The sequence below is a fragment of the Neoarius graeffei genome, chromosome 13 (assembly GCF_027579695.1).
Source record: "Neoarius graeffei isolate fNeoGra1 chromosome 13, fNeoGra1.pri, whole genome shotgun sequence".
Classification (NCBI taxonomy): domain Eukaryota; kingdom Metazoa; phylum Chordata; class Actinopteri; order Siluriformes; family Ariidae; genus Neoarius; species Neoarius graeffei.
In genome coordinates this window covers 55,916,004-55,988,092 of record NC_083581.1, presented here as the reverse complement: position 1 = coordinate 55,988,092, position 72,089 = coordinate 55,916,004, and the positions used below count along the sequence as shown (strand labels likewise).

The 72,089-nt window shown below is 44.4% G+C and overlaps 1 protein-coding gene across 2 annotated transcripts; it reads right to left on the bottom strand.

Moving 5' to 3' along the window:
• Window positions 1-42,295: 42,295 nt before the first annotated feature.
• Window positions 42,296-71,612, bottom strand: LOC132896916 (acidic mammalian chitinase-like). 2 transcript variants are annotated; one of them, XM_060938079.1, is made up of 11 exons: window positions 71,558-71,612; window positions 71,424-71,450; window positions 71,126-71,330; window positions 70,984-71,040; window positions 70,713-70,878; window positions 55,262-55,386; window positions 44,631-44,754; window positions 44,356-44,538; window positions 44,149-44,265; window positions 43,779-43,911; window positions 42,296-43,699 (listed from the first exon to the last, which is right to left on the bottom strand). In XM_060938079.1, exons 1-11 carry the CDS (start codon window positions 71,580-71,582, stop codon window positions 43,209-43,211), a joined length of 1,653 nt encoding a protein of 550 aa, XP_060794062.1. In that variant the 5' UTR covers window positions 71,583-71,612; the 3' UTR covers window positions 42,296-43,208. The 2 variants fall into 2 exon arrangements, with proteins under 2 accessions (XP_060794062.1, XP_060794063.1); XM_060938080.1 differs by having other exon boundaries at window positions 44,380-44,538.
• Between the last annotated feature and the right edge of the window lie 477 nt (window positions 71,613-72,089).

The window sequence follows — 72,089 nt, the reverse complement described above, 5'->3', positions numbered from 1 at the left end:
AGACATGCAGGTTAGGTTAACTGGTGACTTTAAATTGACCGTAGGTGTGAATGTGAGTGTGAATGGTTGTCTGTGTCTGTGAGCCCTGTGATGACCTGGCGACTTGTCCAGGGTGTACCCCGCCTCTCGCCCATAGTCAGCTGGGATAGGCTCCAGCTTGCCTGCGACCCTGTAGAAGGATAAAGCGGCTAGAGATAATGAGATGAGATGAGATCCTTCATTACACTTTAAGCAGTTGAACATTTTTAAGACGTTCAACTGGCACACACAACACAGGTGCTGTGCAGGCCCGTTTCAAGCTATTTGGGGGCCCTAGGCAAAGGGGGATCTGGGGCCCATAATGATCCCCCCCTCGACGAAAGGCCTTATGGCCGCCTACCCACTGAAGACTTAATAAATAAACATCACACATATTGTAATCATTCTTACGATTTTTACACAAGTAGAAAAGGTGAACTCTTTACATTATTATAAATAATTATTAAACACAAGAATAGACAAAATACACACACACACACACACACACACACACATACATATATATATATATATATGTAAATATTTAGTGTTGTGTTATTTGCACATTTTATATTACTTTGTGTTATTTTCATATTTGATTTTATATATATATATATATATATATATATATATATATATATATATATATATATAAAATCAAATATGAAAATAAGACAAAGTAATATAAAATGTGCAAATAACACAACACTAAATATTTACAGTATATACACAAGTAGAAATAACTTCAAATGGTGATTAAATGATTACAAACATGAATAAGAATCTTAATAAGAACCAGTACACACAGAAAAGTGCAAAAGGTATAGAAAAACACATAAAAATGTAAGAATACACAACTAGAATCATGGAAGCAAAAACAATACAGAGACACAAGCGAAGCAAACTTGCCATGTCGTAGCCATTAGCCGTGCTGATCGCAGCAGGGCTTCCTTGCAGAAAGTTCGGGTTTCTTAGCTAAATTACTGCATTAATATCCGACCAAGGTCACAAACGTAGCCTATTTATGTAAAAAAGAGCTTTCTTGTGAGCCATCCCCTGTCCTACTCCATTCATGCTCACGACACACTAGCTACTTCTGATGAAAGCCATGCAGCTCGCTGAAACTAACTCTGACTATGACATTTTGATAAACACAATAAGTTAATCTGGGAGAAGTTGACAGTCTTTCACCTATTTGTGTGGCACATATTAGAATTTTTAGCCAGTCCTTGCAAGTTTGTAAGCCTGTTGTGCATGACAACGTTTACATCACTGTTATAAACACTGTCTACAAGATAACTACCATTAACGTAAGCTAGCTACCAAATTTGCTTGTCGACCCGCTTGGTATTAATGAGTGTGTACATTCTCACTTACCAGTGTCTTGTTTTTTTCTGTCTTCCTCTTCCCTTTTCTTCTTTCTCTTCTGGCTCCCTGAGGGGTAATTTCGCTTCATATTTGATTGTTTTTTTTTGCTGCAGAGCTCTGCAACCACTTGACTGGACGGAGATGGGCATTGAGGGGTTGACAACAGACTGTCATTGCACTTTTCGGCCAAAGCATGTAGGGAGGCGCTGTTGTGCATTAGGGGGCCCCCCTTGGAACTAGGGTATTTCAACAAGTGTCATTAGGCGCTGCGCTGCCGCGCTCAAAAAGATGTCATTGCTATTGAATACATAACCAGTCGTTCGGCAGCGGGGGCCCTTCGAGGGCTGGGGCCCTAGGCAATTGCCAAGTCTGCCTACCTTGTTGCAAAGGGTCTGGTGCTGTGTGATGTTTTTTTTTCTTTCTTTGGTCGTCCTTGCACGTGTTTTCTTTTAAAGCTAGACGACCTTTTGATTTCATAAAATCAGTGAAATTTAGTTCCCTCTGAAATTTGGTCATTGTGATATATGCTTATTTCTGTAATATCTAAAAAAAAACAACCTACAAAAAAACCCCAGGTCATTCTGTGGCTGGGAAGTTATTTAATTTGAGGGGATTCGCTAGCAAATAATGTGCATGAAATTGCTCGCTTCACACAGTCAAGCAGACAGAGGAAGTCCGTGTACACATGCATAGGTTTACCTTCTTCTTCTTCTTTTGGGTTTTGCGGCAGCTGGCATCCACAGTGTTGCATTCCCGCCATCTACAGGTTTACCTTGACCGTGCACTGACATTTACATCATTCTGTCGCTAAACGAACAGCTGATCACACCGAGGTGCTCACTGACCACCGATATTTATTAGTTTGGTTATGCATTTCCTTTCCTTTGCAATATAACATCTTTTCGTTTTCCATTACTGTAGTCAGTCTTTCACGTTTCATTCACACACTCATGTCCTCCATTTTTCTCTCCTGTTTCAAATTTATATCCCACAATGCCTTGCGAGAACGGGGAAAGCCCACCACGTGATGCATGACATAGTATCTTGAATTGGGTCATGGTGAAGCAGGAAAAAATAGCGGAGAATATAGGGCCACATGGCCCTAAATTCATTAATTGTTCGATTAAAAAAAAAACCTAATAAAATTGGAAGTATGTGATTTCAAATTCAGTAGCTTTCAGTCCACTCAACAAAAATAATTGGGTATCAGGGAAAATTCTTTTCATGACCTACACTTGAAAAATCTGAAAGGCAGTCTACCTTTAAACTGTCCTTTGTTCTATCCAATTTTATTTTATGTAACTGTAATAATGGAGAAAAAAAGAATAGCATGGAAAATCAAAACACTTTTTTTAGAATATGACAATATAAAATCCAATATCTATATTTTTATTATGACAGTAAAAATAAAGTTATGCCTTTGTTAATTATGGTAACTACTGTAAGCAGACATCCAAATGTTATGCATTCTTATCCTAGCAACTACCTGTTGTACCAACAAGAAAATCCCAGCAACACCACACCATCTAGAAACACATTAGCAACCACCGATAGACACCCCAGTACCCACTCAGTACATCCTAACAATCACCTACAAACGGCCTAACAACCACCAGGAACATCCTAGTAACCACTCAGTACACCATAGCAACACACTAGCAACCACCCAATATGCGATATTAGCCAGCTAGAACACCCTAGTAATCACCTAGCAACAACGTCAGCCTCCACATACACATTGAAGTTGATTGTACTTAAAAATAAATGACAAATCGATTGGTTAAAACATTATATTGTTATAGAACTTTGAATCATATATAAAATCAGAATAACGTGTTGTTTAAATGATTATTATTTTAGTTAGCTCAGTGTGGCCTCGGAAATATTGGACGAGCCAAACCCGGAATGTATCTTTTTTAAAAAAAATGATATCAATGCTGAGCGGCCCCAGCAACGATGGTGTAATGGTTAGCGCTGTCACCTCACAGCAAGAAGGTCCAGGTTCGAGCCCTGTGGCCGGCGAGGGCCTTTCTGTGCAGAGTTTGCATGTTCTCCCCGTGTCTGCGTGGGTTTCCTTCGGGTGCTCCGGTTTCCCCCACAGTCCAAAGACATGCAGGCTAGGTTAACTGGTGACTCTAAATTGACCGTAGGTGTGAATGTGAGTGTGAATGGTTGTCTGTGTCTATGTGTCAGCCCTGTGATGACCTGGCGACTTGTCCAGGGTGTACCCCGCCTCTCGCCCGTAGTCAGCTGGGATAGGCTCCAGCTTGCCTGCGATCCTGTAGAACAGGATAAAGTGGCTAGAGATAATGAGATGAGATATCAGTGCCATGCTGGAAATATTAGTGGAGACAAACTTGAAACTTAGGAGGTTTATACGGACCAATAGAAAATATTGGTGGAAATGAAGTCTAGTGAGATGTGTGAACTTGTCAGAATTCATTATACTTGGTGAAATTGTATCAAACTCTGTTAGAATGCTATAAAAATGAACGCTTCATACTTTGGGGTCAGATCACTCTGCAAACTGACTCAGCTTTTGTTAACTGAATGATTTAATATCTAAACTTTTCTGCTAACTCTTTGAATTATTCTTGCTTGGGAGAGTTTCCACAACAGTGCACCCTTACAACCACCTACAAACACCCCAGCAACTGCCAAGAACATCATGCAACCTCCTATAAACACCTTAAAAACCACCTAGTACATGTTAGCAACTACCTTGTTCACTTTAGCAAACACAACACTTCAGCAGCCACATTGCGCATCTGAGTAACCATCTAAGGCTACATTCACACTGCAGGCTGAAGTGACTCAAATCCGATCTTTTCGCCCATATGTGACCTGTATCCGATCTTTTATTGACAATATGAACGACACCGATCCGATTTTTTCAAATCCGACCCAGGCCGTTTGGATATGTGGTCCTAATTCCGATTCCTATCCGCTCTTTTCATATGCGACTTCAGTCTGAACTGCCAGGTCGCATTCATCCGACTTACACATCATCAACAAGCCACAAACGTCACTATTCTGCGCTGAAGTAGGCGGCGGGTCTCTCAAAAACAGTTACAACAACATGGCGCATAATCACGGGTGCAGATAGAGGGGGGGACTCGTCCCACCCAGATTTAAATTCACCTCGCTCGGTCCCCCCCCCACTTATAGGGAGGAAAAAACGTCTATGCTGTCTTTCTTTGCATAAGGCAAACCTCACGGAAAAATCAAAAGACTAATTACCATTCGGTTTATTGAGGTGCACAGCAGTGTATACATAGTTGCAACAACTCACATAAAACAAAACAAAGACTGATATTCGGTTGGTTGAGCTGCGCAGACTGCACAGGTTGTGAGCTCGAGCTTGGTTGCTATGGTAACCCACAACAAGTTTGACAGGCATGTTGGGGTTGGTTTGCTGGCAGCTTTATCCCCCCCCCAGTTTTTTGTCCCCCCCAGTTCAAAAAACGTATCTGCGCCCCTGCGCATGACATCAATGCGAGGGACGCTTCGGGCTGAGAAGGTTCTGAATCTTCTCAATGGAAGGACGCAGAGGTTAGGGAGCTGATTTCCATTTGGGGGGATACAGCTATTCAAGCTAGATTGGATGGGTCATACCGCAACCGGGCGGTTTTACTTCCGTAAACACTGGCCATGCTCACTGCGTGTGACGTCGTCGTATCCTGCAATGCGCATGCGGAACACTTTTAGGTCGCTTTTCGTTCATACTGAGGATCACATACAAGTCGCATATATTTGTTAATGTGAACGACCTCACAAAAAAATCGGATTTCACAAAAAAATCGGAATTGAGCATTAAGCCTTGCAGTGTGAACGTAGCGTAAGAACACCTTACCAACCTAGACCCCAGTAGCAACCATGACTACCACCGTAGCAGCCATCTAAAAATCCTCACAACCACAAACGATTGTGAGAATTGCTACACAGAAATTACTTGGAGAAATCTTTAAGAAATGCATCATTCTAGTAATGTTTTAGTTTTTCACTGCATATAGCACATTGCATCTAACATTAGACCCATATTTACAAGGACATTACATAAAATGACACTAAATCACAGTATTTTTTAAAGTTTTACATTGAAATCAACATTATTCAACATAAATATACCAAATTTTTAATATCTTGTTTTTGTAGAAATGAAGGTATATTTTTGCTGAATGATGAAAGGTTTTATATTGTAAATTTAAATGTACACATCAGCAAAGTCTATCATTTAGACAGAATAATACGCCTACTTTTAGGGTAATTACTTGCTCGTGACATTACAGTATTTTCCCACTCAATTTACCAAAGTTTTATATGTTCACAGTAAAATTGTGTGTTTTCTACATATTATGACAGTAAAAATTAATGTTATGTACTGTTTCTTGATCTTGGGTAATTCAATGTATCTACCATATTTTTTTACTATTTTGGATTTTGGCAAATTATAATCATTATTGGCTAATGTTAGCTTTCTGAGCTAGTCTGCTTGCACAGTTGCTAGCTAAGGAGCTAACTGATGAACTTTTATTATTTTAGGTAGTGGCAATGTTTCATATTGTGTTAGAAATGGGCTTGATGGTATATTTATAGTACATATATGGATAGTGAATGTTAGGGTTTTGCTGGGAATCGAACCTGGGTCGCTGGTGTAATGATTCAGCAAACCCCCACTAGGCCACCAGGGGAATGACTCAGGTTCAGAGGCGTGAGGCGAAAGTAGAAAGTAGCAAAAACAGTTTATTTATACTATGTACACTATATACAATCCAGGGCAAAAAACAAAAAAACCAAAAAGTATAATCCAACGCTGACACTATGTACAGTCCAAAGGAAAAAACAAAAGGATAATCCAAAAGCTCAGAAGATGTACAAAAAACAAAAATATCCAAAGGGTCAAAGTCCAAAATCCAAGTAAGAAAAGAAGAGGCAAAAACTCAAACGCTCAGAAGATCAAAAGGTCAAAACAAAATCCACAAAGTCCAAAAGAAAGAAGTAAAAACCAAGAATAAAAAGACACAGGCAAGGTACATGGGACAGAGGGAACTAGCACTAACAGCATAGCATAGGAAAAAGACTCCGTGACAAGGGAACAAACAGAGGGGTATTTATACACACACTAATAAGGAATAGGGCGGGGCAGGAAACAGGCAATGAAGACAAATATAAAAACACAGTGGCGGCCTCTAGAGGCCAAAACAAACATGACAAGATGGAAATAACAGCGGCCTCTAGAGGCCAAAACAGTCCCAGTCCTAACAGGACCCCCCCTCTAGGAGCGTCTCCTGACGTTCCCAGGGCGATCCGGATGGGCCGAATGGAAGTCCCGGCATAGTCCTTTATCTAGAATGTCCCGGGCGGGGACCCAACAGCGTTCCTCAGGGCCATAGCCCTCCCAATCTACTAGATATTGAAGCCCGCCGAGGACCCGGCGGGAGTCAAGCAGGCGATGCACGGTGAACACAGTCTGACCCTGGAAGATGCGGGGGGGGGGGGTGGTTCCTAGGGGCAGGGGCATACGTGGACGTCAGTACAGGCGGCAACAGGGAAACATGGAATGTGGGGTTGATCCTCAGAGTCCGGGGCAACTGGAGCCGGTAGGTGACAGGGTTCACCCTGCGCACCACCTTGAAGGGGCCAATGTAGCGAGGAGCAAGCTTGTGGTTCTCCACCCCCAGCGGAAGGTCCTTAGTGAACAGCGAAACCCGCTGCCCAGGGCGGAAAGTGTGGGCAGGTCTTCTATGGCGGTTGGCCTGAGTCTGGTTGGTTCTGGAGGTCTGGATGAGGGTCTTCCTGACCTTGCTCCAGGTCTTGTGACACCATCTCACATATTGGTTGACCGAGGGCACCCCCGCGTCCTCCTCCTGGTCCGGGAACAGAGGTGGCTGGAACCCGAATTGGCATTGGAATGGCGACAGCTTGGTGGCCGATGACTGCAGGGTGTTGTGGGCATACTCTGCCCATGGCAGCCAGGTGCTCCACAATGTCGGGTTATCCATTGCCAGGCCTCGCAGGGTGGTTTCCAGGTCCTGGTTGAGCCTCTCCGTCTGGCCATTGGACTGTGGGTGAAACCCAGAGGAGAGGCTGGCAGTGGCTCCGATGACCTTGCAGAACCCGTGCCACACTCGGGAGGAGAACTGGGGCCCTCGGTCTGAGACGATGTCCTGCAGGAGACCAAAGACTCGGAAGACATGAGTGAATAATAGTTTGGCAGTTTCAAGAGCAGAAAGGAGCTTGCACAGTGGTAAAAAGCGGCAGGCCTTGGAGAATCTCTCAACTATGACCAATATGACAGTGTTACCTTGTGACTCAGGGAGACCCGTGATGAAGTCGACTGCCATGTGGGACCAGGGATGCCGGGGAATGGTCAGAGGATGCAGGAGACCCTGGGGACGCTGTCGCGGGTTCTTGGTTCTGGTGCAGACATCACAGGACAGGACAAATGATCTTACTTCCTTCTCCATGTTAGGCCACCAGAAGCGTCTTTTCAGGAAGTCCAGGGTCCTCCGAGCTCCCGGGTGGGCGGTGAGAGGGGAAGAGTGACCCCACTGGAGAACCTTGGCCCGGGCTTGATGTGGGACGTACAAGAGGCCCGGTGGCCCCGTCCCAGGACCGGGGTCCTGGCGTTGGGCTCGTCGGACGGCCTCCTCAATACCCCAGCGGACAGGGGCCACAATCCGGGACACAGGGATAATAGGCCCAACTTCACTCTCCCTGTTAGTGGCAGAGAACAGCCTGGACAGTGCGTCAGGTTTGGTGTTCTTGGAGCTGGGGTGGTACGAGAGGGTGAAGTCAAACCGACTGAAAAACAGGGCCCACCTAGCCTGTCGTGGGTTCAGTCTCTTGGCTTGCTGGAGGTACTCCAGGTTCTTGTGGTCCGTCCAAACCAGGAATGGATGTTGCGCTCCCTCCAGCCAGTGCCTCCACTCCTCAAGGGCCAGTTTGACCGCTAGCAGTTCTCGATCCCCCACATCGTACCAGGACTCTGCAGGACTCAGGCGGTGGGAGAAGTAAGCGCAGGGGTGCAGCTTTCCTTCCGAACATTGAGAGAGCACCGCGCCGACACCACTGTCCGAGGCGTCCACCTCCACGATGAATGGTTGGGAGGTGTCCGGGAGGACCAGAATGGGTGCCGTGCAGAAGCGGTGCTTGAGGTCTTTGAATGCCTTTTCCGCCTGAGGAGACCAGACATAAGATCCACCTGTCCCTTTGGTGAGATCCGACATGGGTGCTGCTACAGAACTAAAGTTCCTGATAAACTTGCGGTAGAAGTTAGCAAATCCTAAGAACCGCTGAACCTCTTTGACAGACTTGGGAGTGGGCCAGTCCCGGACGGCCAGGGTCTTGGCTGGGTCCATTTGGAGTTGGCCTGTCCGTACAATAAAACCCAGAATGGAGACCTCGGGAACATGAAATTCTCATTTCTGGGCCTTGGCGAACAGATTGTTCTATAGCAGCCTCTGGAGAACCTGGCGGACATGGTGGCGGTGCTCCTGCATGGTCTTGGAAAAGATAAGGATGTCGTCGAGGTAGACAAAAACGTACAGATTAATCATGTCCCTCAAGACGTCGTTGATTAGGGCCTGAAAAACAGCTGGTGCGTTGGTGAGTCCGAAGGGCATCACCTGGTATTCGTAGTGCCCAGACGGGGTGTTAAAGGCAGTCTTCCACTCGTCTCCCTGTCGGATACGGATGAGGTGGTATGCGTTCCGTAGGTCCAACTTGGTGAAGACGGTGGCGCCTTGGAGCAGGTCGAATGCTGTGGACATCAGCGGAAGGGGATATCGGTTGCGCACAGTGATCTTGTTCAGGCCCCTGTAGTCAATACATGGTCGGAGCCCCCCATCCTTCTTGCTGACAAAGAAGCCGGCACCAGCAGGTGAGGCGGAGGGTCGAATGAACCCAGAGACCAGGGCGTCTTTGAGGTATTCCTCCATGGCCTTGCGTTCTGGCTGAGAGAGGGAAAACAGTCTGCCACGAGGAGGGGTAGTCCCAGGGAGCAAGTCAATGGCACAGTCGTAGGCCCGGTGCGGAGGAAGAACGGCAGCCCTGCTCTTGCTGAATACCTCCTTCAAATCCCAGTACTCTGTGGGAACTTGAGATAGCTCAGTGAGATCAGGGGGCTTGGCAGAGGACACAGGAGAGCTAGAGAGCAGACAAGAGGCATGGCATGCAGGGCCCCATTCCACAACCTGGCTAGTGACCCAGTCTATACGAGGGTTGTGGCAGGTAAGCCAAGGAAGACCTAGAATAATTGGGAACTCAGGTGAAGGAATCAGGTGCAGGGATATTTCTTCCTTGTGACCTTGAGACTGGAGGAAGACTGGAGAAGTAACTTGGGTGACTCTTCCATCACCTAACGCTTGGCCATCGAGGGCAGACACAGACAGTGGGACTTCAAGAGGCGCAGTCGGGACATTGATGCTTTGGGTGAAGTGGATATCCATAAAGTTTCCAGCCGCCCGAGTCTAACAAGGCTTGACAAGAGTGGACGGACTCACCCCAGGAGATGGAGACCGGGATGTAGATTCCTTGGCCAGGGAGTCCGGGAGAGAGGGTAGGCCCCGTCACAACCCTCCCTCGGCTGGACGGGGCGGTCCTTTTCCCAAGAGCTCAGGACATGATACTCAGAAGTGACCAGGCTTGCCACAGTAGATGCAGCACTTGTCCCTCCTTCTGCGCTCCCTCTCAGCTACGGAGAGACGAGTATGGCCAACTTGCATGGGCTCTGGACAGTCACTGGAGGAGGTAGACGGGCTCCAGGTAGAGGCAGGGAGGCCGGGGAGGCTCAGGACTTGGCGGCGTTCTCTCATCCTGTTGTCAAGGCGAGTAGAATGTGAGATCAGAGTTTCGAGGTCACTTGGGCATCCAATAGAGGCCAGGCCGTCTTTGATGGGGTCAGACAAACCATGGTGAAAGGCTGAAACCAGGGCAGCCTCATTCCATCTGCTGACTGCTGCGAGCGTCCGGAATGATATGGCGTAGTCTGCGACGCTTCCTCCTTGCCGGATGGACATGAGCTTTCTGGCTGCGTCGGTACTGATGTCCGCCTGGTCGAAGACCCGAAGCATCTCTTCAGTAAACAGTTCAAAGTCAGAGCACTCAGGTCCCCGTCTCTGCCAGATAGCTGTTGCCCAAGCTCGTGCCTTATCAGCTAACAAGGTTATCACAAAGGCGATCTTGCGGCGATCCGTAGTGTAGGTGGTAGGCTGGAGCTCAAAGGTGAGTTGGCACTGGGTAAGGAACTCCCGGCACTCACCGTGCTTGCCGTCATACCTCTGTGGTGCAGGAAGGCTGGGTTCGCGAGGTGAAGGAGACAGTGTGGCGGGAGGCACTGGAGCAGGAACAGGAGCTGGATCAGGATGAGGAGATGCAGGCAGAGGTGTCAGCTGTGCTAGGGTTTTCCCAATTTGCTGAAGCAGTACCTCGTGGCAAGCAAGGGCCTCATGTTGGCTTGTGAGTGTTCGTCCATGAGCATCCATGGTCGCTCCGAAGCATGTCAAAGCTCCCATAATTCCCTGAAGGTTGGCCGGGTAGACAGTTGAAGCAGCCTCTGCTGAGTCGGTCATGATGGAGTCTTTCTGTTAGGGTTTTGCTGGGAATCGAACCCGGGTCGCTGGTGTAATGATCCAGCAAACCCCCACTAGGCCAAGTGCAGAGGCGTGAGGAATGACTCAAGTGCAGAGGCATGAGGCGAAAGTAGAAAGTAGCAAAAACAGTTTATTTATACTATGTACACTATATACAATCCAGGGCAAAAAACAAAAAAACCAAAAAGTATAATCCAACGCTGACACTATGTACAGTCCAAAGGAAAAAACAAAAGGATAATCCAAAAGCTCAGAAGATGTACAAAAAACAAAAATATCCAAAGGGTCAAAGTCCAAAATCCAACTAAGAAAAGAAGAGGCAAAAACTCAAACGCTCAGAAGATCAAAAGGTCAAAACAAAATCCACAAAGTCCAAAAGAAAGAAGCAAAAACCAAGAATACAAAGACACAGGCAAGGTACATGGGACAGAGGGAACTAGCACTAACAGCATAGCATAGGAAAAAGACTCTGTGACAAGGGAACAAACAGAGGGGTATTTATACACACACTAATAAGGAATAGGGCAGGGCAGGAAACAGGCAATGAAGACAAACACAAAAACACAGTGGCGGCCTCTAGAGGCCAAAACAAACATGACAAGACGGAAATAACAGCGGCCTCTAGAGGCCAAAACAGTCCCAGTCCTAACAGTGAATTGAAGCATTTGAAAAACCCTAACTCATTGGAAATGTCTCTTTTTCCATAGATAGATATGCAAATAAAAAAAAACAGGTGAGAAAAAACAAAGAAATAAGTTCAGGTGAGAGAGTAATGTCAAAAAGACATTACAAAAAGACATTACCCGAGGTGACTTAATTTGTCATTTGGCGTGTAATCAGTGGTTGAGTTGTAAAATCAAACCAGGGAGGATGGTGAAATTTTTAGTCACGTGTCGACCCATCGGTCGGTCCGTCGGTGGGAAACTGGTTTGCTTTTAGGAGGGTTTGCACACAACGTAGGTCTGTGGACCTTGTTCATTTACCAGACATACAGTATTTTGTGCTGATAAAGTGTGTAGTACACACTGTATACCCTTTTTATTGTTGTAAAAAACATAATACACTGGTATTTTACTGTAAAACATGCACAGTGTGGATGTCCTGTGTCATATTTAGTCAGTCTCCTGGCTGACATACCTACCACATTCTCCATATTAGGGTGAAATGCAGATGACAAATTTGAAGTGTAACTTCATAGTCATGGTAGGCTCCTTTTAAATCGTTTGGTAAATAATTTATTAAAACCTCAGCAGGCAATGTAAATGAACAACTGAATCTTTTCATATCAAGTCAATAGAATTTTTATTCAAAGCTGAACATTGGGTTAAATACAGAGGTAGGTAGGTAACCAATAAGCTAAAACAAGCAACAGTAAATTGTAAATCAGACTAAACTTCCTAAAAGATATTTGAGGCATTATGCATTTTTTTGTTTTTTCCTTTTTGTTATTATTGTGTTTATTCTTATGAGTAATGCAAATTATACATGTCCATAGCGGTTATTATTTTAATGGAAAGAAAAGAAAAGTACTTATAATGTTATTTCTGATTTATTTATTATCTGAACGAGGATTTGAGCTTTGAAAAATGACCGGATTCTTTCTGTAACATTGATTCCCGCTGTTATCTAGGTCACGTGACACCTTAACGTTGACAGTTACCAAGGAGCTGCCTTGGATACTTTGATACTTTGCTTTGATACATACTGGATACAAGCTAGCAAAATGAGTTAAAAGCAGGCATCTTTGGAAAGTTTCTTTGGAAAGGGGAAAAGGCCCATTGAGGAGACAGAAGAAGAGCCTATGACGAAGAAAAAGAAAGCTGCATTTTACCAGACACTTTGTCGAGTCCTACACCAATCCTGCTCTGCCTTACATGTTGTGACCGGCTCTCTAATGAGGCAATGAAGTCTTCAAAACTGCTAGTGTTGTTTATTTTAGCCTTCCCGTCTTGAATAACACTTTTTGTTGCCTGAAGAATAACAAACGAACGTCCAGGCTGATTAAATTAATGGCCTTATACAAGAAATCAAAGCTAACATGAACCTGAGTAAGCTATCGATAGCTGGCTAGACTCCAAACTAACATTCATTATGATAGCTGTGTTGTTATCCGCCGCCCACAAATTAGGCTACATATCGGTAACTTTAAAGCATGATCGTGGGCTCACAGAAAGTGTGACTGATATTCGTAACTCTTGACTTACCTCCTGAAATGTTTTTTCTTGCGATCTTAAATCCAAACTTGCTTAGGTCTTGCTGTCCACTCCGCTTGGCCATGATGCTGCAATCCGCTGCTGTCACTGATGCCGAATGAAATAAAAAATAATGGAACCCCAACTGAATGTCACCTCTTCAAACGCTTCGCTTGCACGTGCCCTCTCTTGCGGTAGCTTATTGTATGCTCAGTTTCAGCAAAGCTACGTGGAATGGCATTTCTAATTCCAATGTTAAATAGAAGTAATGTCCACATTTATTGATAAAATTGCTCAAGGGAAGGGAGGGGGGGATGCCCGTTTTAGAGGGGGGATGATTTTGACCATTTTTTATTCCAGGGGGGATGGCATCCCCCCATCCCCCCTCAACTCGAGTACAGCAGGTAATTCCTGTCACTAGTCAGCCCTAGCCTGGGCCCACCCATCCTAAGCATGACGCAACACGAGGGCCTGTTGCGAGCTTAGTCTGGCCAGGCAAGCTATCTCCAGCTCTTCCAAGCTCCCGAAAAATCGGGAACCAATCAACTTTGAGCATCTCCAACGGCCCTGGGTAGAGGCGTGTTCAAGGCACTGACGTAGTAGAACTGCGACCGGAAGCCATAGATTGTTTACAGAATCTATGCCGGAAGCACTTCATTCACGCTTCCGCATCTATTACGCATAGATGCTGTATTGAAAGCATTCAACGGGAAGTTCTCATTGAAAACGGAGCAAAGAGCAGCTCTGGAGGTATTTATTGAAAGGAAGGACGTTTTCACCTTGCTCCTGACCAGCTTCGGTAAGAGTTTAATCTACCAGTTAGCCCCGTCGTGTCGCATATGTCAGAGGAAAGAGTGATGTGATTGGTTTAAGCTTCGTCACAGCCTTTTCTGGCTTTGACCAGTAGCAAACTGAGGCATTTCAGGGAGGCGGGTCAACCACGGGCTCTGGGAAACGGTTGGGCTTAATATCTTGGCCAGACCAATAGCTCGGAGAGCTTTGAAGTCGCGTTAGCCAGGCTAAGTCAGCCCGGCTGGCTAGTTGAAAATAAAAAATATATATGAAGTGAAGCTTCAGACTAGGGCTGTGCAATATATTGAATATACTCGCTATATCTCCGAAAATTCTGTGTGAGATACATATAATTATTATATTGTAACTATCGAGTATTTTATGGTCATCTGCCGACTTGCGTTTGTTTCGTGTTTGTTGCATTTGTTTAAAACCTTTTATGGTGGTTTTCTCCCTGTCCCTCAGGCAGTAACGTGAGAGGCTGCCTAAGGGTAAAAAAAACAATAATGTCACACACTCGCCAACCAATCCCGGGTGACATCTAGGTGCTGAAAGGAACTTGTGGGAAGATTTTCTAGTTTCAGTTTACAGCGTTGACTCAGTTTGTGCAATCGCTGGTGTTGCATAGGCTACTGTGTAAGCTCTGTCAATTTCAGTGACAAATTAAAAATGGAAGCGGATGAATTGGTTCCTAAAAGAACTAGTAAGGGGTCAGTCATCCGGCATTTTTTTGGATATCGTGAGGAGGACGTGGAACAGCAAATGCCAGTTTGTAAAGTGTGCAAAAGAAACAGTATCAAAATACTCAGGTCTTGAAATAAATGCACATTATTCATGAACAATGGTAACTACTCTCTTTTGTGTTATTTTTGACAGAAGTAAAATTCATACATGAACAAATTTTGGCTAGTTGATTTTCTGTTTGGCTAGTTACTTTGGAAGGTAACTAGTCCGGCTGGCTGGTGAAAAAATGTATGAATTTCGAGCCCTGATTAAAGAAAGCAGTCAAAAGTTTGAATATCATATTGTTTATATTATTTCGAACATTTAAAGTTAAGGGCACAATTTCTTTGGCTGAAGCAGCAGTACAAGGACATAAAAGGCCATACAAGTGTTTATGAAAAAAAAAACACTATTAAAACATCTCAAAGGCTAGAGGGGTATTCCAAGAATACGGCTAAGTGACAAACCTGGGTAAGTTAAGCCTAATCGTAAACCTTATAATAGAACAGCCTGGAAGCATCCTTCTCACAAAGCCAAAGGGCTCTTCCATCATCAGGTTAACCACTGCCTCCAGGTTAACTTACTCAGGTTTGTCTCTTAATCAACTACTTGGAATACCCCCCAGTAGGCCACATACAAGTATTTCTCATGTAAAAAAACACGAGTAGAGCACCTTACAACACCTGAGCTCTTTGTAAACAAAAACAGATCTCCCCACAGCATCCCTCCCTTCTCTTCCCTGCTTGTGCTTTTTTCCCCTCCACAGTGTATTCCCTTCTTAAACTGGTATGCATAAAGCAGTCAGTTAGGGAGTTAGAAATCTTTTGTTTAATCTCAAAAGTAGTTGGTTTTCAAAATTGGAGTCATTCGGTCTCGCTCTTCTTTGGCTAAAGACTAATCCTGCGATACTAAAAAGCCTCTCGCAGGCTGCTAATGCTGGAAGGGGTGTGTTTAACCTAACAGACATCTTACACACAGCTGGAAAAGACTTGAGCAAGCCCATCTTATCTGTTGAACAGGACAAGTACGCATTTAGCTGTTTGGCGCCGTCTTCTGCCTTTGAACCCCTCATGCCAGAAAAAAGTTGTGTTCATCAGATGAGCTCGACCTGTTGACCTTACCAGACTGCAACGAGAAGTCTTCAATGTGTTGTTTGATATAGTCCATTCCTAAAATATAAGAGTACATTATAAACAATAATAGTTTCAACCAGTCATGACAGTAACCACAGATTTAACATGACAACATTGTCAGTAAGAAATAATGATTTTAATGGAAATGACGGCTTTATACAGGCTAAGAAAGGGCTAATGCACTACTAATATCCATGTTAGTAAGCACTTAGTGTATGATTAATATGCGAATCTTAATTGAAAGTGTTCTCTTTCTTACCTATTTTGATTGTCTCATCTTCCTGTGTCCAATTTGTCCGGAACTTTGGAAGCAGAATAGCAGCGGCCACCAGCTCTGGGTCTTCCATCATAGAGCCAAAGTGATCCTCAGTGCCCACCTGCAGAGCATCGACAAGGGGCTTGCAGTCTTTTAGCGGTAGCTTGATCCTGTCCAGCTTAATTTTCAGGAGCTTGACGGTTGGGAGCAGCCACCCCATCTGGACATTGGTTTCAGCTTGCAAGATGTTAGTTGCTTGGGTGACTAGAGTCATCACAACAGCAAACTCTGACAGGAATGCAAGTTCAGCTGGATTAAACCTGTGATGAAGACAAGAACATATTTCATTAACACACAGGAATAGGTGTTAGGTGATTAGGTGTAACAATAAGAGACAAAAAAAACAGCATTGCTACATGATCGGCTCATTATCGTGCAATGGAATGGTTCATCATTCAATGTTAATCATTCAATTCAATTGTTGTACAAGTAAACAATATGTACCAGAATTGAGCTTGAGAGAAAGAGTACAATATGATTTTTTTTTAAACTTACATTGGACCCCTCCTAGAACTGCCACCTTATTGTGGTGGAGGGGTTTGTGTGCTTGAATGATCCTAGGAGCTATGTTGTCGGGGGCATTATGCCCCTGTCAGGGTTTCCCAAGGCAGACAGGTCCTAGGTGACAGGCCAGACCAAGAGCAGTTCACCAAAAACCCCTATGGAGAAAAAATCAAGGACCGTGACGTTGCCCGGTATGACGCAGCCGGGGCCCCACCCTGGAGCCAGGCCCGGGGTTGGGGCTCGTATGCGAGCGCTTGGTGGTCGGGCCTTTGCCCATGGGTCAGCCCGAAGAGGTGACGTGGGCCCGACCTCCTGTGGGTTCACCACCCACAGAGGTAGCAGTAGGGGATTGGTGCAGTGTGGATTGGGTGGCAGTCGAAGGCAGGGGCCTCGACGACCTGATCCCCGGACACAGCGGCTGGCTGTTGGGACATGGAATGTCACTTCGCTGGGGGGGAAAGAGCCTGAGCTTGTGCGGGAGGTTGAGAGGTACCGACTAGAGATAGTCGGGCTCACCTCCACGCATAGCTTGGGCTCTGGAACCCAGCTCCTCGAGAGGGGCTGGACTTTCCACTTCTCGGGAGTCGCCCGTGGTGAGTGGCGGCGGGCTGGTGTGGGCTTGCTTATAGCTCCCCAGCTCAGCCGCCATGTGTTGGAGTTTACCCCAGTGAACGAGAGGGTCGCCTCTCTGCGCCTTCGGATTGGGGAGAGGGCTCTTGCTGTTGTTTGTGCCTACGGGCCAAATAGCAGTATAGAGTATCTGGCCTTCTTGGAGTCCCTGGGAGAGGTACTGAGGGGTGCTCAGACTGGGGACTCCATTGTGCTACTGGGGGACTTCAATGCTCATGTGGGCGATGACAGTGACACCTGGAGGGGCGTGGTTGGGAGGAACGGCCTCCCCGATCTGAACCCGAGTGGTGTTTTGTTATTGGACTTCTGTGCTAGTCATGGTTTGTCCATAACGAACACCATGTTCGAGCATAGGGGTGTCCATAAGTGCACGTGGCACCAGGACACCTTAGGTCGGAGGTCGATGATCGACTTTGTAGTCGTTTCATCTGATCTCCGGCCCTATGTCTTGGACACTCGGGTGAAGAGAGGGGCTGAGCTGTCAACTGATCACCACCTGGTGGTGAGTTGGATCCGCTGGCGGAGGAGGAAGCTGGACAGACCTGGCAGGCCCAAACGTATGGTGAGGGTCTGCTGGGAACATCTGGCCGAGCACTCTGTTGGGGAGGTCTTTAACTCCCACCTCTGGGAGAGCTTTTCCCAGCTTCCGAGGGAGGCGGGGGACATTGAGTCTGAGTGGATCATGTTCTCTACCTCCATTGTGGACGCAGCTGTTCGGAGCTGTGGCCGCAAGGTCTCCGGTGCCTGTCATGGCGGCAATCCCCGAACCCGATGGTGGACACCGGAAGTAAGGGATGCCGTCAAGTTGAAGAAGGAGTCCTATCGGGCCATGTTGACCTCCAGGACTCCTGAGGCAGCTGACGGGTATCGGCAGGCCAGGCGTGCTGCAGCTCGGGCAGTTGCGGAGGCAAAAACTCGGAACTGGGAGGAGTTCAGGGAGGCCATGGAGAAGGACTATCGGTCGGCCTCGAAGAAATTCTCGCAAACCGTCTGGCGCCTCAGGAGGGGGAAGCAGTACTCTGCCAACACTGTTTACAGTGCAGGTGGGGAGCTGTTGACCTCGACTGGGGACATTGTCGGGCGGTGGAAGGAATACTTTGAGGATCTCCTCAATCCCACCGTCATGTCTTCCACTGAGGAGACTGAGGCTGATGACTCAGAGGTGGACTCGTCCATTACCCAAGCCGAAGTCACTGAGGTGGTTTGCAAGCTCCTCGGTGGCAAGGCACCGGGGGTGGATGAGATCCGCCCTGAGTATCTCAAGTCTCTGGATGTTGTGGGGCTGTCTTCATTGACACGCCTCTGCAACATCGCGTGGCGGTCAGGGACAGTGCCTCTGGAGTGGCAGACTGGGGTGGTGGTCCCTCTTTTTAAGAAAGGGGACCGGAGAGTGTGCTCCAATTATAGGGGAATCACACTTCTCAGCCTCCCAGGGAAGGTTTACTCCAGGGTACTGGAGAGGAGAATTCGACCAATAGTCGAACCTCAGATCCAGGAGGAACAATGCGGTTTTCGTCCTGGTCGTGGAACACTGGACCAGCTCTATACCCTTCATAGGGTCCTCGAGGGTTCATGGGAGTTTGCCCAACCAGTCCACATGTGCTTTGTGGATCTGGAGAAGGCATTCGACCGTGTCCCCCGTGGTATTCTGTGGGGGGTGCTTCAGGAGTATGGGGTTCAGGGCTCTTTGCTAAGGGCTGTCCGGTCCCTGTACGAACGGATCAGGAGTCTGGTTCGCATTGCCGGCAGTAAGTCAGACCTGTTTCCAGTGCATGTTGGACTCCGGCAGGGCTGCCCTTTGTCACCGGTTCTGTTCATAATTTTTATGGACAGAATTTGTAGGCGCAGCCAGGGGCCGGAAGGAATCCTGTTTGGGAACCACAGGATTTCATCTCTGCTTTTTGCGGATGATGTTGTCCTGTTGGCTTCTTCAAACCAGGACCTTCAGCATGCACTGGGGCAGTTTGCAGTCGAGTGTGAAGCGGCTGGGATGAGAATCAGCACCTCCAAGTCCGAGGCCATGGTTCTCGACTGGAAAAGGGTGGCTTGCCCTCTCCAGGTTGGTGGAGAAGTCCTGCCTCAAGTGGAGGAGTTTAAGTATCTTGGGATCTTGTTCACGAGTGAGGGAAGGATGGAGCGTGAGATCGACAGGCGGGTCAGTGCAGCCTCCGCAGTGATGCGGTCGCTTTACCAGTCTGTCGTGGTGAAGAAGGAGCTGAGCCAAAAGGCAAAGCTCTCAATTTACCGGTCGATCTACGTTCCGACTCTCACCTATGGTCATGAGCTTTGGGTAATGACCGAAAGAACAAGATCGCGGATACAAGCGGCCGAAATGAGTTTCCTTCGCAGGGTGGCTGGGCGCTCCCTTAGAGATAGGGTGAGAAGCACAGTCACTCGGGAGGAGCTCGGAGTAGAGCCGCTGCTCCTCCACATCGAGAGTAATCAGCTGAGGTGGCTCAGGCATCTTTTTCGGATGCCTCCTGGACACCTCCCTGGGGAGGTGTTCCAGGCATGTCCCCCCGGGAAGAGGCCCCAGGGAAGACCCAGGACACGCTGGAGGGACTATGTCTCTCGGCTGGCCTGGGAACGCCTCGGTGTTCTTCCTGAGGAGCTGGCCGAGGTGTCTGGGGAAAGGGAAGTTTGGGCTTCCATGCTTAGACTGCTGCCTCCGCAACCCGGTCCCGGATAAGCGGAAGAAGACGAGACGAAACTTACATTGGAACTTTCAAATCTGTGCAGACAACTCTCATGGCTGCCTCTCCCTTCTCTTTGACGATCCTGAGCAGTCTCTCCACAGCCATGAACACAGAGCTGCAACCGGTCACACAACCGGTCACACAAGCTGGAGGGAGCAAGCATCTTCCACAGTTTCAGCTGCTATTGAGGATCTTGACCACTTATTCCAAAGTGCATTGCACTTGCCAAATGTTGAATAGTATAATTTCTTGTACGTGTCATTGGACATTGCCTTGCTGGCATCGTTAGTGGCTATTAGGTTAAGAATGTGGCATACACAACATTGGTGCTTTGGAAGCTGGAACTCAAAACCATCATCCTCATCCAAAAGTGAAGATATGTCAACAAACTCTACCTCCTCCTCATCTTGGTCTGTTTCTTCCTCCTCCTCCTGAACTTGAGCACCAGCATCGTTATTTTCATCTTCAGCGAAGACTTTGAAGGCTTTGATGAAGTTGGAGCCATTGTCCGTGGTTGTTGTGACTATCTTCCCCCGAATTTCAAACTCAGCATGGATATCATTAAGTGCATTTGCCAGAAGGTCAAAAGTGTGAGAGCCTCTTAATCTTTTACAGGCCAGGGCCACAGAGACCCTTTTTAAACTTTCAGGGTCCAGCCAATGGGCCGTGACCCCAATGAAACTACACCGCCTGGCTGACCAGCAGTCAGTGGTTGTTGCGATGTGGGCCTTGTCAACTGATCTATGGAGTGCAGTCCAGCTCTCTAATAATGTGGGCTGCTTGATGGAGGGGGAGGGAATTGCAGTCTTCCTCATTCATTTAACTGATGTGAGGTCCTCATATCTTTTCAAGTGGCAGTCATGCTTGCTCTGAAACAAGACAAACATATATAGTTTTACTTTCTCAGAATTATATCATGAGCAACATAGGTGACTGTAGTGACTGCTGTGATACTACTGATGAAAGCAAAATTAATTAAATTTAAAGGGATTTATCCACTTTAATTCTACATTAAAAGACTTAAGCAAGCAACCCCATAACCAAAAATCCATCATTGGTACTCTAATAATCTGTCTACTTGCAAAACCCTGTAGTGCTAGGCCTAACTTGATACATCCAACAATGCATCATGAGAAACAGGAGTACGCAAGGACCACTTGAAATGCAGATCAGTTGAGATGCTTTGTTCGTCATCACTTTGGGTTTGTAATGGAAACTTCTAATAAACACTTCAGAACGCTTAGCAGTTGTCTTTTCAGTTATTTATTATAATAGATCATATAAAACAGATATATAAAATAGGAAAGGGAAAAAGAAGAAAGAGAATAAAAAAACAAAAACCACCTCTAGTGATGTTGAGAGTGCACTCTGAGTTGTGTCTTAGGAATGTTATCTATTATACTCTGAAGATATTTGCTTACTGCTCGCATCCAGACGTGATTGGCTCAAGATTTTCTATGAAGCTTTGCTAAAGCATGCACCTGGAATGCTCTGATATGTGCAGGCAGATGCGTAGTTAGGGAGAACTCAGGCACCCTGCTTATCACCACCAAGGCCACAGAAAGGCGATTACAACATGGGAAAAACAACTTTCTCAGTACACTAGGCCACTTGAGTTCAACACACAGAAACACAGAGAATAGGAATGTTCATCCACTAAATTTCCCTCACATTTCCCCCCTTTTTATCCTACAGGATAATAATTGCTAAAAGAAAGAAATGTACACAATTTCAGTGATAAGAGTTCCCAGAGAGATTCGACTTAACACGTCACTGAGTGTACAGGGATAATGCTAAGGCTGTTTTTGTAAGACATAGACGTTAATGCTAGCAAGCTATATACATAGATCAGGAAACAATAGAACAGGAAACAACCACAAATGAAAGTGTTTTAAGTTAGGGCTAATTTCATGTCAACTGTGCTGATGTCATCGAACGGTGGGTTATAGTCTTCGCGTGGGTTTGGAGGCCAGTCAGGCAAGTCGTCTGGGTCTATTTTCACCATCTGGTAACCAATATTTGTCAGCTGCCTCTGAAACACAGACATACAACATTGACAGAAAACAGGGAGCAAACATAGCATCACAATCACTAAGCCCAGGACTGGTATGGTGGATAGAATCAGAGTCTTCCATCCACTAAACCAACGCCACCAGCTGTCTTTGACTCCTCCATGTTCGTCTGCTCGTAATTGTTCAGCAACCTTGCGCATCTTGTTCAGTGCCTCAGTGATGTTACCACGATTCCCGTCGTTTTCAGGAATGCATGTACAACAATGTTCTCCTATCATGACACACACTCCACCTTCCTTTGCCAAAAGGATGTCAAGGGCCATGCAATTCTGTGTTGTCATTAATCTGAGCGCGGTCAATTAAGTTCTCACACCCTCCATGGCCTCTATGGTTGAATTCACGAACTGTGCCAGTCTATAATGCACCACCTCAAATTCATTCCAGAGTTGTGTTATCCCATACTGTGGAAACAGTGCCTGGAAGAATTTCTTCACCTTGGGTTGCAGCTGATGTTCTAGAGGAGGAAAATCATCGTCGACGCTTCTGTGCCGTCTGCCACTCGTCGCAGGGGTTGCTATTATTAGGTGGGCATCTAATTGGATCAGGGTGCACGTGCCTTTCCAATCTACCGGGAGGAAGTTGTACACATGGTGACCACACTTCCACTGCCAGCCTGGGTAATAAAAGGTTGGACCCGCTAACTGAGTTAGATTCCCTCCTGGCCCTAAGTTACCTCCTATTGTCGCTTTCCTGCCCTGCTTGTACAGAGTGCCACTTCATTCTGTGCAGGTCACATTTGGATTTGGGACTGAACCCTGCACTGTGCAAACGGTTGAACACCTAGTTTCCTTGACCTTCCCCACGGGGGTAGAATTTGGATCGCCCTTTTGGCCTGCGCATAAGGTATAATTTATCCCCTTTCCTGGTTCATTTACACTAATTTCTACTCTTGGGTCGTCTCCCCCACCTCGATATGTGACATTACAGTCTTTTTTTACACCACCACAGACAGCTTCCATCACGGCTCGCCATGCTTGTGCAGTATCCTCATCAGTTGTGTTGGCGATCTCAAACACGAATGGTTGTGTAACGGTGTGTGGCAGGATGGAGCAAACTAGACAATTTGACCTGTTAGCCTGTTTAGCTGTAAAATTAGCATACTGCCAATACACATTATGAGTTGGATGTCTCCCTTGTCTCGACTCTGTGTCAGTCTGGGTTCCCTGTATCGACCACCACACAAATCCTCCCGTGAGCCCCAGCAGGATCAGAATGCTCAGGCCCATGACTGGACCTAGTTTATAATGATTTACCCCCTTCATTTTATGTTAACTAGGTCTCCGAGTTAACCCTTGCCCTTCTTGACGTGTATTGGTGCTCAGAGGGTGGGCACGCCCTATCAGCCCTCGTCCCACCTCACCGGAGCTTGGAGAAACTCGGGACTTCTGAAGCCAGTTTACTGACTAGATACTAAAATACTCTTCTCTATTGAGGGTGCAACAGCGTAACTGTGCTGCCACGCTCAGTTCTGCGGAACTTGCTCGCCATGTGGTTTGGATCAAGGTGGGAAAGCAGACATATGGGACACCTTCTAAATGATAATCGCTTACCTCTCCTCCTGAGTCTCAGGTTACCACTTGTCTCGCCTTGTGGTTGGGGTTCTGTGCTAAGATGTACTCAATTAACACTTCTTTCTCCTTGTTGGTGTCATTCAGATTTGTCCGCTGGGATTGTCCTCCCGGAGCTGTCACCCTGACCTCTTTGTCCGTGATAAGGAGCGACAGCCCGTCTCTTAATGGGTTACACCTTCCAATGTCCACTAATTCTCAGGTGTGTGCGTGATTGATGTGATACTCGCACTGTTCCATGTAGTGATGCCTTTCTTCCTCACGAGCTTTAGTCAGTGCCTGGGTCACTTAGGCCTTCTTTTCCTCCTGCTCAGCCGGTTCAGGAACCCTCCTGCAGTGGCTAGCATGGATCCACGTCACACTGCCCGTGACCTTCACTGCCGTTGGGGTTGCGAGCAGGACCTGGAATGGGCTATTCCACCGTGGCTTGTTCCACTTGGTTCGTCGGAAGTCCTTCACCACTATCCAATCCCCTGGTTGTAGGTCATGCAGAGGTCCCTCAGCGGGTTTGGGAAGTGCTTTTTTTTACCTGTTTGTGGATAGATTTCAAAGCAGAGGACAACGTTGCACAGTAATTCAACATTGCATCATCACACAGTGTGGTGTCCGGCAGTGTTCCTTGAGCTGCCCCTATGCCCGTGTTGGGTACTCGTCCAAACAGAATTTCAAATGGGCTTAACCCATGTTTAGGCCTAGTTTGCATCCTCATTTGTGTGAGTACTACAGGGAGGACCTTTGTCCATCCTAGCCCTGTTTCTGCACAAGCTTTGCTTAGTTTATTTTTAAGGGACCCATTTTCCCTCTCTACTGCTCCCACACTGGCAGGATGGTAGGCACAATGTTGTTTCAGGTCTATCCCTAGGAATGCTCCTATTTTCTTTAGGGCTGCATTAACAAAGAGTGTTCCACTGTCACTTGAGATTTTGCTAGGTATACCCCACCTAGGAATTATATCTCTCAGGAGTGCTTTGACTACCACCTCTGAGTCTTGTTTAGCTGTGGGGAATACTTCAACCCATTTTGAAGACATGTCAACTATTACCAGGCAATACCTTTTCCCTTCACTAGGTGTCAGTTCAGTGAAGTCCATTTGGAGATGACCAAATGGTTTGTCTGGTATTGGGTATGCTGCATGAGTTAGTTTGATACCTTGACCTGCATTATGTTGTGCACATATCAAGCATTGCTTGCAAAATTTCACAGCGTAATTTGAAAACCCCTTTGTGAACCATCTCTTTGTTACTTCTACTACCATCCCCCCTTTTGACACATGGGTGAGCCCATGTGCCAGTTTTGCATAGAAAGGGAACATGTGTTTTGGTAGACAGGGACGGCCCGAGGGACAAACCCAGACCGAGTTTGCAAAGATACAGCCGGCCCGTTTCCAGACTTGTCTCTTGTCCTGGGTGGCAGTGCTCTGAAGGTCCACTACCTGTAAACAGGGGGCAGAAACCTGAGGAAAAGCAAGGTTAGAGGGTGAACTGGAAGCTGAGGCTGCACACTTAGCTGCCACGTCCGCCCTGGCATTCCCTTGAGACACAAGATCAGTATTGTTAGTATGGGCAGCACACTTACAGCAATGTCTCTAGGGAGTAGAATAGCATCCAACAACTCAGAGACCAGTTTATGATGTGCTCCTGTGCTAGTGAGAAAATTTCTGTGTTTCCAAATGGTGCCAAAATCATGCACAACGCCAAATGCGTACCCACTGTTCGTAAAAATATTGACAGATTGCCCTGCAGCCAATTTGCATGCCTCAATAAGGGCACAGAGCTCTGCGGCCTGTGCCGACAGGTTTGAAGGCAGACACGACACCTTTAGGACCTCGTGATCTGAGACTACGGCAAAACCTACTTTGTTCTTTCCTGTCTCTGGAGGCTGAACCATCCACATAGAGGACCATGTCTGGATTTCCTAAAGGGTCGCTCTAAGTCTGCCCTGGGGAAACAAAAATCGTTAGTGAGAGCAACACAGTCATGTGGCTCTCCATCGTCCTCTGTAGGGAGAAGAGAGGCAGGATTCAGAACAGTACAACATTTCACAATGATGTTAGGCATATCAAGTATGACAGCATTATACTTCAACCATCTCTGTGCTGACAAATGTGATGTCTTTCTCCAACAAGCAGGGAGACAGCATGTGGGACCAAAAGGGTGAGGTTAGAATACCCCACAATATTTCTGGAGGCAGTTACCGCCTTTTCAGCTGCAGCAACTGCACACAGGCAAACAGGAAGTCCAGCCGCCATTGGATCCAGCCTGCTGGAGAAGTTGGCTACAGGTCTCAATCTATCCCCATGTTTCTGCAAAAGAGCAGAGGTCATAAAACCCTTCTTTTCATCTACAGTTTGAACAAATGGTTTATTGGGGTCAGGCAGTCCCAGTGTGGGTGTGGTCTACAGGGCGCCTTTTAGGGCCAGGAATGCTTCTTCAGCCTCTGGTGTCCATACAACAGGTGACAAAGCGGTGAGGGACGAACCGTGCATGAGCTCTCTCACTGGGCTTTCCAGGATGGAATAATTCGGAATGAATGCTCTGCAATAGGAACACATACCCAAAAATGACAAAACTTGTTTCACAGTGATCGGCTTGGGAATTTTCTGAATAGCTGAGACTCTGTCCGCAGACAGCGTTTTCCCCTCTCCTGTGATGTCATGCCCTAAGAAATGCACCTTCTGTTTTGCAAACTGTAATTTTGTGAGGCTAGCCTTATGACCCTCCTTACCGAGGTGTCACAGTAGCATTATGGTGTCATCTTCACATTGATCTTTAGTTGGGGCACAAATCATTAAATTGTCAACATACTGCAGTAAAGCTGATCTTGGTGACAAAGTTAACGAAGCGAGGCTGTCTCTGAGGCACTGGTTGTATATGGTTGGGGACTCGCAGTAACCCTGGCACAAACGAGTGAAAGTGTATGGATGACCATCATACATAAAGGCAAACCAGTACTGGCTATTTTTATGTAGAGGAATAGAAAAGAACGCATTTGCTAGGTCCACCACTGAAAACCACTTACTGTCAGCGGGCACCTGGCCCAAAATGGTGTATGGGTTAGGGACGTCAGGTGCGCACGGAACAACCGTAGCATTGACTGCTTGCAGATCTTGGACAAGCCTCCACTCATTGGGCTGGGATGGTTTTCTTGCCTTCTTAACTGGAAAAATAGGACTGTGCACTGGAGAGTCTGGGCAAGGGACAATTACACCTGCCTTCAGCAACGAATCAAAGACCGGTCTTATACCTGTGATTGCTTCTGGTTTGAGTGGGTACTGGGTCTGTCTAGGCCTGAAATCTGATTTGGGGGTGATCACCACTGGTTCAGCATTCTTTATTAGGCCTACATCATGTTTACCCTTTGCCCAAACGGAATTTGGAACTCCTGCCAATTTGGGGTGCACCTCTGCTGGAATTATGCCTGTGGAAAAAAACAGGCCACTATGGCCGGGGTCCCCAGGATCCTGGTCATCAGTGGCTAATATTACGCTGCACTTAACATGCACACACATAGCATGACTTTGTTTGTAGACCCCAAGCCTTTGGCAAAACAACACACTAGGGTCCTCTGTTTGGGACCATTCATTGCCATTGACTGCGCACTTCTTGACCCACTTCCCCACATCTTTCCAATGGGCGGCTCGTGGCTTTGCTAATGAGACATGGGGTATAGAATTAACAATGTCAAAGAAATCATGTTGGCAGCAGTCGACCTCAGAGTCCTCTGACATGAGGCCACATATAACATGTTTGAGAACACTGCGATGAACATTGATGCAGCTGTTTGGACAACGAGTAAAATGGACCTGCACAGCACAATAATGTTTAGACCAATACATAGTTTTGAGGGTCAATCTTTCACATACATGGGGGTTTGCAAACCAAGTCTTTTCAAACTCTACATCTTGCCCTTGGTGAACATGTGCTGTGCAATGTAAATCTTCCTCTTTCATATAATCTGTGTCAACTGACGAGGTGTTCAAGTGTGCGAGCTGTACAAGGTGTTTGGGAGTTTGTGTGAGTTGATCTGAGCAGAGCCGCCAGACATACACATACAGGGGGCTTCCAAACCCATACTGCACACTGCACATTTCAGTTACTTCAATAGTTAGTCCATCTGGAGTGGATGTGAGATTTACTCCTAATTTGCACATTAAATTGCGTGCTAACAAATTTACTTGACATGTATGTGTGGCAGCGGGGGCGTGGTCAAGTGCCGGTCTGTGACAGGAGGGTGGAGTCAGGGAAGGTAAGTGGCAGAATCACTACACCTGACGGCAATTAACCTGTGTTTGTGTGTGTCTTCCCAGTGACCGTGCCCTATTTAAGGAGGGAGAGTGAGAGCGGAAGGGAGCTTCCCCAGAGGAGACTACAGTGTGTGTGTCTCTCTGATTGTTTATTTAATTGTCAGACTGAAAAGTACGGCAATAAAGCCTCCTGTTCACCCTGATCTCTGTCCTGCCGTCCTCTGTGCTCCACCCACACGCAGGGAACATTTACGGTATGTGAGATGAGGAATGAGTGGGACGTAACTATTCCTCCCTCACTTTTACACGGGAGGTTGACTGAGAAAGTTTTGGTTACAGGTCGTCCTGAGATGCCCATCGTCTGAATAGAATTTGAGCTGAGCGGTGGGTCCACTGGAAGTACCCCATGTTGTATAACTGAGTGTCCTCCTCCAGAATCTACTAAAAAGGTTAACACATGCCCACACACAGTGAGGGGCATACAAGGGAGTTTAGAGAAGGGAGTAGTTGTGTATTTTAACAAACTTAATGCAACTTCAGGTGTATCTATTTGGACTGGTGTATCGGGCATTTCTGTGTAGTCTTGCTGTTGCATGCAGGTGCTGCTACTAATGTGTTTAGCGTTATGTGAATGTCCCTGTCTATGTGTATGTATATCATCAGGTGTGTGTGTGTGTGTGTGTGTGTTACCTCCCCTGTTCTCTGTGCGAGGCCCGTTCCCGGAGTCCGCCCGTCAGTCTGCTTTGCTGTACTCCTTATGGGGCTTCTGCCTGCTACTGTGGAGACAATCTCGAGCCATGTGTCCCTTCTGATTGCAGTTGTAGTAGGTTGGGCCTTTTATCCAGGATGAGTCACCCCAGGTCATCCTGCCTCGGCCCCTACCTCGACCTCTTCCTCTTTGTCCAGGCTGAACAGTCTGGAGAAGAGTGAGAGTGGCGGCGTGTAGGTCTTGGTCTCTTTGTGCTGACTTTGTCTTCTCCTTCTCATTCAGCAGCCTTTCTGCATGCACAGCATACTGCTTGATCTTGGTGAGGCTGGCGGTTTCCCACAGGAGACAGAGCTGCTTTACTGACTTGGCCACTGCTGGATTCATACCGTTCATGAAACTGTTCCGCAGGTGCGCTTCCCAGACCACAGGAGTGCCTTCCACTCCAGCCAGGGTCACGGGTCTGGTCAGGCCACTGTGTTTCTCATGCACGGCAGTGAGATGGGCGAGAAACACTGACACCACTTCTCCATCTTCTTGCTTACACATACTGATCTTAGTCATGTCTATGTTCAAGGGAAAAGCACTGTCCAGACGAGCACAGAGAGCAGTGATGGTATCTCTGTACTCACTATTGCCAGCCGCGCTCCAGTCTGGTGTAGTCATTCGTTGGTCAGCTTCCGGCCACTCTTTGGAAACTTTGTTCCAATCTATACCCATCTTGGTCATGAGTCGGCGGCGAAGTTCATGGGTAGTTGGTCGGAATTCTCTGCAAAATATCAACAGCTCATTACCAAATCTCTTTCCTCCTACCTCTCTCACATTGGGAAGAGAAGCCATGCTTTCCTTCATGTCAGCTGTTGTCCAGGGTCTGTGGACTAGAAGCACGCCATCAGCTCCAGCCACTTCCACCATTGGAAGATGAAAGACTTCAGGCTTTAGGTTACGGTCTTGTGGACCCACTGGTGAGCAAGTGGTCAGGTCCAGGAGGGTGTCTCTTCCGTCGCCATATGCAAGACCGGATCTCGTGTGTGATGGAGAAGCGAGGGGAGGTGCTGATGCTGGAGGTGGCTGGTAGGCTGGGAGAGATTCCAGAGGCTCAGTTTTTTTTCTTTGTCTCAACTTCTCCCCCTTTCTGTGGGTGAGGCACTTGTGGGAATGATGCTACGCCTTGCTGAGGAGGCAGTGTGTGTCGGGGTGGTGGGGCAGACTCCAGGTCAGGGTCCATCTGAAATTTCAAACACTGAGAAGAGGGTGAGAACCCTGCCTGTCATTTCTCTCTTTTGTACTCTCTCTTAAGTGTTTCTTCTTTCCATGCAGAAAATGCCCTCCAGTCCCCTAAGAACTTAACATTATCTGCAGACTCTTCTTTTTCCTTCCATTTCAACTTTTCTTCTAACTGTTCTATCTGCCTGGGACTAAAACTACCCTTCTCAGGGAATCCTAAGTCCTTTACCCATATATCAAACTGTGCTAAGCAGTCCTCGCCATACGAGGTTTTCATAAACTGGATATTTGGGCTGCCATAGGAACACCCAATTCTTATTATAGCACATGTAGCCTCAGGCTTACTTGCTTCTTCCCTTTCTTTCCCTAACTTGCTGTTTCTGTTCCCCATTGTACACTGTTATATTAATATGTAGGTTGTGACAACAATGGCTGAGTTTTTTTATCAGGATCACAAGAAGAACAAGTTGGACTATGTCCAAAAATGCAACACAATAATTCTTTAGGTATGTTCTTATTAGTAAACAATTTATCTGACATTTGCCTTAAACTAAAGTAGGTATCATTTAGCACAACAACCTCAAAGACAACTCACGCATGTGTACAAAATCTATTTCTCTGTTTCAGAATTTGGAGGAGGACAGTACTCTGTTAATTCATCAATATTTTGCATGCACACCAGTGTGTCTTGGCGATTTCGTGATCGAACCTCTCTATCCTGTTCCTATGACGGGCCAGTTGTTCACACAGAACAAAGGTAGCAAGATTCAATTCTTTCCCAGTTACGAATCGCTGAACGTGAATCCGTCGAAACACGCACGCATGCTTCCCCCCCTCAAGTAGACGAGCCGTTACCCAGTCGTCACTTAGGCAGATAATTCTCTTACACAACCCAATAAACTACTCGCGGTTTATTGTCTCAAAATTGTGTTTTATCCATTTCTGCAAACATATTGATGATACCACAGCTTAGCAGTCCTCCTGGCTCGGACAAACTTCTATCCATCTCTTATATCAATCTTTAAATACTGTTTCCACTAATTTCTTTACACAAGAATGCAAAGTTATCACTTACTGGTTCGGTGAGCCCTGACGGTCTGGTCTCTCATCTGAGTTCTCAGCTCCGCACCATAGCCTTGGGAGTGTTCCGTCGTCTGAGGATCAGACGCGTATGGCCCGCCCAGGGATGCCAAATTGTAATGGAAACTTCTAATAAACACTTCAGAACGCTTAGTAGTTGTCTTCAGTTATTTATTATAATAGATCATATAAAACAGATATATAAAATAGGAAAGGGAAAAAGAAGAAAAAAACAAAAAACACCTCTAGTGATGTTGAGAGTGCACTCTGAGTTGTGTCTTAGGAATGTTATCTATTATACTCTGAAGATATTTGCTTACTGCTCGCATCCATACGTGATTGGCTCAAGATTTTCAATGAAACTTTGCTAAAGCGTGCACCTGGAATGCTTTGATATGTGCAGGCAGATGCGTAGTTAGGGAGAACTCAGGCATCCTGCTTATCACCACCAAGGCCACAGAAAGGCGATTACAACATGGGAAAAACAACTTTCTCAGTACACTAGGCCACTTGAGTTCAACACACAGAAACACAGAGAATAGGAATGTTCATCCACTAAATTTCCCTCACAGGTTCATTACCAAAAAAGTCGGAAGAGAAATGGTCATAAATTGACCTAGGCTACATGCATCACAAAATGCCCAAACAAGCCATTAGCCAAAGAGCAAATTAGAGTAGAGTAACAGAATGTAGCTGCTAGCAGGCTAAGGCTCAAGGTCACATTCACGGCATGTCGGGGCATGCTGGTCACGCGAACGGATAATGTCAAGTCAAGAAGCTACATTACAAATAGTAAAAACAGAAATCCATTAATAGGCCTACTGCTCTGCATTTGCCCGCAGCAACTTTGCAACAATCAGTTAAATTCATCTAGCATTAGTTATGCCAGTGCCACAACCATTGCTAACCCTATACACTATAAAATAATGGGCTATGGGCATGTGATTAGGCAGCACGAAAAGAGACATGGTCCATGATTTATATTTGGCAACAGTAGGCTATATGCCATAAAATAAGAGAAAGTTGACATTAGTGATGTGTCAATAATAACACCATTCAGCGTGGTGCAGCTAGTCAGCCAGGCTTGTTCTTGTTAACATTAGCTGTTACGTGCTAAGTATACACCACAGAACTGAACCTCTGTTAGCTAGTTGCTAGCGCTTACTGATAGCGCAAGCTGATGTGTCATTATGTTTATTAGCTATATGTGTAACTTACCTTGATATGTTTCTTCAAATTCGACAGTGAATTTTTGAAGGCCATTATTTCGCAATCTTTCGGGAGGCAGAGTAGGCACTGAATTTGATACAAATTGTCTTTTGGTCCGACAAAGGAAAACACGGACTCTAAGTAGGGCCAGGGGTGGTCGCTTTCATCACCCTCGCCACGATCATTCGAAGTCGAAGAACTTGGTGTTGATGGTGGTCTTCCTGGGTCTTCTTCCATCTCGAAATAGAGCAGTAGACTGACGCTAAGCGTTCCCAATGCATGCAGACAGCAGTGCGAAAGGCGGAAGGGGAGCATGCGGTCTTTTTATATACAGCTTGATCGCTTGAATCGCCCAATTATGAGCCAGCTTCATCAAACCTGGTGACAGAGCCATCTACTGCTCTGGCATTGATACTATGGGTTTGGTATGATTCGTAACGTTTTTATAATGGTAACGAGTAACGATTCAGCACATGAAAAATGTATCGGAGTAAAAGTATTCAATTCATCAAAAATATGTAGTGAAGTAAAAGTGGAAGTAGGAGGAAAAAAAATAATACTCCAATAAAGTACAGATACTGCATTTTAGTACTTAAGTACAGTACTTAAGTAGTTCCACTTCGTTACTATACATCTCTGGAAATAAGTAATTTAGCAGAGGGTTTCACTGTATGCATGTCACATTCTCAATACGGGCTAAGCCCTTCTAAAGGTCTGATCCTAGAATTGTCCCTGACATGTATGCCAACTTTTTTGCATGTTTTCATTTCTTTGTTAACAAGTAAATGCAGGCATGTACAGTACATATGCAAATTATAAAGACAAAGATACAGTCATATTCTGATCAGCTAACTTATCAACATTCATAACCAAATCTTGGCATGCATGTCTACTGTCTTTCTTTTTTATCAACAATATAAACAGATACATGTATGGCTTCCTTAAATTCATAAACAGGAAAAGATGTACAGCTCTGGAAAAAATTAAGCAACCACTGCAAAATTATCAGTTTCTCTGGTTTTACTATTTATAGGTATGCGTTTGAGGAACATGAACATTTTTGTTTTATTCCATAAACTACTGACAACATTTCCCCCAAATTCCACATAAAAATATTGTCACCCAGACCATTTGATTGCAGAAAATGACAACTGGTCAAAATAAAAAAAAAAGATGAAGCATTTTTCAGACCTTGAATAATGCATAGAAATCAAGATCATATTCCGTTTTAAACAACACGATACTAATGTTTGAACTTAACATGAGTTTTTTTTTTTTTAAATCAATATTTGGTAGAATAATTCTGACATTTAATCACAGCTTTCATGCATCTCAGCATGCTCTCCACCAGTCTTTCACATTGCTCTTGGGTGACTTGATGCTACTCCTGGTGCAAAAATTCAACCAGCTCAGTTTTGTTTGTTGGCTTGTGACCATCGATCTTCCTCTTGATCACATTCCAGAGGTTTTCAATGGGGTTCAGGTCTGGAGATTGGGCTGGCCATGACAGGGTCTTCATCTTGTGGTCCTCCATCCACACCTTGATTGACCTGGCTGTGTGGCATGTAGCATTGTTCTGCTGGAAAACCTAATCCTCAGAGTTAGGGAACGTTGTCGGAGCAGAAAGAAGCAAGTTTTCTTCCAGGATAACCTTGTACATGGCTTGATCCATGTGTCCTTCACAAACAAAAACCTGCCTCATTCCAGCCTTGCTGAAGTACCCCCAGATTATCACCAATCCTCCGCCAAATTTCACCATGGGTGCAAGACACTGTGGGTTGTAGCCTTTCCAGGTCTCCAACTAACTATTAGACAATCAGGTGCTTGGAAAAGCTGAAAATTGGACTCCTCAGAGAAGATGACCTTACTCCAGTACTCTATGGTCCAAGACTTATGGTCTTTAGCAAACCTCAGCCTGGCTCTTCTTTGCTTCTCATTGATGAAGGGCTTTTTATAGCTTTGCATGACTTCAGCCTGCCCAAAAGAGCCTGTTTCGAACTGTCCTTGCCATGCACTTAACCCTAGTTGCCATTTGCAATTCTTTTTGTGGGTCACTTGATGTCATCCTACAGTTGTTGAGTGACATTCGAAGGATTTGACGATCATCCTGGTCAGTAGAGTCTCGTTTTCACCCTCTGCCAGTCTGTAGCTTTGTTGTCCCCAATGTCTGCTGCTTGACCTTGTTCTTATGAACTGCCTTCTTTGAAATTTTGAGGATGGAAGTATTTTAAAATCATGTCTACATCATGTGTTCAGTAAACTTGTGGCAGTTTATGGTTATTTGCAACATTGGCAGTGCTTATTGTAGGTAATGCGAGTTGGGCAGAGGTGTACGATTTCCCTACGATCAACACACTGGATGAAAGATTGTTTGTTGAAAGGATTTTGATAGGTTCCATCTTTCTTGGCTGTACAGTACCAAGGTGGAACTGCAGCAGTAGGAGCTGCAGTAGGAGGAGCAGTAGGAGCTGCTGTAGGAGGAGCAGTAGAAGCTGCAGGAGGAGAAGTTGTAGATTTAAAATTTCAGTAATATATCAGTAGCTTATAAAGGCACATTGTAATTAATTTATATACCATTGGTTAGCTGTTTCTTGAGCTCGCTGATGAGAGGGTATTTTCCCAGTCCACAGAACTGTCCACTAAAATTGTCCAGATCAAGAGCCCACACAAAGGCCCCTCCCAACTTATTATCTTTGAGATAGGTCACCTAAAACAAAAACAATACAAAAATGGTAAGGTCTCTTTGGAAACTGAATGGAGCTGTTGCTCCATTAATGGTGTTCCTTGTGTGTTGGCAATAGGTTTGTTTGTTTTTTGTTTTTCATTTTATTGATTAGCAATCGGGCAGCGTGGTGGTGTAGTGGTTAGCACTGTCACCTCACAGCAAGAAGGTCCGGGTTCGAGCCCCATGGCCAGCGAGGGCCTTTCTGTGCAGAGTTTGCATGTTCTTTTCGTGTCCACGTGGGTTTCCTCTGGGTGCTCCGGTTTCCCCCACAGTCCAAAGACATGCAGGTTAGGTTAACTGGCGACTCTAAATTGACTGTAGGTGTGAATGTGAGTGTGAATGGTTGTCTGTGTCTATGTGTCAGCCCTGTAATGACCTGGCGACTTGTCCAGGGTGTACCCCGCCTTTCGCCCGTAGCCAGCTGGGATAGGCTCCAGCTTGCCTGCGACCCTGTAGAACAGGATAAAGTGGCTAGGGATAATGAGATGAGATGAGATATCAGTGCCATGCTGGAAATATTAGTGGAGACAAACTTGAAACTTAGAAGGTTTATATGGACCAATAGAAAATATTGGTGGAAATGAACCAGTCAGAATTCATTATACTTGGTAAAATTGTATCAAACTCTGTTAGAACGCTATAAAAATGAATGCTTCGTACTTTGGGGTCAGATCACTCTGCAAACTGACTCAGCTTTTGTTAATTGAATTAATTAAAATCTAAACTTTTCTGCTAACTCTTTGAATTATTCTTGCTTGGGAGAGTTTCCACAACAGTGCACCCTTACAACCACCTACAAACACCCCAGCAACTGCCAAGAACACCCAAGCAACCTCCTACAAACACCTTAAAAACCATCTAGTACATGTTAGCAACTACCTTGTTCACCTTAGCAAACACAACACTTCAGCAGCCACACTGCGCATCTGAGTAACCATCTAAGAACACCTTACCAACCTAGACCACAGTAGCAACTATGACTACCACCCTAGCAACCATCTAAAAATCCTCGCAAACACAAACGATTGTGAGAATTGCTACACAGAAATTACTTGGAGAAATCTTTAAGAAATGCTTCATTCTAGTGATGTTTTAGTTTTTCACTGCATATAGATTAGATTAGATTAGATTAGATTAGATTAGATTAGATTAGATTAGATTAAACTTTATTGATCCCTTTGGGAGGGTTCCCTCAGGGAAATTAAGATTCCAGCAGCATCATTTCAGATAAACAGAGAAAAGAAGTAGAGAAAAACTTCTAGATAAATTCATCTCATCTCATTATCTCTAGCCGCTTTATCCTTCTACAGGGTCGCAGGCAAGCTGGAGCCTATCCCAGCTGACTACGGGCGAAAGGCGGGGTACACCCTGGACAAGTCGCCAGGTCATCATAGTGCTGACACATAGGCTACATTTACATTACGTCGAATCAGCGGATCATCAGATTAACGTTCTTAAAACGATTCGCGTTTACACTAAAACCATTAGCCGTGCACACAGCAACACCAATACACGGATACGCTCGGCTCCGCAGGCATCCTGCGCTCCAAATCACTCCGCCCTGAACAGCGAGTGCCCTCTGGAGGGTGCGCACTCCGGCCCTGCGCAGCTCACACAGCGCGCGAGTGAAGTGCACAAGCCACGATTCGGGACTGAGCTGCTGTGTGTGTGATCCCAGCGCATATCACTTACTACTTGCAAGTGGAAGGATGGCAAGCCTAAAGACAATCATAACTACACAATGGGCAGTATTTGCATCAGTATTTGCAGTATTTTCATACTTTTATACTCTTTAATGAAAGGTGATACAAGGCGGAAGTCCGCGCTGTTTTTCAGCAGTCGCGTCACATGACCAACGCCAGCGAATCAGGAAGGTGGATGTCACAGTGACGTTGTCCAATGAGGACGCCAGCTAGAGCTCAGCACAGCATATTCGCGTATCTCAATGTTTACACAGCACCGGACCAGATACGATCTAGATTGAATACGTGGACGGTGGCGGATTCCCGTTTCCCGGCTTTTCCAGGTGGTTTAATGTAAACGGACAGTGCATCCGCGAAGAAAACGAGACAGATATGGTCTAATGTAAACGTAGCCATAGACAACCATTCACACCTACGGTCAATTTAGAGCCACCAGTTAACCTAACCTGCATGGCTTTGGACTGTGGGGGAAACCGGAGCACCCGGAGGAAACCCACGCGGACAACATGCAAACTCCACACAGAAAGGCCCTTGCCGGCCCCGGGGCTCGAACCCAGGACCTTCTTGCTGTGAGGCGACAGCGCTAACCACTACACCACCGTGCCGCCTTCTAGATAAATTAAAATAAATTAAGTATTTACATATACAAATATAAAAGAATAAGATATGGGGAAGAGAGGAAGGGGGGGATAAGTGGGGTTAGGGTAAGTGTGTGTGTGGGGGGGAAGCAGGAAAGATATTATTACTATTCAAATATTTTTATTGGGTTTTGAATTGTACACACTTATAAAACAATTAACAAATCCCCAAACAGTAACCCCAACATATGCAATAATAAAGTGACAATAATAGCACAAGAAAAAAGAAAAAAAACCACTCACATGTTACAGAGTCTGTGAATCAATCATGTCCCAGTGTTTCCAGCAGGGAGTTTTAAGTTAAAATAATTCAGAAATGGCTGCCAGACCTTATAAAATCTCTGGGTTGATCCCCTGATCGTGTATTTCAACTTCTCAAGTTTCAAGTGTGCCATTACATCCTCAACCCAGCGCCTGTGTGTGGGGGGTTTATCTGATTTCCAATTACACAAAATAAGACGTCTGGCCAATAGAGATGAAAATGCAATGACGTCTGATTGTGCACCAGATATCGCCATCCCGGCAGGGGCCACCACAAATATTGCGATTTCAGGAGCAGGGCTTACCTCTCTGTCACAGATGTAAGAAAAAGTATCAAAAATTAAAGACCAAAACTGTATCAACTTTGGGCAAGCCCAGAACATATGGTAGAGGGTAGCCGGAGCCTGACTACATCGGGAGCAGGTCGGATCGACATCTGGATATATCCTGGCAAGCCTGCTCCTAGAAAGATGAAGCCTGTGGAGCACCTTAAACTGGAGCAAACCATGTCTGATGCAGATCGAAGTTGAATGTATTCTCTTAACTGCGCTTTGCCAGGAGACGTCCGACACTTCAAATCCTAGTTCCTCCTCCCACCCTGCCCTAATATGACTAAGTGACGGCAAGGCAATCATCTGGATATCCTCGTATAATCTGCTCACTCCTCCTCTTTGATTTAAATCCTGCTCCAACCACTCATCTATTCAGTCGTTTGGTGAAAGTAACAGAAAGGAAGGAAAATGTTTCTGAACAAAGACACGCACCTGCTGATACCTGAAATAATGTGAACTAGGGATATTATACTCGCTTACCAGCTGCTCGAATGACATGAACACACCATCCCTAAAAAGATCCTTCACCCGTTTCAGACCATTCCTGAACCATAACTTAAATGCAGTATCCATGAGTGAGGGTGGGAAGAGTGCGTTAGCCAAGATTGGGAAAGAGGGCATAGCCTGTCTATGTTTAAAGTTGATCCTGAATTGAGACCATATTCGGAGTGAGGGTCTTTCCATGCCAAATCAACAAGAGGTTATGCTCGACCATCTCAGATTTCAATGAAATTTGGAGGGCTCAGAGATACTATTAAAAGAAGTTAATCCCCAAAACGTGAGCTTCCTATCACCAATAGTTTCAGAGATACAGGCATTTGAATTTTTCGATTTTTTTGTTTTTTGCTCAAAACATACATATTTCAAAGTGCAATATAATCTTTATTATGCAAGATAGAAACCTAAAATTTTGCACAATGTCTTGTACTACAAGCACTCAATGTCTTGTACTACAAGCTTTAACTTAGAATTTCAATGGTCATTGTATATTAGATGGTGATTTTAACAAGGAAATTAAAAAGACAAATTTGCATTTTTTGCATTTTTAACTCATTCTGGAAGCTTGCCTGTGGCAGTAATGCTTAAACTAAGAATGTTATTCAAATCTACACAGAAATATCTACCAATTTCAGTTTTACCAAGTCTCCACTATTCCTAGTTTGTCTGTAATAGGGTTTTGAAATTCGCCGATTTCTAAAACATGCCATTTTCAGTAGCAAGAAATCCAATGTGGGATAGCAGTTAGGAACTTGTACATTTTTTTTCAGTAATCCCCAAGACCCATATTTTATATTTCCAAATTTTTGTTCTGTGTCTCTCAAGTATTTTTAAACTACAGGGGTTTAAAAAATCCATTTTCACCAAATTCGAATTTTTGATATATTTTCATATAACTGATATTTGAGGGTTAATAAATGCTTCAATAAGGCTCAAGTAGGTTAGGAGACATGTTTCTTCCTCAATTTTAAATAAAATTTCAATTAATGCTCAGTATTAATTATTTGTAAATTGATTTTAATCTAAGGGCCTCTGCATGCTCTTGCGACAAGGCTTTCGCAGATAGCTTTTCGCAGACAGTTGTAATTTATCGTTGAGCGGGGAGTAATAGGCGTGTGCGATGTTATTCACCGCCACAGCGCAAGGGGGCGCGAAGTCGCGAAATCGCTAGGAGTAGTTGGTGGGTGTGGTTAGTGGAGTGTTTATCCTCCGGTTACTTATAATGACTAGAACTGGAGTCGTATAGATGTACGTACTTCCTCACTTCCTCGATCAACCGCTCTTCGTGCTGCTCCATCTTCGCTCGTGTTTTTAAAAATGGCGGTAGTGAAAACAAACCAAACCGGGAAAGTAGGGAAGCGGAAGTGCATGTACAGCGGATGTAGAGTGGACCTGGAGTGGACCAATCAGAGCCCTCTTGTCTGCGACGCTGTCTGCGAGGCTTCTGCGGTGGTCACAATTTTTGGGAGGTGCGCGCAGAGCGTCGGCGAAGGTGGGGGGGCTGCGCAGACGCCATCTGCGACGCCATCTGCGAGGACTGCGTTGTCAGCATAAATTGGCCTTAAGACTGTGTAACATTAGCAATCAATGACCAGCTATTGTGTACCAGTCAACAGCCAGCCTTATCAATATCAACACAGCACAATAGGTGACCTTTGATACCAGAACAGGTGGCTCATATCTTATAGTTTTAGAGTCTGTAAACTGCATACTTGTTCAGATAACATTATATTGCTTGGATTATATTAAATACATTGTAATACAGAGCACTGAGGAAATTTACCAATGTTATTAACTGAATGTGTTTCTTTGCAAGGATTGGATATTTTGAATAGTTGACTAGGGAATTTAATTGTAGTTGCTTTCAATTTGAGATCAGTATAAATGAGTTTGTTCTTAGACATCTAGAAATGGCTGAACTTCCTCCCTGTTCTATAGGAATTGGACTAAAGAAAGATTCTGACTGCCATAAACTAACATACAACAGAAATTGTAAGTTAAATACACTCTCTCAGTATAGTTTGGAGCAAATTTCATTAATTAATAAAATTTCATTTTAGAACGTAAAGTTTCTTCTACTCATTGCAGCTTTGCTTTGCCATATGCAGCTTTCTGTTTGTGGCTATACTTGGCAATTTTCAGTGGAGAGCAACCAATTGACACAAGGCTTTTGTCAAGTGATTCAGCTACCTCACCAGTGTATGTTGGATCCACATCTACACACATGCTCTCTTGTTCTGATTCTGTAGAACCTGCTGAATCTGCTTGGCTTAAATGTTCTTTCACTCTCTGTGAACATTTAGAACACAATTTTTGTCCAGGTTTAATATTTTTATTTATCAGCTTTGAAAGTGAATCTGTTGTTTCAGGAAGAATTGAATGTAATTCTGTTTTAACTTTTTTCTTGTGCCTTTCATATGGATCACAACAACTTTTCTGTAGCTCTTCATATTTCATCAGAAACAGTTTCTCATGATGCAGACATACTGTGTCTGTGCTTGAAATGTTCTCAAGTTCAGTTCTCTGTTTAATTAATGAAATTTGCTCCAAACTATACTGAGAGAGTGTATTTAACTTACAATTTCTGTTGGCAGTCAGAATCTTTCTTTAGTCCAATTCCTATAGAATAGGGAGGAAGTTCAGCCATTTCTAGATGTCTAAGAACAAACTCATTTATACTGATCTCAAATTGAAAGCAACTACAATTAAATTCCCTAGTCAACTATTCAAAATATCCAATCCTTGCAAAGAACCACATTCAGTTAATAACATTGGTAAATTTTCTCAGTGCTCTGTATTACAAAGTATTTAATATAATCCAAGCAATATAATGTTATCTGAACAAGTATGCAGTTTACAAACTCTAAAACTATAAGATATGAGCCACCTGTTCTGGTATCAAAGGTCACCTATTGTGCTGTGTTGATATTGATAAGGCTGGCTGTTGACTGGTACACAATAGCTGGTCATTGATTGCTAATGTTACACAGTCTTAGATTAAAATCAATTTACAAATAATTAATACTGAACATTAATTGAAATTTTATTTAAAATTGAGGAAGGAACATGTCTCCTAACCTACTTGAGCCTTATTGAAGCATTTATTAACCTTCAAATATCAGTTATATGAAAATATATCAAAAATTCGAATTTGGTGAAAATGGATTTTTTAAACCCCTGTAGTTTAAAAATACTTGAGAGACACAGAACAAAAATTTGGAAATATAAAATATGGGTCTTGGGGATTACTGAAAAAAATTTACAAGTTCCTAACTGCTATCCCACATTGGATTTCTTGCTACTGAAAATGGCATGTTTTAGAAATCGGCGAATTTCAAAACCCTATTACAGACAAACTAGGAATAGTGGAGACTTGGTAAAACTGAAATTGGTAGATATTTCTGTGTAGATTTGAATAACATTCTTAGTTTAAGCATTACTGCCACAGGCAAGCTTCCAGAATGAATTAAAAATGCAAAAAATGCAAATTTGTCTTTTTAATTTCCTTGTTAAAATCACCATCTAATATAAAATGACCATTGAAATTCTAAGTTGAAGCTTGTAGTACAAGACATTGAGTCTCTCTGTGCAAAATATCAGGTTTCTATCTTGCATAATAAAGATTATATTACACTTTGAAATATATATGTTTTGAGCAAAATGCAAAAAAAAAATCGAAAAATTCAAATGCCTGTATCTCTGAAACCGTTGGAGATAGGAAGCTCAAATTTTGGGGATTAACTTCTTTTAATAGTATCTCTGAGCCCTTCAAATTTCATTGAAATCTGAGATGGTCGAGCATAAATTTGTCAGATATTTGTTGATTTGGCATGGAATGACCTTGAGCCACTCATAGGATTATTTGTGAGGCGCTGCTTACTGAGTGGCAATGGCGCACATAATAAAGAAGGTAGTGTGTCAAAAGTAATTAAAAACAGAATGTGATGATTTGCAAATCACTGAAACACTATATTCCATTGAAAATAGTATAAAGACAACATATACAATTTTTGAATGGAAAATTTAATTAATTTATTTATTTATTAATTCAATACAGTACCCATCAAAAGTTTGAACACATTTAATTCAATGTTTGCTCTTTAGTTTTATTAATTAAAAAACACTTCATGTCTTAAAGTAATGATGGATCTCGTTTCTCTTTACTTAGTTGAGCGGTTCTTGACATAATATGGATTACTACAGTTGATGAATTGGGATATTTACTGTATTTTTATTATTTACTATTTACTGTTTGATGATCTCAAACACATTAAGATGGTAATAAATTCCACTATTAAATTTTGACAAGACACATCTGTTAATTGAAAAGAATTCCAGATGACTGCCTCATGAAGCTGAAAAATTAATTGATGATGATGTCAAAATGCAGAAAAAAAATATTCAAAGCTGGACAGTTGAAGACTGGAAAAAAACCAGGTCATTTCCCCCCTTCATCTATAACTGTCCAGTTTGGGTGAGTCTGTACCCATGTTAGCCTCAGATTGCTGTTCTTGGTTGACAGGAGTGGAAGCTAATGTGTTCTGCTGCCACATGATTGGCTGATTAGATAAATACATGAATGCGTACGTGTACAGGTATTCCTAATAAAGTGGACAGCGAGTGTATATGTCTGGATTTTTGAACCCTTATTTGTTCAACTTTAAATTTCCAATAACAAATATCAAAATAAAGACAAAATAAATATCTGTTAGCTAACTGAAACACTCCAATACTAAATTAATTTTGTTAGCAGGGTTTGCATGAGGCGAATGATTTTCAGTGTACTGAATCGACTCCCAACCTTTGGGGCTGAATCTTAGTTTCTGTCTCTGGAATCAGTGAATTGAGACTCTCTGGGATTGACTTCAAGCTATATGTGTAACTATGTTCAGGCAATGCTGTGCTGTTATATTATCTGTTACAAATGTATTTTAAAATCATGTCTACATCATGTGTTCAGTAAACTTGTGGCAGTTTATGGTTATTTGCAACATTGGCAGTGCTTATTGTAGGTAGTGCCAGCTGGGCAGAGGTGTACAATTTCCCTACGATCAACACACTGGATGAAAGATTGTTTATTAAAAGGATTTTGATAGGTTCCATCTTCCTTGGCTCTACAGTACCTAGGTGGAACTGCAGCAGTAGGAGCTTCTGTAGGAGGAGCAGTAGGAGCTTCTGTAGGAGCTGCAGTAGGAGCTTCTGTAGGAGCTTCTGTAGGAGCTGCAGTAGGAGGAGCAGTAGGAGCTTCTGTAGGAGCTTCTGTAGGAGGAGCAGTTGGAGCTTCTGTAGGAGCTGCAGTAGGAGCTTCTGTAGGAGCTTCTGTAGGAGCTTCTGTAGGAGCTGCAGTAGGAGGAGCAGTAGGAGCTTCTGTAGGAGGAGCAGTTGGAGCTTCTGTAGGAGCTGCAGTAGGAGCTTCTGTAGGAGCTGCAGTAGGAGGAGCAGTAGGAGCTTCTGTAGGAGGAGCAGTAGAAGCTGCAGGAGAAGTTATAGATTTAAAATTTCAGTAATATATCAGTAGCTTATAAAGGCACATTGTAATTAATTTATATACCACTGGTTAGCTGTTTCTTGAGCTCGCTGATGAGAGGGTATTTTCCCAGTCCACAGAACTGTCCACTAAAATCGTCCAGATCAAGAGCCCACACAAAGGCCCCTCCCAACTTATTATCTTTGAGATAGGTCACCTAAAACAAAAACAATACAAAAATGGTAAGGTCTCTTTGGAAACTGAATGGAGCTGTTGCTTCATTAATGGCGTTCGTTGCGTGTTGGCAATAGGGTTTTTTGTTTGTTTGTTTTTCATTTTATTGATTAGCAATCAAATTGTCAGTAGTCACACTTTAATGCCCTGGTGGTGTCATTAGCCTATGTAGTTGTAGATCTGTGAAAGTTTTTTTTGTTTGTTTGTTTTTTGTTTTTACCTTTATATTAAAGCTCTCTTTGGTGTCAAAGCCAACCCACCAATCACTCTTTGTGCCATAAGGTACTTTTTGATCTTGGATCCACTGTATGCTGGTTCCTTGAAGGAAGCTGCAGATCTGATGGGAAATAATCATTCTCTGCAATCTCATTAACTTTCTTATAAAATAAAGTGAAGTTTGTATGGCTTATAGAAGCTGTATACAAACCTCATAATAAGACCAGAAGCCTGCCTGTTTGGTGTAAGTGCCAGCGGAAGCAGGGCCACTTGTTGGAGCTCCCAGGCCACTTGCTGTAGATGACAGTTGGAATGTTCTGCCATATGTAGCAAAACCCATCCTCAGCTTCTCCACTGGAGCACCCTGATCCTTCCAGTATGTCACTGAATAATTCTGTATAATCAGAAACAAAAATATATAGTGCATTTCTGATTGCCAGGCAAAGATGTAAAGTATGAGCAATGTTGTAGAAAGTATGTCTTTACAGTATTAAGGTAAATTCCATTTCCTGTTTCCTGAGACCATTGATACAGAGGACTGTTGTGACCAGTGATACTCTCCCAAGACCCATGAAAGTCATAAGTCATCATACTAATGAAGTCCAGGTACCTGTATATTTAATAAAGTAACCAGTTCAGTGATATTGTAAATCTTATCCCAATTAAAACATACCAGATATAAATTCTTTACAAATCAATTATCAGGATTGCAAAAAAAATATCAAGTGGAATTATATATGTTTAAAAATCATGAACATTTTCTGAATATACAGACCCATTTCCAACTTGGGATACTGTGTAAAATATAAATAAAAACAAAATGTGGTAATTTGCAAATCATGGAAGCCCTGTATTTCATTGAAAATAGTACAAAACATGTCAGTCGTTGAAACTGAGACATTTTGTTAGCTTGTTTGTTTGTTTTTTAATATATGATCCTTTTGAATTTAATGCCAACACCACATTTCAAAAAAAGTTGGGACAGGGGCAACAAAAAACTGGAAATGTTGTGTAATGCTAAAAAATGAATTACATTATTGGCAACAGGTCATTCATATAATTGTGTATAAAAAAAGAGCATCCCAGAGAGGCTGAGTCTCTGAGAAGTAAAGATGGGGAGGGGTTCACCACTCTGTGAAAGACTGTGTGGGAAAATAGTGCAATAATATAAGAATAGCATTCCTTAATGTAAGATTGCATTGAATTTGGAGATCACATCATGTAATGTACATAATATTAAAAGAGTCAGAGAATCAGGAGAAATCTATATACACGAGACAAAGCCAAACACCAATACTGGACGTCTCTGATCTTTGGGCCCTCAGGTGGCACTACATTAAATACAGACATGATTCTGTAGTTGAAATTGCTGCATAGGCTCAGGAAGACTTCCAAGAACCACTGTCTGTGAGCACAGTTCGATAATGCATCCACAAATACAAGTTAAAATTTTACCATGCAAAGAAGATAGATAGATAGATAGATAGATAGATAGATAGATAGATAGATAGATAGATAGATACTTTAGGCAAAAAAAGTGTGTGTTTCTGGTTACGTAGATTTCAAAACTAGGGTCGGTAGGCAGGCATTTTTTTTTTAATTTTTTTCAAGATGGCTGCCATAACCTATATTTAGACAGGAATAATTTCACAAAATATAATGAATTTCTTTGCAGGTCACCTGAGTTACCACCTTCTGATGAATCTGATGCAGCATGAGACACCTTTAAACATGAATTTTTCTGTAAATATAACAGCTCAATACACCATGAGAGAGAGAGAGCAGCCCCTCCCCTCTCTGCTCCCTGAGTGGAGCTCGTCGCCTTGGTAACGGTGCAGGGAAAAGACACAATATAACAAGCAAAGAGCGCTTTTTCTCAGAGTTCCCTCTCCTCGAACAACGCTGATTTACACGGAAACGAAAGGAGCTATTCACAAAATTCTTTCACATTGAGTGCTACAAGGCTCCCATGAACACATTAATGTATTTTTTTTGTCCCTAGTGTAAAAAATGTGGACACTAGAGCGAGTTAAAAACAAGTGACTTTTCTGATTTTGCAGTAAAAGCGCTGCCACGTTTATAATGGGAGTCTATGGGAGAGCGCGGCTGTCCTCTCCTTACTTTCAGGCTTCTCATTCAAAAACTGTAAATCCTATTGCTCAGGTAGACACTTATCTTGATTCACACAATGTGTGACTACAACCTTTGAGAAAATTGTGTATGTAGAGTGAAAATTGTGGCTGAGAAAACAGTTTAAATGAGAAAGTTAGAGCTTTTTTTTTCAAGCTGCCTACACTCTAAATAGCGCCATAGACACCCATTATAAAGTCTGAATTTCTCCAGATTTGCTCATGGTGTTTGATCTGTGACTGATCAAAAAGTATAGAACCTAGCAAAAAAGTTGAATGCCAGATCCACACAGGAGAATTTTGTCTCCGTTTTAAAGTTTGAATCATGTCTCTAGGTGAAAGACAAAATAAGCGTTATCTCTGCTTCTGTTCCCTCCGACGGCCCCGACACACTACTGCCTCCGCCGAGTGCGCGCGCACACACCGCATGTCGGGGCCGCGGATGAGTTACTCTCCCCTGATCAACGAAGTCGGCGGGGAATTTGTGGTTATTATCGGTACAAACAGCGCGAATCACAACTTAAATGAGTGCGGTTCAGTTTGACATTATTGTCAGTCCGTTAGATAAACATTTAATTTTATTAAAATCGAAAATTAATATTTAGAGCCTGTGGGCCACAAAAATAAGTCATTAAAGTAGCCGGCTGGACTTAATTGTGTAGTCGGCTGTATGGCCGGCAGCCGGCGCTTGTGGAAAGCCCTGATTTTTCCAGTGAGTGACAAAAACTTCCGGTTCACGCGGTTGGGTTATATGTAAAAGTAGCGACTGGGAAAAAAACGAAAAAAAAAGTTTAGGGTCGGGCGGTACAGATTAGGGTCGGTCGGGTAACCGGAAACACACATATTTTTTTTTTGGCCTTATTAATCCCAGAGGGAAATTCAAGGTATCCAGTGTAGGTACACAGTCCGTCTAAGAACTACAACACAGTCCCTTTAAGGACTACAACTCCCATCACCAGCTTCCGCGTTGACCTGCGTCACGCGGGGGCGGGATCACCAATGTCACATCCTCCATGAAAGCATAAGAAACCCAGAAACTCCTAGCTCCTCCTCTTTCCGTCTGGACTCCAAGCCGTCTGGATACAAAGAGGATTTGCTCCACGAGCAAACCAGAAAAAGACCTCTTTCTTGCAAGATCCACAATTTAGCACGATTTCTTTCTTACCCTTGGCCAAGGTAGACTCCAGAGTCGCACGATCTTTAACTCAATCGAGTTACAACCGGTTTTATTCGTATTAGAAGTGACGTCACAACTGCCGCCCAAAAGCAGTTTAATTCAAAGTTAAGAAAGCGGCTGGACACTTTCTTAACTGAAGCTCTGTGCACATTGTTCTACAGAGATTTTCTTTCCACAAGCTACGAAGCGTTGGACCAAGAATTATTTGTTTTTCTACAGAAGTCTCTACAGGCTCCTGTGAACTCAACCTCTTCCCAGAAATCCCCTGTGCTTCACGGAGATCTCCACAACGGTGAAAACTCCAAAAGTCTCGGGACATCTTCTCATAATCTCGCGTAAGACTGGCATTTTTGGGCATAAGCAAATACCTAGTCTTAGGAATTAGCTTTTACTGAAGAAGTGTGAATTTAAACTCGAACGGTTTAAATAGTACACTGTAAACATGCAGCGTGTTGAATTGATTATTATTTTGTTTTAATCTCTCAGTTGTTTTAATAGATAGGCTGTGCATGCTTCTCTTTATCCCTTACTAACATTTTAATTTCCTTATCACACATTTTGACCTTATCAAGGCTTCAGTGGATTCAGTACTGTTATAAGCTAGTGAAATTAGCCTACGGCTAATTTCTTTTGTCCTGTTAGCATCCAAAGCTAAGTGTATTGTCTTAGAAACACATGGCGGTCCTCCCACACACACACAAACACACCTTAGCTAGCATTCCTTTACCTTAGCTAGCACGTGGTCACCAGGCCTGACACACACAAACACGTGGTCACAGGCCTCACCTGGCCTCACAAACACACCTCAGTTAGCATCCCACGCTAGCTTCTTTCTTTTGCTAGGCCATAGGCCTTACCACGAGGTCAACTCCTCCCCCACAAACGCACATGGAGTTAGCTACCAGAGCTAATTCTTTTGTGTAGACCACACACACAAGGCCTCTCTCTCTCACCACAACACACACACACACACACACACACACACACACACACACACACACACACACACACACGCACGCTCATCAAGGATATCTCACTGTTTGTATATATTTCAACTGCCATTATTCATTTTTATCTTTGTTATAATAAATTCATTTATTATTGAAACTGTGTGTTTATTTGGGAGCGCAGGTGGCCAAGTGGTTAGAGCGCTTGACCGCTAAGCGAACGGTCCCTGGTTCGAGCCTCGGCTCGACGGGGATCTGGGGCTCGCTCCCTGTCCACCCAGCAGTGAATGGGGACCTGGTGGAAACACTGGGGAAGTTAAAGGCAGCGAGGAAAGGAACTGGCCACCCTACCTCACTATGCCGATGGCCCAGGACAAGTGCGCTCTCTAACAGGCACTCCCCCAATGTACGAATCGTATATGGGACTCCCCTTTGCTTTGTGTTTATTTGTGTTCCAATATCTTTGAAGTCCCCAATCTCCAAAGAATTCTAAAAGGTGCATATGATTTATGTAATATGGTAAGTGATCATAATAATTTGGAATATACCATAATTTAGCTGTTTGGTAATTAATTATTAAGCACCAAAATTAATGGTATTAATTAATGAGACTGATTAATGAGACTGATTCCATGAGTGATTTAATGATAATATGAGACTGATTCAATGAAAATGATTCACTGAAAACGATTCAAATGAGACTGATTCAATTTTAATTATTAACCTTCAGATTTAATGAGATTGATCACTCAATTACTCAAATGCACCTACACCAGTAACATTTCCGCATTGCACAAGATCAATACAAAAACTAAATAGCATTATATGGATAAAAAACTAAAATACAAAATATCAAAAGAAATAAAACATTACCAATAAGAGCAAGTAACAGAATATACAGCTCTCAGTGTGGGAGGTAGTGAGGTAGTGCAGTTGGCAGTAACCAGTCACAGTGCAAATAAGAGTGTAATCCATCTATCCATTCATTATCTGTAGCTGTTTATCCTGTCCTACAAGGTCATAGGCAAGCTGGAGCCTATCCCAGCTGACTATGGGCGAGAGGCGGGGTACACCCTGGACAAGTCGCCAGGTCATCGCAGGGCTAACACATAGACACAGACAACCATTCACACTCACATTCACGGTCAATTTAGAGCCACCAATTAGCCTAACCTGCATGCCTTTGGACTGTGAGGGAAACCGGAGCACCCAGAGGAAACCCACGCGGACACAGGGACAACATGCAAACTCCATACAGAAAGGCCCTCGCCGGCCACTGGGCTCTTGCTGTGTGGCGACAGCGCTAAGCACTACACCACTGTGCTGCCCTAAGAGTGTAATGAGCAGTGCAAATACTTTGTGGACAGTTACATACATGTGCAGTGTGTTTAGTGGTATATGGTAGATAAAAAGTATAGTATATTACATGATGGGCATAGTTAAAGTATATATCAGTACATATAGTATATGTAATAGTGTGATAGTATATGATATATAATATTAAGTTAGTATATAAATATTAAGTTAGTATATATAGCAGTATGTATAATATATAAGTAAGAAACTATATATTAACAATATCCAGAAACACAGTCTCTTTTTCTGAGCCCGAGCTCGTGTATGATGGACTGAGCTAAAGTGGAAAACTGTCTGATTAATTGAAATGTGAAATTATTTAGTATAATAATAATAATAATAATAATAATAATAATAATAATAATAATAATAAATGTATTAAACAAAAGATCCACTCAGCTGACATTGGTTTCCATTGGAGATGTGTATAACCATATGCTAATAATCTATACTGTATCTACATTATTAAATTAGTAAAATATATAATACAACTAATATAAAATAAGTAATATACAATATAGTGAAACAGACATATTATGATTAATAGCGAATAAAATTTGTATTCCATTCATACAAATGTATCTAAATATCACAAAAGGGTTTCCAATAGTTAGTTCTAAATTTGTTAGTAGTCTCAGAGTTTATGACATAGTCGGGCAGAGAATTATATAACATGGCAGCTGAAAAAGCAAAAGTTGTGTCCTGGTTTTGAATTTATTTTCAAGACATGAATATTGTTCTTTGCTCTTGTGTTATAATTATGGACATCAGAGTTTTTAACAAAAATTTTACATAGGTATTCTGGTAGAAGTCTGTTTATACGTTTGCACACCACCAGATATTTGTTAAATTTCCATCTTTCAACAATAGCAAGCCAATTTAGCTTCTGAAAGGAACTTCAGAATGCTGATCCCTGATTTTCATCTTGAGTATCAAACGTGTGCCTCTTTTCTGCAAACAACAGAGCCTTTCCAACTTAGTCACATCTGCATTTGAAAAGGAGACCCTGAACTGTTGAACAGCTGAAATCCTATATCAGGCCAGAATTAGGCAACATTTCACTTTCAAAATTACAGCAATTGGTCTCCTCATTTCCCAAGCATTTACAGAGTGTTGTTAAAAGAAGAGGAGATGCAACACAGTGGTAAATATGCAACTGTCCCAACTTTTTTGAAACATGTTGCTGGCATCAAATTCAAAATGATTTTTCAAGCAACAATAAAATTTCTCAGTTTCAACATTTGATATGTTGTCTTTGTACTATTTTCAATGAAATATAGGGTTTCCATTATTTGCAAATCACCACATTCTGTTTTTATATACCATATATTTTACACAGCATCTCCATTTGGAACCAAGTTTGTAAATAGAGGCTATTACATGGTGGCCCAAAGACATGAAGTTTATCTATTCTTGATAAATTTCATGTCTTTGCCCCACCGTGTAATATTCTTTTTATTATATAGACACAGTCACAAAAAAAAAGTTACTCAAAGAATTTAAATTTTGAACCAGTTCGCCATTTTTACAACACGCATCAAGTCAGCGGGAAAACACTGGAAGAGACGTCATCAATGTTCCTCATGAGTGAAGATATGGAAATGTAAAAGATATGGAAAAGATAAGGATGTACTTCATATGAAAAATACAAGTTTTTCAACACAAGAAGATAAACTTTATATCTTCAAGCCAATGTGCAATTTTCTTTTTATTATATAGACACCTCCACAAACAAAAACTAGGCAAGTTAATCAAAACAATTAATTGATATCCTCACTAGTGAAGCTATGGAAACTATGTTACTCAGGTTCCGGATGTAGTTTGTACGAAAAATACGAGTGGCGTATTTCCCAGTAAAACACTACTATCTATATAATAATATATGGTATCCCCTCCTAGAACTGCCACCTTATTGTGGTGGAGGGGTTTGTGTGCTTGAATGATCCTAGGAGCTATGTTGTCGGGGGCATTATGCCCCTGTCAGGGTTTCCCAAGGCAGACAGGTCCTAGGTGACAGGCCAGACCAAGAGCAGTTCATCAAAAACCCTAATGGAGCAACAACCAAGGACCGAGACGTCGCCTGGTATGGCGCAGCCGGGGCCCCACCCTGGAGCCAGGCCCGGGGTTGGGGCTCGCATGCGAGCGCTTGGTGGCTGGGCCTTTGCCCATGTGGCCCGGCCGGGCTCAGCCCGAAGAGGTGACGTGGGCCCGACCTCCTGTGGGTTCACCAGAGGTAGCAGTAGGGGGCTGGTGCAGTGTGGATTGGGTGGCAGTCGAAGGCAGGGGCCTCGACGACCTGATCCCCGGACACAGTGGCTAGCTGTTGGGACATGGAATGTCACTTCGCTGGGGGGGAAAGAGCCTGAGCTTGTGCGGGAGGTTGAGAGGTACCGGCTAGAGATAGTTGGGCTCACCTCCACGCACAGCTTGGGCTCTGGAACCCAGCTCCTCGAGAGGGGCTGGACTCTCCACTTCTCTGGAGTCGCCCATGGTGAGCGGCGGCAGGCTGGTGTGGGCTTGCTTATAGCTCCCCAGCTCAGCCGCCATGTGTTGGAGTTTACCCCAGTGAACGAGAGGGTCGCCTCTCTGCGCTTTCGGATTGGGGAAAGGGCTCTTGCTGTTCTTGGTGCCTACGGGCCGAATAGCAGTGTAGAGTATCCGGCCTTCTTGGAGTCCCTGGGAGAGGTACTGAGGGGTGCTCAGACTGGGGACTCCATTGTGCTACTGGGGGACTTCAATGCTCATGTGGGCGACGACAGTGACACCTGGAGGGGCGTGGTTGGGAGGAACGGCCTCCCCGATCTGAACCCGAGTGGTGTTTTGTTATTGGACTTCTGTGCTAGTCACGGTTTGTCCATAACAAACACCATGTTCGAGCATAGGGGTGTCCATAAGTGCACATGGCACTAGGACACCTTAGGTCGGAGGTCGATGATCGACTTTGTTGTCGTTTCATCTGATCTCCGGCCCTATGTCTTGGACACTCGGGTGAAGAGAGGGGCTGAGCTGTCAACTGATCACCACCTGGTGGTGAGTTGGATCCGCTGGCAGAGGAGGAAGCTGGATAGATCTGGCAGGCCCAAACGTATGGTGAGGGTCTGCTGGGAACGTCTGGCCGAGCACTCTGTTGGGGAGGTCTTTAACTCCCACCTCTGGGAGAGCTTTTCCCAGCTTCCGGGGGAGATGGGGGACATTGAGTCTGAGCAGACCATGTTCTCTACCTCCATTGTGGATGCGGCTGTTCGGAGCTATGGCCGCAAGGTCTCCGGTGCCTGTCGTGGCGGCAATCCCCGAACCCGGTGGTGGACACCAGAAGTAAGGGATGCCTTCAAGCTGAAGAAGGAGTCCTATTGGGCCATGTTGACCTCCGTAACTCCTGAGGCAGCTGACGGGTATCGGCAGGCCAGGCATGCTGCAGCTCGGGCAGTTGCGGAGGCAAAAACTCGGAACTGGGAGGAGTTCGGGGAGGCCATGGAGAAGGACTATCAGTCGGCCTCGAAGAAATTCTGGCAAACCGTCCGGCGCCTCAGGAGGGGGAAGCAGTACTCTGCCAACACTGTTTACAGTGCGGGTGGGGAGCTGTTGACCTCAACTGGGGACATTGTCAGGCGGTGGAAGGAATACTTTGAGGATCTCCTCAATCCCACCATCATGTCTTCCATTGAGGAGACTGAGGCTGATGACTCAGAGGTGGCCTCGTCCATTACCCAAGCCGAAGTCACTGAGGTGGTTTGCAAGCTCCTCGGTGGCAAGGCACCGGCGGTGGATGAGATCCGCCCTGAATATCTCAAGTCTCTGGATGTTGTGGGGCTGTCTTCATTGACACGCCTCTGCAACATCGCGTGGCGGTTGGGGACAGTGCCTCTGGAGTGGCAGACTGGGGTGGTGGTCCCTCTTTTTAAGAAAGGGGACCGGAGAGTGTGCTCCAATTATAGGGGAATCACACTTCTCAGCCTCCCAGGGAAGGTTTACTCCAGAATACTGGAGAGGAGAATTCGACCGATAGTCGAACCTCAGATCCAGGAGGAACAATGCAGTTTTTGTCCTTGTCGCGGAACACTGGACCAGCTCTATACTCTTCATAGGGTCCTCGAGGGTTCATGGGAGTTTGCCCAACCAGTCCACATGTGCTTTGTGAATCTGGAGAAGGCATTCAACCGTGTCCCCCATGGTATTCTGTGGGGGGTGCTTCGGGAGTATGGGATTCGGGGCCCTTTGCTAAGGGCTGTCCGGTCCCTGTACGAACGGAGCAAGAGTCTGGTTCGCATTGCCGGCAGTAAGTCAGACCTGTTCCCAGTGCATGTTGGACTCCGGCAGGGCTGCCCTTTGTCACCGGTTCTGTTCATAATTTTTATGGACAGAATTTCTAGGTGCAGCCAGGGGCCGGAAGGAATCCTGTTTGGGAACCACAGGATTTCATCTCTGCTTTTTGCAGATGATGATGTCCTGTTGGCTTCTTCAAACCAGGACCTCCAGCATGCACTGGGGCGGTTTGCAGTCGAGTGTGAAGCGGCTGGGATGAGAATCAGCACCTCCAAGTCCGAGGCCATGGTTCTCGACCGGAAAAGGGTGGCTTGCCCTCTTCAGGTTGGTGGAGAAGTCCTGCCTCAAGTGGAGGAGTTTAAGTATCTTGGGATCTTGTTCATGAGTGAGGTAAGGATGGAGCGTGAGATTGACAGGCAGATTGGTGCAGCCTCCGCAGTGATGCGGTCGCTTTACCGGTCCGTTGTGGTGAAGAAGGAGCTGAGCCAAAAGGCGAAGCTCTCAATTTACCGGTCGATCTACATTCCGACTCTCACCTATGGTCATGAGCTTTGGGTAATGACCGACAGAACAAGATCGCGGATACAAGCGGCCGAAATGAGTTTCCTTTGCAGGGTGGCTGGGCACTCCCTTAGAGATAGGGTGAGAAGCACAGTCACTCGGGAGGAGCTCAGAGTAGAGCCGCTGCTCCTCCACATCGAGAGGAATCAGCTGAGGTGGCTCGGGCATCTTTTTCGCATGCCTCATGAATGCCTCCCTGGGAAGGTGTTCCAGGCATGTCCCCCCGGGAGGAGGCCCCGGGGAAGACCCAGGACATGCTGGAGGGACTATGTCTCTCGGCTGGCCTGGGAATGCCTCGGTGTTCTTCCCGAGGAGCTGGCCGAGGTGTCTGGGGAAAGGGAAGTTTGGGCTTCCATGCTTAGACTGCTGCCTCCGCGACCCGGTGCTGGATAAAGCGGAAGAAGATGAGAACGAGAATATATGGCATCTCATTAGTATATTATACTGAAACAAATTATTAACCATATGTCTTGACATGTTTACTCATTTCAAGCTTAAAATTAGAATAAATGTGTAGAAACATGCTTGATAAACTAATTTTTCTTTATTTTTCTCATAATTAAAATATTAGATCAGTTCAACTGAATTTAAGATATTTTCACATTGGCATTTTTACCGGGATTGAAATTCCATCAAACTGTGACGGTTCTCTCAATTTCTTTTATGTTATTCAAAATAACCTACTGGGCAATCTGAGGAATTTCATATGCACCATCTATAGCTGATTTCCCAGCAGCTACTGCAGCTGTAACCATAAGCCGGGGACGTCCTGTAGCACTGCTTTCAGCCTCATAGGCCTGTCGAAGCTCCTATAGGGCAAAAACACACATTTATTAAAACTGGTATCATTATGAGAGAACAAGGTAAAAACAGACTCCGTGGAAAAATTGTTCTCTACCCAATTGTACACAATTGCCATGTAACCATATATTAGGTGCCACAATTAGCCAAGAATAATTTCCCAAAAATGTTTACTTATGGCAGGAAATTATTCTTCTTTTGTGACAGCAACAAAAATGGTTCTGCTATGACATGGGCTTGCAAACCTTTTGGCCAAATGACCCCAAATGGGCATTAATGCATTTTCTCCAACCCCAAGCCTTGACTACCCTCCACTGTTTTTAAATTCAAGAGATTACAGTAACATTTGAACATTTTCTTCTGTTATTAACATAATGTAGGTGACTAAATATCCATTATCTGTAGCCACTTATCCTGTACAGGGTCGCAGGCAAGCTAGAGCCCATCCCAGTTGACTATGGGTGAGAGGCAGGGTACACCCTGGACAAGTCGCCAGGTTATCGCAGGACTAATACATGGAGATAAACAACCATTCACACTCTCATTCACACCTACAGTCAATTTAGAGCCACCAATTAGCCTAACCTGCATGTCTTTTGACTGTGGGGGAAACCAGAGCACCCGGAGGAAACCCATACAGACATGGGGAGAATATGCAAACCACACAGAAAGGCCCTCGTCAGCTGCTGGGCTCGAACCCAGAACCTTATTGCTGTGAGGCAACAGTGCTAACCACTACACCACCATGCTTCCCGGTGACTAAACACCAAAGGAATATTCCATCCATTGACTTACCAATCTAGTGGGAAGTATACTGTTATCGGAAAATTCCACATGGGAGTGCTTTGATATGGCCCAATGAATTATTTTGCATGTGTGTAAAGAAGCAACTGTAGTGTGAGCAACATTGTTCCCACCTTTGCAGACATAGATGGACAGAGAAGTCTGTCTATTTTTACTGCAAATTTCCTTAAGGCCCGGTCACACAGCACTCCGCGTCTATATCACGTACAAAAAGATACAAAAATCTGGTGGACGTGGTCGTAAGTGGTAATTTTTGGTCAATTTTGGCTTTGCCGTGCTTTGTACGGGGTATGGCCGTCGGCGGCTGTTTCACTGCCATAGCACTGCCAAATCACGGGTAACCGCGGCTCAGCGTCGTTGGAAGAGCGGCTTGCTGCGCATATAAAAGCGGTAGGATATGTTGAGCCTGTATCAGTTGGTTCTGTTGGTGCTGGAGCATTAAGATGAGGACATCACAGCGTTGAGGGTTCATGTTCACCCCTTGACATCTAGACTGCAAGTGCCGAGGTCTCAGAAAATTACGGTATTTACATGCCGCAAATCAGAAGTGATGCAGAAGTGATTAGACAGTGATCAATCGAATTTAGAACTTGTTTGAGACGTCGTTTAATGGGCTTAGACAGTGCTATGTACGCGGAAAAATCCATTTCTCAGTGATAAGCCGCTAAACACACTCTATATCCCGTGATACCAACGCGTAACACCCGTCCGATGACCGTGCTCTGCCCGTGATAGACCGCCAAACTTTCGCGTCTTACCACGTCTCCCCAAGTTTTAATAACGGCCGGGACACTGATTATCACGTGTTTTTCACCTGTGTTGCACGTCTTTACCACGTGTGCCGGCCGTGGTTGTCCGCGGTCTAAAGTTTTGAGCAGTCCAAAACTTTTTACCGCGTCCGACGCCGTTCCGATTTTCCCCTGCGTCCTGTCACGTCTGTATATCGACTGTAACACGTCTTAACTTCGACATCAACACGAACAATATCGTCTGCTTCACGGGAGAGCACTTTTTGACGGGTTTTGGCCGTGATAAAGCCGTAAAGCGCTGTGTGACCGGGCCTTTAGCTGGTACTGTCAGACCTTGCACAGTTCCTGGGGATCACTACTAGGTGGAGATACTCTTTTTGAACAGTTTTAGCTGAGCTTCTCATTTTGCCCAAGACTCTGAGTGGATACACCTGGTGGTCTCGTGACTCATTTGATAAGTATTTAAACTGAGCTGAGACTGGCCTCAGTGCTCAATCATGATCTTCTTGTGCATTGTGAAGCTCCTGTGGTGGATTCTACTCAGCCGCACTTCCTTGTGGATCACTTTTGTTTGATTACTCTTCATAAGTGGACTTATTTCTCTCTTTGTGGATATTTCTCTCATGGACTGTATTCTCTGAACCCTCTCTGTTTGTGGATTACCCTGAAAGTCCTGGACCTTTTATGTTTATGGACTCAACTCTCTGGTTTGGCAACTGTCTCAACTTTTGGATTCTCTTGTATGATTACTTCCCTGTGCTGTATGAACTCTGTAAATGCTGAATCTTAAGCCCGGTCTCTTGTGAACTGCTCATCCCTTTTACTATTTGCTCTGTTCAAGAATAGTGCCCTGTGCCTACTTATTGGATTAAAAGATTGTATTATCTGACTATTCTCTGTGTCTGCATCTGTGCTCAAAATCATATCCTGACAGCATGACTGAGCCAAAATCAAGCACAGCAGAGAGCGAGAGACTCCATCAGATTTTAGTTAACCATGGAATTTTGCTTGGCAAACAATAGGCTTTCATCCAACACTTAAGTGACAATATGACCTGCATGGGGGAGACCATAAATGAACTAGGTGCTTGAACATTACCAGCACCTCCGGTCAATCCAATCCCAGAGGCCCCTTTCCCATCAGGGGAGCCCAAAGAGCCAACACCCACCCAACCCCTGGGCAGGGAAATCTGCCTCCTGGCCCTGCCAAGGTTTGATGGAATGCCAGTGGTATGCCGGGACTTTGTAACACACTGTAGTCTTGTCTTTGAGTTCCAGTTGGCTCAGTTTCCATCTGAACACCTCTGAACATGCTAAAGTAGCATATATTGTCTCTCTGCTTGTTGGGAGAGCTGTCTATCCCTTTTACTGTTTGCTCTGTTCAAGCATAGTGCCCGCTGCCTACTTATTGGATGAAAAGACTGTATTATCTGACTATTCTGTCTCTGTCTGTGCTCAAAACCACATCCTGACAGGTACAGTATACCAGGATAGCATAGCATAGCATAGCATAGCATAGCATAGATAGATAGATAGATAGATAGATAGATAGATAGATAGCAAACATGTGGCATGGCTTGGCTTCATGAATGAAGATCTAAGAAGGGTCCTGTCCACATCTACTGTAGGCTTGCTGATGGGTGAAGAGGCCAGTTCAAGATAGGCAGGCCTGGCTGCAATGGCTGCAGGGAACTGTCTGTCCTGGGTTGGATACTGCAATGTCACCGTGTTTCCTCCTTATCCTTTTCACCTCAAGACTGGCTCTGCAAGTGTTCTTAAAGGAGGAGACATCTTGGTGAACAGTGTGTCACCAGGCCTCACAATTGGCAGCTAAAGTGGACCACTGGGTATGGTCAGTGTGGCAGGCACCAAGAGATTTCTTCAAGGAGTCTTTAAATCTCTTCTTCCATGCTCCTTTATCCTAGTGCCCAGTGGACAGTTCTCTGTACAGCACAATCTTGGGCAGGCAATAAACCTCCATCCTGAAGATGTGCCCTGCCCAGCATAGCTGTGTCTTCAACAGCATGGCCTCAATACTGGTGACCTTTGCCTGCTCAAGGACTTCAGTGTTGGCACCAAAGTCACTCCAATGGATGTCAAGGATTGTGCGGAGCCAGTGCAGATGGAAGTGCTCAAGTACATGCAGATGGTGCCAGTAAGTGATCCATGAATCCAAGCCATACAGGAGGGTGGTAAGTGCGATGGTGCTGAACATACTAATCTGGGTGCCTTTCTTCAAGTGTTTGTTGTTCCAGGCTTTTTTGTACAGTCTACCAAAAGCACTGTTTGCCTTTGCCAGTTGATTGTCGATTTCGTTATAAATTTTGGCATCTGAGGAGATGGTGCACCCCAGGTAGCTGAGCTGGTGGACTGTCTTCAGTTCTGTCTCACTGATGATGATGATGATGATGATGTTACTGGGAGGGTGGTAAGAACAGCAGCATCACCAGCAAAGAGAAGCTCTCAGATGAGTTGCTCTGGGGTCTTAGTGTGGACCTTCAGACATCTCAAGTTGGCCAAGCTTCCAATAGTGCGATAATGAATGTAGATGCTTCATCGTCATCAATGTCTTCAGTGGCCTGTTGGGGCATCATGCTAAAGATAGTGAAATGCTGCATCCTCTTGCCAACTTTGCTTCACTCCATTCTCAATTAGGAAAGGCTCTGAGTGGTCACCACTGTGTTTGACTTGGCCACGCTGATCTTCATGAAGCTGGATGACCATGCTGAGGAACTTTTGGGGGACATCCTAGTTGCAGCATGAGCAGCTACAGACCTTTCCTGCTCACCGTGTCAAAAGCCTTAGTAAGGTCGACAAGTCACATACGATCCCTTGTTTTGTTCCTGACATTTCTCTTGAATCTGCGTGAGAATGAACACCATGTAAGTGGTGCTCCTGTTGGTTCTAAATCCACATTGACTCTCTGGGAGGTGTACTTCTGCAATGGTGGGTATCAGTCTGTTTAGGAGAACTCTTGCCAGGATTTTTCCTACAACAGAGAGTAGAGTTCTCCTTTGATAGTTAGAGTAGTCTGACTTTTATTCCTATACAGGGTAATGATGACTGCATCACAGAGGTCCTGTGGTAGTTTTCCTTGTTCCTAGCAGCGTATGAAGAGCTCATGCAATTTGGCATACAAAGCTGGGCCTCCATGCTTCCAAATTTCTGGTGGTATTCCATCCACTCCATACAGGGAAGGCCAGAGAAAGCTACATTGTGTGTTTGTAGACCTGGAGAAAGCATACGATAGAGTGCCGAGAGATGAGTTATGGTATTGTATGAGAAAGTGTGGAGTGAATGAGAAGTATATCAGAGTGGTGCAAGACATGTATGAGAACAGTGAAACAGCAGTGAGGTATGCAGTTGGAATGACTGAATGGTTCAAGATGAAGGTGAGACTTCATCAAGGATCTGCTTTGAGTCCTTTCTTGTTTGCCATAGTGATGGATAGCTTGACAGACGAAGTGAGGCAAGAGTCACCATGGAACATGATGTTTGCGGATGATATTCTGATATGTGGTGAAAGTAGAAAGGAGGTTGAGTTGGGTTTGGAGAGATGGAGGTATGCATTGGAACAAAGAGGAAGGAAGGTGAGCAGTAACAAAACAGAATACATGTGCATCAATGAGAATAGAGATGAGAGTGTAGTGAAGATGCAAGGAGTAGACGTAAAGAAAGTTGGTGAATTCAAGTACCTGGGGTCAACTGTGCAGGAAAATGGGGGCTGCGATAGTGAGGTGAGAAAGAGAGTGCAGGCAGGGTGGAGCAGTTGAAGAAGGATTTCGGGAGTCACTTGTGATAGGAAAGTCCCAGCAAATGTGAAAGGTAAGATGTATAAGACAGTAGTGAGACCAGCTATGATGTATGGATTGGAGACCGTACCCTTAACGAAGAGACAGGAGGCAAAGTTGGAGGTGGCAGAGTTGAGGATGTTAAGGTTTGCGATGGGAGTGACAAGGTTGGACAGGATAAGGAATGAGCACATCAGAGGGACAGCACATGTGGAGAGCTTGGGAATTAAGCTAAGAGAGATGAGACTGAGATGGTATGGGCACATCCTGAGAAGAGATGCAGAGCATGTTGGAAGGAGAATGTTGAGGATGGAGCTGCCAGGCACACGAAAATGGGGAAGGCCAAAGAGGAGATACATGGATGCGGTGAGAGAGGACATGAAAGTGGCAGGTGTGGTCGAGAAGGATGCAGAAGACAGGGAGCAATAGGGACAAAAGATCCGCTATGGCGACCCCTCATTGGGAGCAGTCAAAACAAGAAGATTCCATCCACTCTTGCTGCCTCACCAATTTTCATCTGCTTAATGGCCTCGATAATCTCTTTGAGGGTAGGGATGTCATCCAACTCAGCTTTCACTGGCTGCTGTGGGATGCAGAGAATTGCTGAGTCATGGACTGTGCTGGTGGCACTGTAGAGAGCCTGGAAGTTTTTTGACCACCAATTTAGAATGGATACCTTGTCAGTGAGAAGTGTCTGGCCATCTGCACTGCACAGAGGACCCTGGACCTGGTACATAGGGCCAAATACTGCCTTTAGGGCTTTATGAAACCCTCTGTAGTCACCAGTGTCTGCACAAAGCTGAGTTCTCTTTGCAGGGTTGTTCCATCACACATTCTGAATTTCTTAAAGCTTGGACTGGAGGATTCTGCATACAAGGTGGAAGACTGTTTTTTTTTTTTCAGGACAAGATGGTTGGGCAAGGTGGGCCAGGTAAGAGGATCTCTTCTTCACAAGCAATTCTTGGATCTCCTGGTTGTTTTAATCAAACCAGTCTTTGTTCTTCTTTGTACAGAACCTTCTGCAGACGACTGCAAAGTAGCAGTTTTGAGGTGGTTCCAAAGAGTTCCTGGAGAAGGGTCTATAAGACAACTAAAATCCTTGAGCCTCAGCTGGAGGTTTGCCTGGAAGTCAGCTTTCACTTCATTTGATTGAAAGTAGCTGAACTGAAACTTCTTCCTTGGAGCACCTCCTTTCTTTGGCTTGGGATTGAAGTGTAGACTGAGTTTGCAGCGGACAAGGTGATGGTCAGTATGACACTCTGTGCTGGGCATGACTTGAGTGTATAAGACATCACAAAGGTCTATCTGGCACACCAAGATGTAATCAATGAGGTGCCAGTGTTTGGACCAAGGATGCATCCAGGTTGTTTTCAGACTGTCTTTCTGTTGAAAGATGGTGTTTGTGATGATTAAATGCTGCTCCATGCAAAACTATAACAGGAAGTGCTTGTCACTGCAGTTTCCAACACCATGTTTGCCAAGTGCTCCTTTCCAGGCTACTGAATCTTGGCCAACTCTGGTGTTGAAGTCACCAAGGATAAAAACCTTGTCATCTGCAGGGATGCTCTGTACAAGGTTGCATAGATCAGTGTAGAACTTGTACTTTTCTGCAGGATCCACTTGGAGAGTTGGAGTGTACACACTGATAAATGTGGCATGCAACTTGTTGCGAAGTGGGACATGCATGGAGATAATTCAGTCAGTGTGCCCCTGTAGGCAGATTTTCAAGCTTGGAGGCAATGGAGTTTCTGACCATGAAGGCTATGCCTGAAAGGTGACACTCAATCTCTGGTTTGCCTGACCAGTAGAAAGTGTAGCCAGCATCATGCTGTTGGAGACTGCCTACTCCTGGGAAGTGAATTTGACTGTGAGCTGTGATGTCAATATTCAGTCTTGACAGTTCATGCACAACTAGCACAGAATGTCGTCCTGGACAACCACTGTCTGCTGTATCCAATATGCTTCTGATGTTCCAGCATGCAAGCTTGAGTCCTTGTGCACCTTGTGAAGCAGGTACATACTATTTTCATTATTGTTGTTTGACCACATTGAAAGATTCCCACTGGCCATGGCTGGTCAACTGGGGGTAAGGAAACAAGCTTTGTTTAGACCACCTTTTCAGGCCCATTGTCATTTGGAGCAAGTAGTGCTATCCCTTAAAAAAAAAACCTGCTTGGTCAGTCAAGCTACTGCTGAATGATGTCATTGTTTCCAGGGTCAACATTGGATGACCAGTGCCCTGACATGCCTACATGCAGGATTGAAGCTGTAGCTTCCAGTGGCATCTTCCACCTGCCATTTTCACCCCTTTCCAATTGCTGCAGGACTTGAAATGGATGTGGTTGGAAGTTGGGGGAATGGGGTTGGCTGTAAATTGGGTGTGTCCTTTGGTCTGCGCAAAGGAATTTTTTTGGTGGAGTTCAGTTCGCACAGCACTGACCCCACCCTTTACATCTGGGGTTCTTCTGCCATAGCCTAGCTAACTGGGACAGCGAGGTCCTTGAGTTGTCAGTTGTACATCAGACTGTCCTTGTCCTAGCCTCAACAACCTTCCTCGAAGGCATGGGGGCAGTAGGTTACTTTTAGTCTGGCCTCTATCCATTGACCTCTCTGGCTTGGATGACCCTACCAGGAGCTTAAACTCCTACCAGCATAGCTCTCAGGGTCACTGAGGCACAGAAACCCCATCACCACAATAAGATAGAAACCCGCAAAGTGCCAAATTAAATGTGGCTTGTCTGAATGTGACTCCCAGTGATATTATTTTGAAATAGCACATAAAAATCATGAGCTTCACTTGTGACCCTGTTTGTAAATCAAGTGACCCCACATGGGCTCATGATCCCTTGTTTAGGAACCCCTGTTCTATGGGATTTTTCTTGTACCTTAAATATTTAAGACTGTTTTTGATAAAGTTAGTCCAGTATTAGTAGTAGTCCAGTATTACACTTTTTGTGCATTATCCAGTAAATCCAATCAGTATTTTAAAATTTTATGAGAACTCAAATGCCACTTAAATTAATACATTAAATGCAATTAATAATACATTTCATCAAGTTACATTCCAAGATGGCGGCGCGCACACACGCAGCGGCTCCTCTCTGTCACGACAGAACGGTGTTTTCATGTTTTTTGTGTTTTAAAACAGTGTGTATCTGTTCGTCTTTGTCGCATCCATCAGTCTCAAGGCACACATACTCCCGTGAGTTTCTGCTCGACATCCGCAGAACTATGTTCACGGATATAAATCCAGCAGATGTGGAAGTGCTATGCGGCTACGGTTTGCTCCGGAGGCCTGCTCAAGCACCGACCCCCACTCCTGCATCCAGCCCACAGTGGAAGCGCCACAGGCGGAACAAGCGGAAGCAGAAAAGAGGCAAACGCGGAGGTATTTGAGCTAGGCTAGCGGCTAGCCCTCGCCGGCCGGCTATCCCTACCATCACTCTGGCCAACGTACGCTCACTGGTCAACAAGCTGGATTATGTCCGCCTGCTCCGCTCATCTTTTAAGTCTGTGAGTGAGTGTTGTGTCCTTGTGTTTGTGGAAACATGGCTTAATGACAGCGTCCCGGACTGTGCCATTCAGCTAGCCCGGCTAACATGCTACCGGTCAGACAGAGCACTAGTCGAGGGGGGGAAGACTCACGGCAGAGGACTCTGTGTTTATATCAGTGATGCCTGATGCCGTGATGCTGTTGTGGTCTGCAAACACTGCTCACCTCTGGTGGAGTTTATGATTATTAAGTGCCGGCCATTCTATCTGCCGAGGGAATTTACAGCCATATTGCTGGTAGCATTATACATCCCTCCCGGCTCCAATAACAACAGGAGTGAAGCACTGAATGAACTCTATCAGCACATCAGTGAGCAGCAGACAGCCCACCCAGATGCTTTCCTCATCCTGGCTGGGGATTTCAACCATGCAAACCCCAAAAGCGTGTTTCCAAAACTCTATGGACATATCAACTTTCCTACATGTGAAAACAATACTCTGGACAATGTTTACACCATGCATAAAGATGCCTACAAAGCCCTACTCCTCCCCCACCTTGAGGCCTCAGATCACTCCACTGTTATGCTAATGCCAGCATACAGGCAGCTGGTTAAAGTCACCAAACCAACTAAAAAGCAGATACGTGTGTGGCCAGAGGGGTCCTCAGAGGCACTCCAGGACTGTTTTTCCACCACTGACTGGAGCATGTTCAGACAGGCGGCCACCTACTCCACACCACACCACAGATCTCCAGGAGTACACGGAGACCGTCACTGCCTACATGAGGAAGTGCATGGACGACGTTACGGTCACCAGAACCATCTCCATTTGGGCCAATCAGAAGCCATGGCTGACAGGGGAAGTCTATAGGCTCCTGTGGGCTCAGAACGCCACCTTCAGAGCTGGGGACGAGGTGGGCCTGAGGACAGCTAGGGCCAATCTGTCACGAGGCATCAGGCTGGCTAAGAGACAGTATTCCAGGCACATTGCTGACCATTTCAACGACAGCAGAGACACCAGGAACCTGTGGCGGGGGATTCAGACCATCACAGTCTACAAGCCCTCGCCACAGACCTGTGACAACTCCACATCTCTGCTGAATCAGTTGAACGACTTCTTCGCTCGCTTTGAGGCAGACAACAGCACCACAGCACAGAAGACCCCATCACCTCCCGGCAACCAGGTGTTGACGCTGTCCCCAGACAGCGTGAGGAGAGCTCTCAGGACGACAAATGCACGAAAAGCCCCAGGTCCTGATAACATTCCTGGTCGTGTCCTGAGAGACTGTGCCGAGGAGCTCACAGATGTCTTTACAGACATCTTCAACATCTCATTGAGCCAGGCTGTTGTCCCCACATGCCTCAAAACCACCACCATCATCCCGGTCCCGAAGAAGCCGTCTCCCTCCTGCTTCAGTGACTACCGCCCTGTCGCACTCACTCCCATCCTCATGAAGTGCTTCGAGCGGCTAGTCATGAGGCATATCAAGTCTGCCCTCCCCCCCGCCCTGGATCCTTTCCAGTTTGCATATCAGTCCAACCGTTCGACCAATGACGCCATCTCCACTGCCCTCCACTCAGCCCTCACCCACCTCGAGACAAAAGGCTCGTATGTCAGAATGCTGTTCATAGACTTTAGCTCAGCATTCAACACAATCATTCCTCAGCAGCTCATTCACAAACTGGACCAGCTGGGACTCAACACCTCCCTGTGCAACTGGCTGCTGGACTTCCTGACGGGGAGACCACAGACTGTACGGGTCGGCAGCAACTCCTCCAGCACCATCACACTAAACACGGGGGCCCCCCAAGTATGTGTGATAAGCCCCCTCCTCTTCACTCTGCTGACCCATAACTGCACACCAACATCCAGCTCAAATCTCTTCATTAAGTTTGCGGATGACACGACTGTGGTGGGTCTCATCAACAATGGCGATGAGACAATCTACAGGAGTGAGGTGAGCCGCTTGGCCATGTGGTGCAAGGACAACAATCTCCGTCTGAACGTGGAGAAGATGAAGGAGATTGTTGTGGACTTCAGGAGAGAGCACACCCAGCATGCTCCACTATCTATCGATGGTGCTGCAGTGGAGAGGGTGAGCAGCATCAAGTTTCTGGGTGTGCACATCTCTGAAGACCTGTCCTAGAGCAACAACACCACATCACTGGCCAAAAAAGCCCAACAGCGTCTGTACTTCCTCCGCAAACTGAGGAGGGCAAGAGCCCCGGCCCCCATCATGCACACTTTCTACAGAGGCACCATCGAGAACATCCTGACCAGCTGCATCACCGTGTGGTATGGCGCCTGCACCGTGTCCTGCTGCAAGTCTCTGCAGCGCATCGTGAGAGCAGCTGAGAGGATCGTTGGTGTCTCTCTCCCTTCTCTAATGGATATTTATAACTCCCGCCTCACCCGCAAAGCCATCAGGATTGCAGGTGACCCCACCCACCCATCTCACAGCCTCTTCAGCCTGCTGCCGTTGGGGAGTAGACTGCGGAGTCTCCAGGCCAAAACCAGCAGGCTCAAGAACAGTTTCTTTCACCAGGCAGTCAGGAGGCTCAACTCCCTCCCTGTTCTGCCCCTCCTCCCCCCTCTGTCCCCTGCCCCAGATTCTGCTCGCACACCCCCCTTCAGCATCTGACATGTCATCCTCAGAGTTCCCCCCAACACACACACACACACACACACACACACACACACACACACACATACATACATACATACATACATACATACATCTCATCATTCATTAACACACTGAACTCAGGGACTGCACATTTCACTTTACCTCACTCATTTGCACTATTCCGCACTACCTCCAGTGCCCTTGACTGTTTGGTTATTTGAACCAATTTATGTATGTGTGTGTGTGTGTGTGTGTGTGTGTGTGTGTGTGTGTGTATATATATATATATATATATATATATATATATATATATATATATATATATATATATGAGTGTTTAGTCTACGTCTAGTTCATATCTAGAGTGTTTATACTGTTTATATTGTCTGTTTGAGTGTTTAGTCTGTGTGTAGTTCTTATCTAGTGTTTACACTGTTTATATTGTCTGAGTGTTTAGTCTGTCTTGTTCTTATGTAGTGTTTATACTGTTTATTTATACTGTTTATATTGTTTGAGTGTTTAGTCTATGTCTAGTTCCTATCTAGAGTCTTTATACTGTTTATATTGTTTGTTTGTTTGTTTGTTTGTTTGTTTTTTTCAATTATTCTATTTTTATTTATTGCATTGCCTGTTTGCACTGTGGGTCAGAGAGGACTGATATTTCATCTGTGCTGTATGTTGAGCATGTATAGCATATTTGACAATAAAGTTGACTTGACTTGACTTGAAGTTGGTTTTAGACATAGAAAAGTCAGAATAAAATGGGTTAATTGACCAGTTGATTAGGTTCATTTTTCCCTGAAGCTGAGGCAAGTTAAGACTCATGATTATTTAATCACACAATTATTTAGATACATGATAGTCCTTTGGGCATACACCTTTCTTATCATTTCAGTTGATAAAAAATGATAAGAGATGCCCTTCCCTCCTGCCTTATTTTTCTATACCCCATTGTACCCTAACACAAGCTGCCAACAAATCACAGGTTTTCATATCATTCCCAATACCTTGAATCTTTTATCTACCTGCATAACATTGTAAGCTGCCTGCCATCTAAGTGAAATATTGCAAGTAAGTCTCATCTCATCTCATTATCTGTAGGTGCTTTATCCTGTTCTACAGGGTCGGAGGCAAGCTGGAGCCTATCCCAGCTGACTACGGGCGAAAGGCGGGTTACACCCTGGACAAGTCGCCAGGTCATCACAGGCATAGACACAGACAATCATTCACACTCACATTCACACCTACAGTCAATTTAGAGTCACCAGTTAACCTAACCTGCATGTATTTGGACTGTGGGGGAAACCGGAGCACCCGGAGGAAACCCACGCGAACATGGGGAGAACATGCAAACTCTGTACAGAAAGGCCCTCGCTGGCCACAAGGCTTGAACCCGGACCTTCTTGCTGTGAGGCGACGGCGCTAACTACTACACCACCGTAAGTCAAATGATAATAACGTTAATGGTCCTAAATGAAGAACGACATGGCCTGTATGAAAAAATGCAAAGTGGACCAGGAAAACCATCAGTTCAAATCTGACTGGACTTATTTTACTAGACCACACCAATGCTAAACCGGCATGCTTGATATGCATGCAGACTGTAGCTGTCTGCAAAGTATCCAGCCATCCATTATCTGTAACCGCTTATCCTGTGCAGGGTTGCAGGCAAGCTGGAGCCTATCCCAGCTAACTATGGCGGGGTACACCCTGGACAGGTCATCGCAGGGCTGCCACCTGGAGACAAGCAGCCATTCATACCTACGGTCAATTTAGAGCCACCAATTAACTTCGCCTGTATGTCTTTGGACTGTGGGGGAGCACCCGGAGGAAACCCACAGACACGGGGAGAACATGCAAACTCCATACAGAAAGGCCCCCGTCAGCCACTGGGGTCGAACCCAGAACCTTCTTGCTGTGAGGCGACAGTGCTAACCACTACGCCACCGTGCCGGCCTGTCTTCAAAGCAGATAATCTAAAATGGCACTTCAATACGATGCATGCTGCCAGTTTCAATGCCAACTACCCTGCAAAATCAGATCAATGCAAACAAGAAATAGCAATGATATGCAGTGATATGTAAAATATATGTTGATATGTAGAAAGGTTGACACACTTATCTTTGCCTTTTCCTGCTGTGTGCCATTTGCTGTAGTGCTGTTAATAATTGTGTTTTTGCTATTGGGATTATCAGAATACATTCCACACCTGGGACCTTTTGAACTACTGCTCCTTTCTAATTGTCTTCTCTATATTTGGTCTTTATATGGCCGATATAAATTAAAATGCTTTTAGCTTGAGTCAGATATAAAACAATGTTTATGTGCCAGGATGTTCATTTTTCATTGCTGGTGGCTGTGCAAATGTATATAAGGACATTTAAATAGTTAAATGGTTGTCTTTGGACTTATTTTGTTTTCAGGAGTGCTTTTTCTTTTCTTGTGTAACCCTTTGAGAAGCCCAGATCTAAATTATTACTTTGACAAACTTCTACTACTACTACTACTACTACTACTAATAATAATAATAATAATAATAATAATAATAATAATTGCAGCAGCAGCAACAACATCATCTGCACATAAATCAACTTCTCCTGGCACAATAGAAAAAAATCCTGGATGTTTTGGCCCTTGGCTTGGTGCACTTCACATACTTTGGCCCTTGAGAAAAACTAATTGGGGAACCCTGCTGTAGTGTATGATGACAATACCCACAATAAACATGCAATATTAGGGCTCAACATTAACTTTTTAATCCACTTTTCCAGTCGGACAAGCAGCAAGATTATTAACTTGTCCTGACCATAACCTTTTTATTCCTATGTATTTACTAGTTCAGTGAAAAGAAAGTGGTTAACAAAGTTTATTAAAAAGCAGGTATAGTCATGATAATCATTATGCTTTAATGATTTATAATTTTTCAATAAAACTCAAACTACTACTACTACTACTACTACTAATAATAATAATAATAATAATAATAATAATAATTGCAGCAGCAGCAGCAACATCATCTGCACATAAATCAACTTTTACTGGCACAATAGAAAAAAATCCTGGATGTTTTGGCCCTGAACTATTTACTAGTTCAGTGAAATGAAAGTGGTTAACAAAGTTTATTAAAAAGCAGGTATAGTCATGATAATCATTATGCTTTAATGGGTTATAATTTTTCAATAAAACTCAAACTTTAACTGTAACAATAAGCAAAAACTATCCAATGTCCCATTATGGTGCATGTGTTGTAACCCAACCTGATATGCAATTTTAAGAGTTAGACTCACCCAAATTCAAAGCTTCTGGAGGAAATAAAGTTAAATCTTGATTAATCCAGTAAAACGTGAAATATAAATTAATTTAAAGAAATTAAACTGAAATAAAACAAATTGGACATGATAAGGGTGACAATCACATTGTGAATGAAAACAAACTGGTAGTGAGTTCAGCACTGTCATAAAATTCCCGTGAAATATTTTATGACCTTTGTGATCGTTAATGTGGTGAAGATTCACCACAGATAATTATTTTATTGAGGTATTTGATTGCCATTTCTCTGATTTCAATGGATACAAAGTCTAATAATCTATAATTAGATATTACGATGTGGTTATTTTTACATACGCACCTGCTATACTCAGCTACCCTGGAATTTTGTAAACAATAATACAGCCGGATTGAGGTGATTGAAATAGTTTTGTTGGAACTTTATTGATGTAACTCTTGAATAATTACTATAAAAATGGTGATTTCCAACAAATGTCCAATTTGTCCTGTCAGATAGGCAGATGCGGATTTGACTTGTCCAGACCAAACATTTGGTTGTCCCTGACAGTTGAACTACCATTAATATCGAGCCCTGAATATACTGACCTGACAGAGCAGAGTGAATCTTTGCTTGTCCTCTGGAGGACTGCCGCGGGCTCCCGGATACTCCCAGTCTAGATCCAGACCATCAAATCCATACTCTCTGAGAAAGCTGATGGAGGACTGGATGAATGTATTTCTGTTTGCTTGTGTGGACACCATTTCAGAGAATCTGGACACAAAGAATGCAGTCTTGTCTCTCTTTCCTTTTTTTTTACTTTTGAAGAGATTTAACAAAATATTTTACAGCAGAACAATGAAAAAAACAAACACTTACTGAGTTGAACCAAAGTTCCATCCTCCAACAGCCAAAAGTGTCTTCAAGCTTGGATTACTGTTAAATGAATTCGTATCTAGGATTAGCAAATCAGTTTTAAACCAGAGTATAAAATAATTTACCTAAAAGAAGAAAACCTCACCTTTGCTTCAGACTATTGAATGATCGGTAGAGAGTCTCATCATTCCCCGCGGAGGTGGCCAGCTGATTTGAAGAGTTAATCTTGGAAAATGCGTAGATCAGATGTGTGCACAGGAAGGGATCAATGTTGGTAGGCACATACTTTGCCAGATCAGATCTGTACTGGGCCCAATTGGTGAAGTAGCATATTAGCTGATAGGTTGAACCTAAATTTTAAACAAAATGTTTCAGTATGTTGAGTCTGATTTGATAAGAAACAGTGAAACAAATATCTGAAATAATACATAGGAAAAACTCACCAAGATGAATAAATAACAGGAAAATGCCTGGAAAATAAAACAAATATAAAATTCACTATTCAAACACACAGCATACAAATATCAGATAACACAATTGCCAAATGTTAATGAATAACACGATAAATATCATCTACCTGTGAGCAGAATCAAGCTTGTCATTGTGGCTGCAGTTCTACATTGCACACCTTTCCAGTGGAAGCACAATCAGAAGTATACTGATTTTTATTGTAGTGATGTACCTGAATGTTTGAGCAGTAACCAATCGGCAGTGTCCTATTTACATAACCTGTTTGCATAGGAGGAACTGATAAGGTGAGCTCATTATATCTTGCAGACTTTATGACTTTCAGTTTATAGGCAGGGACAACTTTGTTCTCATCTCATCTCATTATCTGTAGCCGCTTTATCCTGTTCTACAGGGTCGCAGGCAAGCTGGAGCCTATCCCAGCTGACTACGGGCGAAAGGTGGGGTACACCCTGGACAAGTCGCCAGGTCATCACAGGGCTACAACTTTGTTATTTTGGGTTTTATTTGCAATGTTTATTTGCAAACCAAAACAGTGCACACCCATTTCCTCTCTTGTAAAAGCCACATTAAAGTAGTGGCTGTTTCTTAAATCTTGGGAAACTTGTCACACAAAGCTGGTGGGGATTTAAGGGGGGCAC

Bases quoted from the DNA above. Each gene is read 5' to 3' on its own strand.
- LOC132896916 (XM_060938079.1), bottom strand. From the start codon at position 71,582: ATGACAAGCTTGATTCTGCTCACAG. The intron at 71,041-71,125 runs GTGAGGTTTTCT...TTCATTTAACAG, and splicing joins TTCAATAGTCTGAAGCAAAG to TAATCCAAGCTTGAAGACAC. The intron at 43,912-44,148 runs GTAAAAACAAAA...TTTTTGTTTTAG, and splicing joins AAGAGAGCTTTAATATAAAG to GTGACCTATCTCAAAGATAA.